The sequence below is a fragment of the Triticum aestivum genome, chromosome 7A, assembly GCF_018294505.1.
Source record: "Triticum aestivum cultivar Chinese Spring chromosome 7A, IWGSC CS RefSeq v2.1, whole genome shotgun sequence".
Lineage (NCBI taxonomy): Eukaryota > Viridiplantae > Streptophyta > Magnoliopsida > Poales > Poaceae > Triticum > Triticum aestivum.
This window is the reverse complement of record NC_057812.1, coordinates 705,265,883-705,326,830: the sequence shown is the minus strand read 5'-3', so window position 1 is coordinate 705,326,830 and position 60,948 is coordinate 705,265,883. Positions and strand designations below refer to the sequence as shown.

At 45.6% G+C, this 60,948-nt stretch overlaps 3 protein-coding genes across 3 annotated transcripts; 1 reads left to right on the top strand and 2 right to left on the bottom strand.

Moving 5' to 3' along the window:
- Positions 1-14,229: 14,229 nt before the first annotated feature.
- LOC123146834 (AAA-ATPase At3g28580-like) lies at positions 14,230-16,289 on the bottom strand. The gene has a single exon (XM_044566110.1). The coding sequence runs from the start codon at positions 16,024-16,026 to the stop codon at positions 14,467-14,469; it is 1,560 nt and encodes a 519-aa protein (XP_044422045.1). The 5' UTR covers positions 16,027-16,289; the 3' UTR covers positions 14,230-14,466.
- Positions 16,290-24,289: 8,000 nt separating this feature from the next.
- Positions 24,290-27,380, top strand: LOC123149510 (ribonuclease 3-like protein 2). Its single transcript, XM_044569176.1, has 4 exons — positions 24,290-24,949; positions 25,678-25,845; positions 26,143-26,516; positions 27,215-27,380. The coding sequence occupies exons 1-4, from the start codon at positions 24,542-24,544 to the stop codon at positions 27,378-27,380; spliced, it is 1,116 nt and encodes a 371-aa protein (XP_044425111.1). The 5' UTR covers positions 24,290-24,541.
- A 22,224-nt stretch (positions 27,381-49,604) lies between these two features.
- LOC123149511 (ethylene-responsive transcription factor ERF010-like) lies at positions 49,605-50,189 on the bottom strand. Its single transcript, XM_044569177.1, has one exon. It carries the CDS (start codon positions 50,187-50,189, stop codon positions 49,605-49,607), a length of 585 nt encoding a protein of 194 aa, XP_044425112.1.
- Between the last annotated feature and the right edge of the window lie 10,759 nt (positions 50,190-60,948).

Genomic DNA, 60,948 nt, shown 5'->3' with positions numbered 1-60,948 from the left:
CTTGGAAGAAGACTTTGAGTATTTCTTCTTCTTGTCGTCAGAGTCATATTCCTTGCTCTTCTTCTTCTTTCTGTTCTCATTGTCCCACTGCGGTCACTCAGAGATGAAGTGGCCAGTTTTCTTGCACTTGTGGCATGTTTTCTTTTTGTAGTCATGAGAAGAAGCTTCATCATTCCTTGAGCTTGATCATGAAGACTTTCTGAAGCCTTTCTTCTTAGTGAATTTTTGGAACTTCTTCACAAGCATAGCAAGTTCCTTTCCAATGTCTTCAGGATCATCAGAACTGCTATCAGATTCTTCTTCAGATGAGGAGACAACTTTTGCCTTCAAGGCACGAGTTCGCCCATAGTTTGGATCGTAGATATCTCTTTTCTTAGAAAGCTGAAACTCATGTGTGTTGAGCCTCTCAAGTATGTCAGACGGATCGAGTGTCTTGAAATCAGGTCGTTCTTGAATCATCAGGGCTAGGGTGTCAAACGAACTGTCAAGCGATCTCAGTAGTGTCTTGACGACTTCATGCTTGGTGATCTCAGTAGCGCCGAGGGCTTGAAGCTCATTTGTGATTTCAGTGAGTCGATCAAACGTGAGCTGGACATTCTCATTGTCATTTCGCTTGAAGCGGTTGAAGAGGTTGCGAAGGACACTGATTCTCTGATCTGTCTGGGTTGAGACGCCTTCGTTGACCTTGGAGAGCCAGTCCTAGACCAGCTTAGATGTTTCCAAAGCACTCACACGGCCATACTGTCCTTTGGTCAGATGACCACAAATGATATTCTTGGCAGTAGAGTCCAGTTGAACGAACTTCTTGACATCAGCAGCAGTGACACCTTCTCCAGCCTTGGGAACGCCGTTCTTAACGACATACCATAGGTCGACGTCAATGGCTTCAAGATGCATGCGCATCTTATTCTTCTAGTAGGGATATTCAGTTCCATCGAAGACGGGGCATGCAGCGGAGACTTTAATTATCCCTGCAGTCGACATAGCTAAAACTCCAGGTGGTTAAACCGAATCACACAGAATAAGGGAGCACCTTGCTCTGATACCAATTGAAAGTGCGTTATATCGACTAGAGGGGGGGTGAATAGGCGATTTTTATGAAAGTCTTCAAAACGTGGAAGTTTCGAAGACAAACGATAGAAATAAACCTATTACCATGCAGCGGAAGGTAGACTACACTAGGCAAACCATAGTCAAGTATTCAATGGAGTGAGAGCACAATGACTAATAGTAGCAATGTAGTAAGGATCAGATAGGAAGATATTATGAAGCCAAACAGAATACTCAGTCACTCAGTGAAGACAAAAGATAGTGCAAACATACAATGACTTCACAAGGAGTAACAGTAAGTAAAGGGAAGGGAAGGATGAAACCAGTGACTCGTTGAAGACAATGATTTGTTGGACCAGTTCCAGTTGCTGTGACAACTGTACGTCTGGTTAGGGCGGCTAGGTATTTAAACCTGAGGACACCCAGTCCCGGACACCCAGTCCTGAACACGCAGCTCAGGACATCCAGTCCTCACCGTATTCCCCTTGAGCTAAGGTCACACAGACCTCGCCCAATCACTCTGGTAAGTCTTCAATGTAGACTCCCAAACCTTCACAGACTTCGTTCACCGGTGATCCACAATGTCTCTTGGATGCTCAGAACGTGACGCCTAACCGGCTGGAGGATTCACAGTCCTCAAGTGTAATAAGTCTTCAGATCACACAGACAAGAAGACTTAAGTGATGCCTAATTCTCTTTGGCTCTGGGTGGTTAGGGCTTTATCCTCGCAAGGAATTCTCTCTCAAAGGCTTCGAGGTGGGTTGCTCTCAAACGACAAAAGCCGTACTCTGAATCTGAGCAGCCAACCATTTATGGTTGTAGGGGGTGGGCTATTTATAGCCACTAGGCAACCCGACCTGATTTGTCTGAAATGACCCTGGGTCACTAAGGAACTGAGACGTGTTCCAACGTCAGATTTCAAACTCACACGGCAAGTTTACTTGGGCTACAAGCAAAGCTGACTTGTCCGACTCTGCACAAGATTCGCTCTCATAGTCTTCACTCGAAGACATAGGTTTTGGTTAGGCATCACTTCAGTCATTCTGACTGGTTCTCTTGGACCCACTTAACAGTACGGTGGTTCCTATGACTCAACGAAGAAGAAAAAGAACTACGAAAGATCTAAGTCTTGGAGCTCCATAGGCTTCATGCGATGTCTTCTCTTGTCATAGTCTTCAATGTGAATATCCTCATATACCACCTTTTGACATCAATGTCTTCATACATTTTTAGGGGTCATCTCTGGTAGGAAAACCGAATCAATGAGGGACTTCTACCTGTGTTATCCTGCAATTCTCACAAACACATTAGTCCCTCAACTAGGTTTGTCATCAATACTCCAAAACCAACTAGGGGTGGCACTAGATGCACTTACATGCCTGAAATCCAGAGAAGCCGGAACGACCATCCAACAGTTCGGGCGGGCGTGGGAACGTGGGACAACTCCGGGTATGTTGCATGCTTGCCACGTGTCCCTCAGATGTGAACCACCAGGGGAACCTGCATATTTATGTTGTGCCGCATACTTCCTTATAAATACATGTCCCCTGCGGTCAAGAAAACCTTCTTCCACCTCTCCACCTCGTCAAAACCCTAGCGCCACCGCTAGCTCTCGACGATGCCGGCGACGAAGTGCTTCGCTGCCGCGACTTCACCGACGCCGTCCTCACGCTGGCCGCGGTCATCGTCCTCTCCGCCGCCGCCGTAGGTGTCCTCCGTCGCCAAGTTAGGGCATGGTGGATTGAACTGCTCGGTCTCCTACTCTTCCCATCTAGCAGTTCATCGTGTGGTAAATAAAACTCTCTTTTTACCATCTTTTTTATCCTAAAGGATTCATCATGTTTACCGGAAGTGGTTTCTGCCTACTCAATGTTAGATCTATCATGTCTGCATCTCATATAATGCCTAGTATATTCACTTAAGCTTCATAACGAGTTAGATTCCTCACTTGTACCTATTCCTGGATTCGTACAAATCCGGAACCAACTTCAAACACATAAGTGAATGTCTTCAAACTGATTTATCTTCAAAATCTTCTGAGAATGCATATGACCTCTCCCCTTCCCTCGCATCTCTAATGTTGTCACAGGTACATGTCCGTGGGAGAATCCCTTGGTTCTCATAGTCTGCATTTGTTTGCAGAATTCTTACAGCATCACATTAACTCTCCAGAAGCCAGTTCCTGTTTGACCAGCAAGCGGAAGCCTTTGAAGCCTTTGAACGTGTTGAAGCCATTTAGTTTGAAGTTCATGGCTACAGAGAAATCAGCAAGGAAGGGTGGCAGATAGCATCGAGGGGGAACATCAAGAGATCTTCCTGATGACCTCTTAGAGCTGTACAAGACAGATCCAGAAGAGGATTACAATCAGCGCAAGACACGATCCAATGGATTCGAAGATATTGGGCTGAACAATGGTTTAAATACAAGTTTGTGACCCAGGAGTATGCTGAGAAGAATGCCATCAAGAGTCCTTGGGGTGACATTCTCTTCCGAAGCCTTCCACCCAAGACCAGAGCTGAAGCTATTGCTCAGGGTTTCTATCCCTGTATGGTCCGTGGACCACAGCCTGAAAATGCCGACCCATCATCACTGCTCTGGTGTCATGACGATAATCTCTTCAAGCTCAACTTCCAGCATGCAAAGGCATCGGCCAAGGAAAACAAGAAGTCATTGGGACTAGACTTCAACCCTGGTCCTTCTGCTCCCCGGGCTGACGGCACACGCGATCCTGAACCCAATATCATCGGACCTTTCTACAACCTTGATGGCCTTATCACTCACATTTTTGTTCAAGGTGCCAAAGTGGATCATTCTGATGATGATGCCGACACTGATGAAGCCCCAGCTCCTACTCCAAAGCCGCAGAAGCAAAAGAAGGCTAAAGCTTCAAAGCCAGCTCCTCCTCCAAAAGCTTCACGTGCGAAGCCACTGGCTACTGGACCTCCTGAAGACAGTGTGCAGTCTGAAGATCTATCATGTGTCTCCAAGAATACGGAGATGAAAAAGAATACTGATCAGGCATTGACCCCTGCTGCCATTCTGCGAGACGAACACATTGATCTGTCCAGTGATGAAGATCTTGCAGATGACGCTCTTGAGCAACTGATTAAGAGCAAGGAAGAAGCAGAAATTTTCAATGATTTGCCTCTCTTTGACGTGGCAATCATTCACAACTTCATTGATGAGTGGTTTGAAACCCCCAATCTCAGCTTTGCAGATCTGCAACTTCCAATTGGCCTCAGCGTCTCTTTCAATGGCGCCATTGCTTCTGAGCTAGCTCTAGCTCAGTGCATCGTTGAACTGAAGCACAAGATCGACTATGAGAAAGCTCAGTTCAAGAAGCACATGGCAAAGCTCAGCGTGCAAGATGTCAAAAACTTCAAGGTTATGCTGCACGAGCTCAAGGAAGCTTTTCTCAAGAAACGAGAAGAAGCTAAAGGTTCTCGTGAGCGCATGAAGAGTCTGGCTGACAAGTGCATGCAAGCCTACAATGAAGCTGAGAAGCGCAAGGCTCTTGGGCGTCCTGGCATCGACCCCAGAATGGCTGCAAAGAAGAAGAGGCCATCGACTGACAAATCTGCACCTTCAAGGCGGGAAGAACCTCGCATTGTCTTCCCAAGCAGCATGTCCGGCTCGAAGACAAAGGTCAAGTCAACCGTTTCAGAACTGAAGAATACAAGGGCTGCCGAGGCTGAAGCCAGAAAGAGGAAAAATCCTAAAGCTTCTGATGTCTCTCCCTCCAAGAAGAAGCGCAAAACCAAGAAAGATCGGGCTGCTCCCACAGAGCCCCTTGTTGTCGAGCCCATCTCGGTTGCTTGTCCTGACTCTTCGCATCAAGAACGATGGATGGTAGTTCATGAGCCTGCTTCCATAGAGGCTCCTAAAGCTAAAGACATTCCAGCAGTTGACCCCATCACTGCTGAAGACATTGGTCACCATGACAATGTTGAAGATGATGTAGTTCTTCCTCAGATCGAGCACAACTTGGTATCATCGCCTGTTCTCATGAACAGCGAACTCATCAGCATTGGTCGTCCTCTCACGCCAATTGCTCAGGATGCATCATGGGCTGATCACCCACGACAACAAGACACCCCGAGTACTCCCCAACAACAAGTCACCCCACCAGTGTAAGAAGAAGATGATGACTTTGAGGCCCAGCCAACTCCATCTCCACAGGCGTCGCCAGCATTACGCAGGCTTCACAATGGACCAAGGCCCCAAGTCCCTCTTTCGAGCGTTCCGGAAGGAGAAGTGTACCACCAATCTGTTGCACGTCAGGTGTTCCCAGAAGCCACTCCTACTGTGAATGTCTCCGAGTCTGAAGCTAAAGTTGCTGAAGACAATCCGGCTGCATCAGCCAAAGAAAAACAAGCAGAAGAACGTGTCCCTACTCCCCCCATCACTGAAGAAGTTGTTCCTGAAGTGAACGTGTCGGTGCCCGACCCTCCAGCTCCTCAAGTGGAGGTTGAGAATCCTGAGGCTGCCACCACTAACACCACTGAAGCCAATGACGTGGTCATGGCTGAAGACAATGTGGAGCCTGCACCAAACACTGTGCCAGAAGCCAATGAAGCCAATGATGCACCTGCAACAGATGTGCAGCCTGACGCCTCTGTTGATATCACTGCTCCTGTTCCGCCACCAAGGCCACATACTATCAAGCAAGCATACAACTATGGTCAGCTTATCACTGTCAAATGGCCTCTTCTTGTTCCTCCACCTGCTGCTGGTCCCCAATTTGACTATCACATCGAGCGCAGGCCTCAGGTTCAGAAGGCAATGCCAAGGCTGCCTAGGTTTCCAGGCACTGCATCTGCACCCGGATCATTCAATATCAATGGCTTCAAAGCACACAACACCTTCTTGATAGCGCCAAGAACCCCTACTCTAAGGAAAGAATATCTTCTGATCGGTTCTGGAGCTATCAGCAGCGCAGTTATTACTCATGCATCTTATACAATCAAGGTCGCATTTTTCCACATATGCGTCTTGACACTGAAGCCATAACTGGTCTGCCCTATTTGGAAGAAGTGCTGGATTGCTTCAGAGAGTCTGGCTTGTTGCAGTTCGTCACTGACAAGGAGCACTGGAACGAAGAATTGTTGCTCCAATTCTCTGTCACTCTTCATATTCGTGGCTACAACAGGGATCCGAAGACTTGGGTCCTTGAGTGGATGACAGGCAATGTTCATCATGAAGCCAAAGCCTTTGATGTCATTGAGCTAACTGGCCTGCCCACTCCAGGTGATCTTTATGAACCTGGTTGTCAGCTTCACGGTGCTGCTATGGAAAGCATTTTTCACAAGCCTGAACCCAACATGAGTCAGATGCTTAGCATGATGAAGCCTTTGCCTCCCGATGCTGAATATCCTAAGGAGTTCTTTGTTGAAGACCCTGAGTATCTGCCACGTACTATCTATCACATTATAAGGCGAACTCTCTGGCCAATCAAAGGACATTCTCCACATGCAAAGCTTGAAGGTGCAATGAAGACTTTGCTCTTCCATATTCTTCACGGCAAAAGCTTCAATGCACAAGACTTCTTCATCTGCCAACTTGCTGCATCAGGATCTGATCTCTTTGGCTTGAAGTTTTACGCTCCATGGATTATGCGTCTGATCAAACTACACTCAGCTGTCACCTATCAGCCCTCTGCTCGCAATCATCTGATTTTTCTACCTGACGTCAATATGTCAGTTGAAGCCATCTATCCAGAGCCTGCCAAGGAGCCCCTTAGTCTTCAAAATGCTAATAATCAAAGCTTCTCACAACACATTGAAGGAGTCCCAGCAGTCACTCATGTTTATCCTCTGGCTGGTACTACCCGTGCACCTCATTGTGCCCTCACTGAAGCCACTGAAAACACCATTGCACAATGGCCTAAGAAGCGATCTAGTGTTCTCAATGACCGAGAGCTTCTGGTTGCCCTTCAACAGAAACAGGATAAGCATCATGACTGGCTGAAGCGCCAAATGAAAAGCCTCTTGGTGGACGTAAACAGGATTCGCAACCTTGCCACCAAGAATGCCTTTGTCGCCCATGAAACTTGTCGGCGTACATGGAAAGGGCTGATGCTTATGTGTTCTGAAGATGATCTTCAAGATGATGGCTTCTCTGAACGCTTCAAGTTTGACTCAACTCCTCCAAGAAGGACTGTGCTGCGGCGTACTCCGTCTCTTGAAGACTCTGAGTTCTCCTCCTCTGCTGCAATAGTGAATGCACGTGTCATCGATGATGAAGACGATGCTACTTCACCACCTTCAGCGCGAATCAACACTGCACCAAGTTCGTCTGCACCGCCAACCAACACCGACGACCCTGCTGCTTCACCAACTCCTCATGGGAACGAGTAGGTGCTCTGTGTCTTCAAACCTTTTTGGTCCTTACTGACAAAAGGGGGAGAAGCATATGAGTTTGATAGTCTTCAAGCGGGTCCATATGGGCGGTGGTTTTATATTTTGCCTAGTGTTTACAACTCTCGCTTTTTGATACATTTGGTTCTTTGAGTTGTAACACTTAAACTCGATGGTAGTCTTCTACTTATTTGCTATTCTGTGATGCGATGATAAATTCCGCATGTGCGATGATAACTTCCGCACTTAGGTCATTCTGCAGACGTCCATTTTTCATTATGCATGTCATTATCTTCACATACTTTTCATGCATGATGAATTGTCGTCATAAGTTGAAGAGGATCTCCACAAGTACAACCTGCCATGTGCATTTGCATTCCAAAAGCAAATTACTTATATGCACATCTTCAGGGGGAGCCTTTGCCACTTATGGAGACAATACCTAAATCCTTTACATTTCACATACTTTTATCCCCGTTGAAAACTTCAACCAGTTCGTCATCAATCACCAAAAAGGGGAAGATTGTAAGTGCATCTAGTGCCACCCCTAGTTGGTTTTGGAGTATTGACGACAAACCTGGTTGAGGGACTAATGTGTTTGGGAGAATTACAGGATAACACAGGTAGTAGTCCCTCATTGATTCGGTTTATCTACCGGAGATGACCCCTAAAAATGTATGAAGACATTGAAGACAATGGTGGTATGTGAAGATATTCACATTGAAGACTATGACAAGAGAAGAAATTGCATGAAGACTATGGGGCGCGAAGACTTAGTTGTTTAGTTGTCTCCTTTTCTTTTTTGTTGAGTCATAGGAACCACCGTACTGTTAAGTGGGGTCCAAGTGAACAAAGTCAGAGTGACTGAAGTGATGCTCAACCAAAATCCTATGTCTTCGAACGAAGACAATGAGAGTAAATCTTATCCAGAGCTGGATGAGTCAGCTTTGCTTGTAGCCCAAGTAAAGTTGCCGCGTGTATTTGAAATCTGACCGTTGGAACACGTGTCAGTTCCTTAGTGACACAGGGTCATTTCGGACAAATCAGGTCGGGTTGCCTAGTGGCTATAAATAGCCCACCCCCTACAACCATAAATGGTTGGCTGCTCAGAGTTAGTGTACGGCTTTTGTCGTTTGAGAGCAACCCACCTCGAAGCCTTTGAGAGAGAATTCCTTGCGAGGATAAAGCCCTAACCACCCAGAGCCAAAGAGTGTTAGGCATCACTGAAGTCTTCCTGTCTGTGTGATCTGAAGACTTATTACACTTGAGGACTGTGAATCCTCCAGCCGGTTAGGCGTCGTGTTCTGAGCATCCAAAAGTCATTGTGGATCACCGGTGAACGAAGTCTGTGAAGGTTTGGGAGTCTACCTTGAAGACTTACCAGAGTGATTGGGCGAGGACTGGGTGTCCTTAGCTCAAGGGGAATAAGGTGAAGACGCGGTCTTCTGAGTTGAATCTCAGCCTCCCTAACCAGACGTACAGTTGTCGCAGCAATTGGAACTGGTCCAACAAATCATTGTCTTCAACGAGTCACTGGTTTCGTCCTTCAAATTCCTTTACTTACTGTTGGCCCTGGTGAAGTCATTGTATGATTGCATTATCTTTTATCTTCACTGAGTAACTGATTGTTCTGATTGGCTTCACACTATCTTCCTACCTGATCTATACTGCCTAGCTGCTATTAGTCATTGTGCTTTCACTTCATTGAATACTTGACTATGGCTTGCTTAGTGTAGTCTACCTTCCGCTGCATGGTAATAGGTTTATTTCTATCATTTCTCTTCGAAACTTCCATGTTTTGAAGACTTTCATAAAAATCGCCTATTCACCCCCCCTCTAGTCGATCACTAGCACTTTCAGCCACATCCCTCGAGGAAGATCGCGCTGCGTCAGAGTCCATGCGCCTCGCCTCGTGAGGGCCAGGTGGACCGCGCCCAGCCGGGCTGGCCGACCCACCAGGAGACCGCACGCCCTCCCAGGCCAGGACGGCGCGGTAGTGCGCCTGGCGGGCCCACTAGAGGAGAGCGGGACAGGGCGCCCGCCTGGCCGCCTATCTGCTGGCACGGATCCCGGCGAGGATTCGCCTGACGCTGCTACGGGCGCGGATCCCGCTACCGATTCACCTGGCGCGGCTGCAGCCACGGATCCCGAGGCCGCCGGATCTTCTGTGGCTGTATCAGAATCCTCAGGGTGCTGCATAAAATCATAAGAATTTTCACCAAAGTCTTCAATGTTTGGCTGCCCTGTTTCATGCACACTTTCAGCTGGGTCATTAGCATTGGACAAGGACATATTATCAGCAGTAAAATCAGCTCCCCCTTGAGCGAAAAAAGGAGGCGGCAAGAGATGAGAGGGCAGGAGAAGCAATTCTTTGCGAAGTTGAGCACCGGCATTTGAGTGGAGACTTGCGAAGGGAAAAACTTGCTCATCAAAAATGACATCACGGGACACATACACACGAGCAGAAGAGATGTCAAGGCATTTGTAACCTTTATGAAGGGTACTGTACCCTAGGAAGGCGCATTGCTTGGACCTAAATTCAAGCTTGTGCTTGTTAAAAGGGCGCGAGTTTGGCCAGACGGCACACCCAAAAATGCGGAGAAAGGAGTAGTTGGGCTTGGGGCCAAAGATTCGTTCTAGAGGTGTTTGGTTCTTGATAAATCTGCTGGGGATACGGTTAATAAGATAGACCGCAGTGAGAAATGCTTCGTCCCAAAATTTAAGTAGCATAAATGCATGAGCAAGTAAAGAGAGACAAACTTCTACGATGTGCCTATGTTTTCTTTTTGCGGAGCCGTTCTGCTGATGAGCATGCGGATAAGAAACGTGGTGTGTGATGCCAATGCGTTCAAAAAATGAGCTCAACCATTGGTACTCCCCACCCCAATCGGTTTGCATGGCAATGATTTTACGATCAAAGAGACGTTCAACATGAGCTTGGAAAAGGCGAAATTTTTTGAAGACATCAGATTTATTTTTGAGCAAATATATCCAGCTAAACTTGCTAAAATCATCAATAAAACTGACATAGTATTTCTACCTTCCTACAGAGACGGGTCCAGGACCCCAAACATCTGGAAAAAAATCAGCTCTAAAGGAGCTGTGGATCCACTAGTTGAACGAGAGTAAGGTAACTGATGGCTCTTGGCCATCTGACATGCATCACACACCAGAAAGTGGTCTTGTTTATTCGAGACAGGAAGATTGAAATCACGTAGAATCTTTTGAACTACCGGAAGGGCAGGGTGCCCTAGGCGCTTGTGCCACCGAGAGGTGGAAGGCTTGATGGCAGCAAGAACTTGGCGTGGAGGTGCACTTTGCCGTCCGGTCACGGGGAACAAGCCCCATCTACTCTTGTTTTGCAGAATTGTTCTCCGGGTAGCCTGATCCTTAACAAGAAAGAATTCAGGATGAAGCTCAATGAATACATCATTATCTCATATAAGATTATAGGCAAAAAGAAGGCTTTGGTCGGCACTAGGAGCATGAAGGATGTTGTTGAGATGTAAGGAACCAGAGGGAGTAGATAATACTGAATGACGAATATGCGCTATGTCCATACCTTGCCCACTTGCCGTGTGAATTTGGTCGGTGCCGGTGTAGCGATCACGGACGGCTAGCTCATACAACTCGCCGGTGACGTGATCTGTGGCGCCGGTGTCGAGATACCAATTGGTATCCACGCCGTAGGAGTGGGCAGAGTTGGCGGAGCGTGGGTTGCCACCACTACCGCCGCCGCCACCGCGCCCTCCACCGCCGCGTCCGCCACCACCACTGCTTGCAGGGTTACGTACATTGTTGTTGAAGCCTTTATCGAACCTCTTCTTGTAGCGCCACGCACAGTGGCCTTCCTCCTTGCAGATTTGACAGCGTTCGCGGTCACCGCGGTCACCGTTCTGCTGGCGCGGTGCACCACCGCCACCACCATTGCCTGAGTTGTCGGAGTAGTTGCCCCCGCCGTAGCCACCGCGTCCACCACCCTGACCACGGCGACCGCTGTCGTAGCCGCCACGACCACCCTTCGCAGCGAGGTTGGCGGAGTGATGAGCGGAGAAGGCGGCGTGCTGGGCGGTGATCCGGGCCTCCGCAGAGAGCAGCAGCGAGAAGAGTTCGCTGAGACCGATTGGCCGATCGGTGGCAGCGCGCGTGGAGATGGAGGTGACGAACCCGTTGTAGTCGGGCTCGTGCATGAGGCCCTCGAGGATGTGCGAGACGATATCATCCTCCTCGAGGGGCTTTCCTGCAGCAGCAAGTTCATCTGCTAACCCCTTCATCTTCGTGAAGCAAGCAGAGGCAGAGAGATCTCCCTTGCGGGCGTTGCCGATCGCCGAGCGAAGCTGAATTTGACGTGCTCAGGACTGCGCGGAGAAGCTCTCGACCAGGGCTTGCCAAACGCCCGCGACCGTGGTGTGATTGGACACATGCATCAGAACTTCACGGGATAGAGATGCGAGCAAAAAAGTTAGGACCTGTTGATCTTGAGTAACCCAGATTGCATGCTCTGGATTGGGCAGCTCGGTGGTCTCCTTCTTCCCATTGGTCTCCTTCTCGGTGACGATGACAGCAGCGGGTTCCTTGATCGAGCCGTCAAGGTAGCCCATCATCGCCACAGCCCTGACGTGCGGAAGAACTTGGACCTTCCACACCAGGAAGTTGTCACGGGTGAGTTTCTCCGTGATGGTGTGGCCGAGGGAGGCGAGCGAGGGCATGGCCATGGCGTGGGAGGAGGAAGAAGATGACATGATCTAGATGTGTGGAAGAACTAGGCTCTGTATACCATGTGAAACAAGAGGCTGGAAGCGCTTGCCGGGGCAGGGACGCATTGCGTGTTTATATAGACCAAACATGCGGCTAAGATTACAAGGAGGTTAGGGATAGGTTAGGTGTGGATTGATCTCCAAGCTAAGCTAACTACCAAGATCTAGTCACAACAACCTAACCTATCCTAACTACAACACGCACGCCACATATCTAGCCGGCACAGTTTATAACATACAGTGGCAAGGCATACAATGATGTTTAACAGTTGAAGCTTTAGCTAAGCACGTGTTGTCGTTGTCGTTGGGGCCATAGGAGGAGAGGAGAAGCTGTACTTGCGATGTAATTTTTATTATGTTTGAAATGCTTTGTACTTCCGATGAATCTTTATAATAGATCTGATATTTTCGTAAAAAAAAATCTCACACCAATACATCAACAATTTTATATCTGGTGACTCTAATTGGTGGGCGAATTATATATCAGGCTTGCCGATAGGGCTGAACTTATCAGTTAATCATATTTCACAACCTCAGATAATCCGTAAGAACTACAGGATAATCCACGTCCGATGGATATTATCGACCATATCCGTTGGATATCCAGTTGACCAAAATCCGTATCTGTATCCATATCCGATGGATTCGTGCAAGTGCAGACCATATCCTTAGAAACGGATGTGAATACTGATCCGGAACAGGAATTATCTGTACCATTTACATCCCTAAGGGTAACCCGCATATTTGTGCGGCTAGAATTTTTACCGTTATAAAAATATGTTTTACATATTATTTTTTTCAAAGTTGATGTGTTCAGATACCATTATATTCACATAGGTTACAGAAAAGTTTATAGCAAAAAAAAGCCTATTTAGCGACCTAGAATGATTTTTTAGTGTTCCTCGACCTCAGCCAGTTATTCTCCTCCAGACTAAGTATTATCTGATTAATTTTTTATAGCCCTAGTTCTATACCATCAAAAATAAAATAATTAAATATAGCTAACATACCTGGTGTCAAAATTATTGTACTCCCTCTGACTCCAAAAGAAGAAGGACCATAAAGTTTGTCTATAATCAAGCGGTGTAAAGTGGACCACCTTTGTAGGAAAAACTATCATAACTATAATACTAAATAATATATTTACCCTAAAATAGTAGTATTAAAAAATATATTATTATGTATTTACTGATACTAATTTGGCATTCAATTTCTGTTTATTTTTTTCTAGAAATTCGGTCAAAATTTGCGCGGTTTGACTTGTTTGTCTTTATTCCTTCTTATTTGGTCATTAGCGTATATCTAAAACTAAAGAGTTTAGAAATTGTCCAGTGATGATTAAGCATTAGTATTGATGGCTTACATCTAACCCTATTTTAGTTTCCTCAATCCATCTCATCATTGATCATTAATATAATGTTGTTATGCTTAAATTTGTTGCAAAATCATGCCTCTTCTGCACACTCATCTTACAAGTTATTAATATCTCTTACCCATCTATATATCCATAAAAACATGCTCATCATAACGTCAGAGGTGTTCGGGCTGAACCATTTTGGCACCACCTTCAACACGGTGACCACAAGGTGAGGTAAGCAATGCTTCGCATTCTCTTTTCTGATCATTGCCATGTGTCTGTGTCTTCGGGTCTGCTGTAGCATTTGAATACTTCATCAGAACAAGCAAGTTTTATAGACAAGTTTTATAGCAAGTTTTATAGTCTGTGTCTTCGGGTCTGCTGTCTTTTGTTTTGTAAACGACGCTCTGTTCTTGTTCTGTTCTTACAACAATATCATGTTACATTTGGTCAGGGCTGAAAGAATGCAGAATTGGGTTGCTTAATTAGTTAATTAATGAATGTACGGGCCAATTCAGATTTGGGTTGCTTAATTAGTTAATTAATGAATGAACGGGCCAATTCAGATTTGGATTGCTTAATTAACTCTAGGAGCAGGACAAATTCTGATTGCTAATTGCATATTGTCACTGTCATGCGTAGTGGCGGCATTGGATTGGTGAAATGGTAATGAAGCCTGCATGGTACCATGTTTATTTTTTAATTCCCTGAAAAAAACTTGTTAGCCTTTTGCTGTAGGTAAGGCGTGTGATCCTTGTTGCAGTAGCTTTTTGTATTGTTGCATACTTTATATGCAGCAGCATTACAAGTGTGAGAAGAAAGAAATATTGTTTCACTTGAAAGGTGCATTATTTTTCTCTCACCAAACACTGCATTTTTGTTTTGTAAGGGAGCACTAGTGAACAAGCTCATTCTTTTTCCTTGGCTTCCTGGCGTGATGTCACTTCACTTGTCACCTTGCTTAATATCCCCATTGGCTGTCTCGGGTGCTTTGTCCTTCTCTTTGTCTTCCTCCTTGCCTTTCTTCACCTCTGTCTCCTCTATCTCCTTGGCTTTCTTCGCTTGAGCCTCCTCTGCCTCCTTCACCTTGACCGCCGCCGCTTCCTCCTTGGCCTGCTTGAGCGCCTCGATTAGGCCTATCAAGCACACATCCGGGTCCCTCTTTTTCTTCTTCGACATGGGCATCAGGTTCTCTGCAACGTCAGCGGGCGACATGTCGGTCTCCTCGAGCAGGCGTTGAACTTCTCCAAACAGCTCATGCTCAATGACATCTAGGTAGTTCTTGGCGAGCACCTTGAAGCCCTCAAAGCGGCAGTAGGACATCTCGATGTGCTTGTCCATCCTACCCCGCCGGATCAGTGCCGGGTCCAGCTTCTCCTTGTGGTTGGTGGTGAAGATGATGATCCGCTCACCTCCGCAAGCAGACCACAGCCCGTCGATGAAGTTAAGCAGGCCCGAGAGCGTCACCTTGGTGGCATCGTCCTTCTCTGGCTCTATCGGTAGCTTCGGCTTGTCATCGTTGTCGGAGTCCTTGTCGCTTGAGGCCTTCTTGTCCTTGCGGCGTTTTCCTGTGAAGTCGACGGAGCAGTCGATGTCCTCTATGACGATGATGGACTTGCCCGTTGTCTCGATGAAGAGCTTCCGTAACTCGGTGTTGTTCTTGACCGCCATGAGCTCAAGGTCGTAGACGTCGTAGTCGAGGAAGTTCGCCATGGCTGCGATCATGGTGGACTTGCCGGTGCCGGGCGGTCCGTAAAGGAGGTACCCACGCTTCCATGCCTTGCCGACCTTGGCATAGTATTCCTTGCTCTCCTGGAACGCCATGAGGTCATCGATGACGGCTTCCTTCTCATCGGGGTGCATGGCGAGCGTGTCAAAGGTGGCGGGGTGCTCGAAGGGGACGTGGCTCCAGACGCTTTTGCCCCGGTAGGGGTTCCAGCTGCCGCTAGCATTGTTGGTGAAGAGGCGGCGTTGGCGGTTCTTGACAGTGACAGCGCGGCCCTCGCCGAGGATGAAAGGAAGGTAGGAGTCAACGACAAGGTCGCGATGCTGCCGATGGAAGACGACCCGGTAGAAGCGCTTCTCGTCCCCGCCGGGGTATAAGCTGATGACGTTGGCCTTGGACTGCCTCTTGGAGGCGTACCACCAGATGGTGATCCCAGAGAAGTCGGCAGTGACCTCTTCATGGTCGTCCACGGAGACCAGGAGGTTCTTGCTGTCCTTGCCGAGCTCGGCCTTGAGCTTGCGCGCGCGGCGGGCGCACGCATCGCTGAGGTAGGCCTCGACGGCGAGGAAGAAGTCGCTGCGCTGGAAACGCTCGGCGCCATACTCGGAGATGGTGATTTGGAGGTAGGGGTTGAAGCAGGCTGCGAGCTTGGTGGCCCAGGTGGTGAGGTAGAGGCGGAAGGTGGGGGGCACGTAGTTCTGCACCACGGACCAGAGGAAGATGACGGTCGCCACCGCCGATCCGAGCCCCGCCCACCTCTCCACTAATGCCGCTGCCATGGCCGGACCTAGAGCTCCTCTTGATATTGTGTCGATGGAAAGCCGTAGTGACCTAGACTAGACTGGACTGGACTGGGCATGTGTGTGCGTGTTGCGTATATAATGCCAATGGCTCGTGTGGTGATTTTGCTGAGTTTGAAGCTTAGCTAAGCATGTGTTGTCGTGGTCGTTCGGGCCGGAGCAGGTGAGCATTGATCGAACAGTCCATGGAAACGAGATTACTTAATGGATCCAATGGCAAATGCAGACTTGGCTAGCTCAGTTTTGTAGAGCCAACCAGATGCGTCAGGATTGCGATTGTTAATTGCATCATGAAACATTTTTAGATGATTGATTGCATCTTGTTACAACAGGCTAATATAAAAACTAATCAGAGATGCATGAGGTCGGCGAGATGAAGCCTGGGTGACAATTTGCATCTGGTTGACAATATGTTAGAACATTATACTCCAATAACAGCGAGACACTGCGCGCGCACATACACACACACACACTTATTTGGGCCAACTCATGGGCCACACCATTGAAATTTTGTTTACATGAAATAACATCACACGCAGTAAACCAAGCCTTAGGGCAACTCTGATGTGGATCACCTATTGGACACCACCATTGTCTAAAAAAACCTATTGGACATCATCAAGACCTCTTTTCCCCTACGCTAGGGTTAGCTTTTCCTCTCAGCGACGTTGATGCCATCGTTGAGATTTTGCCTCCCCTGCCTCTCCCATAAGGACCGACTCAGATTGATCATGAGGTGATCCTATAGATCATTGTCTGGTCTTGGCGGACCTGCGGTAGATTCAGAGGACCTAGGGTTCGACGCCTGACAATTTCTTCTCATTGGGCTAGATTTCCGCCATTGACAACGAAGCTCCTGACTCGGGTACTAACATGAGCGATGTGGAGGCTTTGATGAAGTAACTTGGGCTTAGAGAGGACGACCTCCATGATGTTTTTGTGGAACAGTATGAAGCACTGACGGCTAGTTTGGCATGATGGATAGCCATTGCCCGAGTCCATATGGACAAGCCCAACAACCAATACTGTCTTTAGAAGAACATGAGAGTAGCGTGGAATTTTGCCAAGGAGGTGACCTTTTGCCCCCTGAACGACAACCTTTACACCTTGGAGTCCTATTGCCTTGATGATTCGAAACGGGTTATGGAAGAAGGGCCTTGGAATTTTCGTGGTGTTGGCGCCATACGAAGGGTTTACATAACCCTTGCTGATCAAGCTCGATTCTCTAAAGATATGGACCTAAATCCACGACCTACCAGATGAGTATGTGTTGTTACTGAAATCACTAACAAGGAAGGGGCGAATTTATCTATGCTGAGCTGGAGTCACAAGATTTCGAGGGATTTTTTCTAGAGCTGAAGTTAAGATCAATGTTAATAAACATACGAAGAAAGTTGTTTCACTTATCCCAGATAATAAGCGCTAGATCTTTCGCCTAAAATATGAATGGCTCCCAAACTGGTGCTCGGTGTGTGGAAACCTTGGTCACATGTACAAAGAGTATGGCAATGAGATTCACCCCTTCCCCCGCGGCCCCTTGTCTTTAAGGATATGTGAGCAACCTGGTTAAGTGGAGTTAGACATGGCCCTGGATGTGGTAGGGGTCGTGGTCAAATTAGATGGTTGTTTTAGTTCGGGTGAAGTACATTGTAGATCCCTGAACTGTTTTATGGGTGTCATGTAAGTCCTCAAATATGAAAATCGTCATCTAAATTCTCAAAGTGTAGTAAGTGTGTCATTCAAGTCTAAAAACTGTCCGACCCTGCCTAACCGGCCAACTGACGTCGTTGACCCGTGACACGTCAGACAAAGGGCCCTCAAGTTAACGGCCGGTGATAGAAATACGCAAATAAACTAAAATCATTATTTCAAAAAATGTTCGCGAATATGGGGAAAATGTTCGCAAGTAATGAAAAAAGTTCACGATTTTAGAAAAATGTTCACGAATGATGAATTTGAATAAAAGTTCGCGATGTTAAAAAAATGATTGTGAACGATAAATTTTAAAAGAAAATAAGATATCTTCACGAACGATAATTTTGGGAATATGTTCGCGAACAACAGAAAATGTTCACGAATATGGAATAAATGTTCGCAACTTTAAAAGAGTATTCACGAAAGATATATTTTAAAATATGTTCACGGACCATGAATATTGTTAGCGAATGTTGAAAAAATGTTCATGAGTAAAAAAATGTTCACGAGTGATGAATTTGAAAAAATGTTTGCGTCCGATGAATATGGAAAAAAATACTCACGACTTAAGAAAAATATCTGCGAACGATAAATTTTTTAAAAAAAGAAAATAAGTTCACAAACCACCAATACTGTTTGTGAACGATAAATTTGAAAATATGTTCGTGAACTCCAAAAATTGTTCATGAATATGGAAAAAATCACGAACAATGTATTTGAACTTGTTTTTTTTGCACAAATTTCATAAATGATCATTTTTCAAACATTAGAGATTTTTAGAAAGTTGTGAATTTTAAAATATTCACGATTTAAAAAAACATTTGTGGTGAAGAAAATATTTATGAACTCTGAAATATGTTTATAAATGTACAAAAAAAATCGTTAATATAAATGTTCATGGTTTCAAAAATGTTCAGAACTTCAAAATTATGTTCACGAACAACAAATATTTGTGGTTCATGAACAAATTTTCAAATTTATCATTCGCGAACATTTCTTAAAGTTGTGAACATGTTTTCAATATTCGGGAACATTTTTTGAAACCATGAATTTGAATCTATTTGGAGTGAAGTGCATTTATCATTCCCTAGAATTTATTTGATTTTTTTTTGCATATTTTCACCACCGGCCGTTACCTTGCAGGGGCCAATGTCCGACGTGTCATGGGTCAACTGCGTCAGCTGTCCGGTCATGTGTGGTCGGACAAATTTTGATTCTGAATAACACACTTACTGCACTTCGAGAACCTGGATGCCAATTTTCATAGTTTGAGGATCTACATAATGCCCCTAAAATAGTTTAAGGACCTACAATGCACTTCACTCTTTTAGTTCCGATGGCATATATATGAAATTTCAATTCTATATCTACGTTGTTGTTTTATTTAAAAAGGATGGTCAATTTTCTTTGCGTGCGTGAGATGGGCCTTTTTTTTTGCCCTATTTAAATTGCCATTAAACCTATTAAACTACGCGTGAAGGGCGGCCAACCAGCTATGCCACATGACACAAGCTGGTTGGCCGCGGCGAGAAATTTTTTGGAATTTTTTTAGATGAAGGTGTATATTGTATTTTAAATGTATTTTTTTCTTTTTAGATGAAAGTGAGGGTCGCTGGTATTTTTTAAATAAAGGGTTATGCAAAGTGGCATTCACTGGGAGGCTGCGGTGGTAATTTTTTCCCTTTTTCCCTTTTACTTTTTTAGATGAAAATGAGGATTTTTTTTCTAAGATGTTCTTTTAGATGGAGACGAGGACTCTATGTATTTTTTTAAAATGGAAACGTGCGCACAACTTCCTCTTAAGCGGTGTCACATGGTGGCGCCCCAACCACTAGTTTGATGAAAAAAGGAGAGACTAGAGTGCAATACCAAATCTCCAGGGACGCGTCACTAGCCACTGCCGGGGCTGTAGTGTTTCCAATAGTAACGTGTTCGCTGTCTTTCATCTTATAGCGAATGAGTTAAAAAAAGTCTGATGTGGCTGCGATCGTACGACAAGATTCGTGCACACCAATCTGACGGGAGAGAGTGCGTTCGCGGGGACTGGCCTCCTGGCGAACGGTGGCGAGTTACATTTCTGTTTTGTTTCTGCTGGTGGAGACACTCCTCCAAGTGCTATCGCGTCCGTGTTCTTCTCAGATTCCTTTCCATTTCTTAGGGCCAGTTTGTTTCTAGCTTATAGCTTATTGTCAAAATAAGCCAAAAGTGCAAAAGAAATCATTTTGTAGAAAATCAGCTCAACTTATCCTTCACAATGCAAAAAAGCTAGAGGAGGGGTGCTTCTCGCTATTGTTTGAGCATACTAGTAATCATGCACGTGCGAATGCATGTATCTAAATAAAATTGATCACACTGATATAAATCTTAAACAATAATTTTAAGAACATCACTAAATAAATGTATCTTTTATTCAAAATTGATGCTTCACCCTAGAAACGCAAAGCAGATAACATTCCAATCATCATCTACTTGTGAGCCACATATCGACCAATGTTGTGTGGCCTCCTCGTTGAAGAAATCATCGACCACATGATCTTCACTCTCCTTCAGCCAGAGTCGTTGGGCCAAACTAAATATTCACTGGACCCTCCGACCTTCTGGTTCCAACTCATGAGTCAACTATGAAATGAATGACCCAACTCTCTGTTCATGGAAACTTTTCTTGTGGCTGCATAGAGGCTCTAGAAAGAGAGGAACAATAACCACTTCAGATTCGTGGCACCACATATTACCATCTGGACGAACAAATTCAAGGACCACTTCTCTCTACTTGTATTAATATTTCCAGATTTTAGAAAATAAGGAATTCTGCTACTATAGAGATCTTAGTTGGAGATAACACCATTCAAATATATTCACACAGATTTTTTGTCACGGGAATATATTCACACTGTTCACAGCAAACATCAGTAACGAACTCTTTATATTAACATTTCAAATGACTTACACAACTTCCACTATACATAGGTAAATGAAATGGGTGTATGCCTACATGATTGGCTTACAATTCATGACTCGATTCCATTGTTTGATGCTCCATCTAGCTCTAACTCTGATGTGAGTGGACACTATTTTACAGGAATGCTCACTGGATTTGAAAAGGACAATGTTTATAATAGAGGATGAAATAGTTACATGTCAGTCTCAATACAGTACTACGAAGAAAGGCAAGGATACCATCAGTAGCGTAGTACACCTGAGAGCTATCACCCGCCTTGCGACCAATAGATATAAAATATCAAAAAAATGCTAAAAAATAACATTATGCCATCTTTTTTGAAAAAGATAAATTCCATGTTGTATGTACCAATAGCTCACTATTGAGTAGGCGTACATCTTAGAGACCATATTCTTTTTTATCCTATCACAACCCCATGACCTCTCACCCACACCATATTCTGCATGTTGTGGTAGCAAAACCAGTAATATTCTGCCGAGATATAAAACCATACATGAAAGAGATTTATTTTCACATACATGAATTCTTGCCCAAATACAAAAAAAAACAAGAATTGTGTATCCAACGCAAGTTTACCTAGAGCATATACAGAATGCCATGTTACTCTTAATAACATTTTAAATGCTTGATGATACATGGTAGTAAAAACAAGTTTACAACAGAACAGAGGTTACCACAATGCCGTGTCAAGAGTTTTTTCCTCGGATGGCATCTATCAAGAGAAAAATACAGTATTTGAAAACACTTCATGGATAGAAGAGTAAGAAATATGGTTGCATGTAGGGCTGCTTACTTGCACCTAAGCTCTTGAAAACAAATAATGAACCCTTTGTTTCCATAGGTCAAAGACATATTCTAGCATATAAAAAACATGTCTAGAAACTTAACATTTTACCCTAGAGTGCTATAAATATTTTGTCGATTTTCATTTGGCATAAGCAAAAAGCTATGCAAAATTAATTTTGAAATTACTAATACAATACTCCCTCCGTCCGAAAAAGCTTGTCCTTCAAATGGATGTATCTAGCACCAAGTTAGTGCTAGATACATCCATTTGATAAACAAGCTTGGGACAAGTTTTTTCGGATGGAGGGAGTATTTTATATAGGTTGTGAACAAAGCATCATGATTGTACAGTCAAGTCGTACAAAGTATGGACCAAAATTATGCGGCATCAATGAATTCAAGATATAATTCCTCTCCTCTACCAGGCTGATAATTATTTATCTGCATAAGTATGATGCAGACCCATATAATGGATATGCAAATGTAAAAAGAAGTAGCTGCTAAGTCCACTATTTAGGGATAGAGCAACTGCCATCTCTAGAGTAAAATAAAACTGTAGGATCCTCATAAACGTCTCTCGGAACAGCAACCTTTTTCTTCACTTCCTCCTCTCTTACCAGTACATTCTAAATATACGCAAGGGTAGAAAGAGATATAATTCAGCCCTGTTTACGCTGCTTCTAAAGGCATCTCTTCTTGTGTCATGCATTTTTCTCTTCCCTATCTTCTCTTCTTAATTGGCTGGACCATTAGGAGAAGCGATAATAAATTTAATCGGAATGAAGAGAAGATCAAACAAATCAATTTGAAAGATTGGAAGGAGCAGAAGGAGGGATTTCACAATCTCACTAAATCACTGTCGAATTCATTAACAACATCTTGTGCTTCCGGGCAGCTATCATCCCATCCTTCATGCGAGAAAGAAGGCCATTAACCTACAGATAAGAAAAAGTATTGGTGGTGAAAGGAGAAGATTATATTTGTCCTTACAGCAAGATCAGGAAGCACACCTGAGATGTATTTGTTTCAGCAGTTCATGAACTGAATATAGCCTCGATCGGATTTCCTGATGGTCATAAAGACAATGATCCTGGGAATAAATGATGCAAAATCCAGAAGAGAAAACTTCTACAGAAATAAACATAGTACCTGCAAGACATCTTAAAGCAAACATGCCATGAAGTTGTAAGATGGGTAAGTAATATCTAAATGAAGATGAAAATTTGCTAAGTTGAATAACATATAGAGATATTGTACGATAGACTTTGCTGATCCTGAAATCACTATCACCAACCATAGTGACCCTGGAATGGGGTTCAGAGCTGTCCAGCCTAACAGTACTGCTAATTCTGCTAATTGATTTGAAGAGGACTCATTTCTCGATTCCGTGTCTCCGTGTCCTCCTAATGTGGAGAGGACACACAGAGAGTTCCTATCAATTGATTTCTCCTTTCTTTATCGAAAAAATCAATTTATTTCTCCTGTCATGTCCACCATGTAACTCGGTGCTAATAAACAGTGAGTGTACCCTATAAATCATGGTACGTACAAAACCATAACTTTCACTCAAAAAACAGTAGCATATACCCCCAGAATGACCAGCCAATTAGTCCGTGCACAACACACAATTGCCATCTTCTGTTTTCCATATTTCTTTGCACAAATAAATCTAGTGGCAGCATCAGCAATCCAACTGAAGCTCCCATGGAAGGTAAGCGGGCAATCCCATCACAAAATCTTCTAGTTTCCAGTTTGCAACATACACAGAATGACAGGATACATCAGCAGTCTACTAAAAACACAGGCATTAGAAAAGCAGGCAGTCAATTACATGTGCTGCGACAGTACGGGACCGTGTGGGGAAGAACTTCAGAGCTCACACTTGAGAACCTTCACCTACAGAAACTAAATACTTGATTCCATCGTGTTAGTGGCAGCAAGCAGCATGACAAAGTGACGTACATGAGGAAGAGGTTACCATAGTCCAAGTCAGGGATGCAGCCGTCGACCACATAGAGGAGGTTGATGATGAGGGCGAGGAGGAGCTTGCTGAAGCGAGACACTGGAATCTCGGTGATGCGGCCACGAGGCGGGCGAGGTCAGCTAGTCGTCCGGAGAGAGAGAGAGGATTGGAAGGCACGCCGCCGCCAACAAGGAGGGCTCGCGTTCGCCGCCGATCTCGCGCCTCTGCCGGCCGGCGAGTCCTGCCCGTTCGCCGCGCCTCGCTCCCCCTCCTCCTGCCGCCAAGGAGGAAGGCCGCGTCCGCCACCGATCTCGCACCTCCGTCGGCTGGTGAGTCGCGCCTCTCGCCCATCTCCTCCGAATCGATCGGCGGGGTTCCTCTCGCAGTCCGCTTCGAGGTTCCTCGCTTCTGGTGGCGAAGTAATCTAGGGGGCGTTGAGCGGAGACGCTGGTGATTGATTGCACTGATTGCGCTGCTTGTTTATCCGCTAGTTTTGGCGCTGCCGTGCGCCGGAGGGAGCAAAGGAGTGACGGAGCAGCGGTTTGCGAGGAGAACCAGGGCCAGGCCAGTGAGGGTTGTGCGCGGGACGTGCAAGTGAGGGTTGTGCGGTTGGCGATCGACGGATTGTGTCAAGCGAGGGGTGGATATTTTCTTGAGGGGCGGGGCCGCGGGGGCAGCGCGAGAGCGGCGCCAGCGCTAATTAAGAGTGGGTAAAACATGGTTGGTGCTAAACATCCAAGGCATGTGAAACGTAGGATTCAATCCTCTGGATGGATGGATGAGATTGTCTGGTTCTCCGCCTTTCGTGCTTTTATAGAGGTAGTAGATTACAAAGAATTTCAGGCGAACAGCCCAATCCCCTTTCCTCACCCCTCGCTAGGTTTCCTCCACGCCGCCGCCGGTCCCTTGTGCGCAGCTCCCTCCGCCGGTCCCTCCTCCGCCGCTGCTCCTCCCGTCGGCGTCACCCGCCCCTGCCCCGCTCTCCAGCAGCAGCACTCTACTCCGGCGGACGCCGCCAAACTCTCTTCTCCAAAATTTCATCTCCCCCCTCCCGATCTAGCCAGACGGTCACGCGCACCGGCACGCCAGGGATGATGGAGCCCGCCTCCCGCAAGCGCCGCGCCTCCTCGCCTCCGCCGTCGGGCCCCGTCACGCTGCCGCCGCCCGGCTTCGTGGCGGACAGGGAGGAGGCGGCGGCCCGCGTGGAGCGGCTTCTCCAGTACCAGTTCAACAACCGCTCCCTGCTCGAGGAGGCGCTCACCCACCAGTCCTTTGCCGGTGGCGCCGCGGCCTCCTACCAGAGGCTCGAGTTCGTCGGGGACGCGGCGCTCGGCCTTGCCTTCTCCAACTTCCTCTACCTCACCAACCCCACCGTCGGCCCCGGGGCGCTCTCCACGCTCCGGGCCGCCAACATCTCCACCGAGAAGCTGGCCCGCGCCGCCGTGCGCCACGACCTCTACCGGCTGCTCCGACGCAACTGCCCTCGCCTCGATCTCTTGGTATGTGCCGCGTAAGTGTCCTCGGATCCTCCTCCCCTGAGTTAGAAGCCATAGATTCGGAGGAGGCGCTACGAGTTCCACGACCGCTCCCTGCTCGAGGAGGCGCTCACCCACCAGTCCTTCGCCGCGGCCTCGTACCAGAGGCTCGAGTTCGTCGGGGACGCGGCGCTCGGCCTCGCCTTCTCCACCTTCCTCTACCTCACCAACCCCACCGTCGGCCCCGGCGCGCTCTCCACGCTCCGGGCCGCCAACATCTCCACCGAGAAGCTGGCCCGCGTCACCGTGCGCCACGACCTCTACCCGCTGCTCCGACGCAACTGCCCTCGCCTCGATCTCTTGGTATGTGCCGCGTAAGCGTCCTGAGTTAGAAGCCATAGATCTGCGGGCTCTGTTTTTATATATAGATGTTGTATTAAATCATCCACTTTTTACTGTCCGCTCGAGCGGTTCGATGGGCTTAATTTGAGTGTAAAACATAGAGCTAAACATCTACCTATAGCAGCTCACGCCACATCTTAGCTTTGATTTAGTGATGCAAGAATAAGTTTAGTACTGTATTTATCAATGCTGAAACTGGAATTGGTAAGTACTCCCGCCGCTCCATTCGGGTTCATAAGGCATAATGCATTTCAATTGTTAAGTGATTGATGTTATCTCTTGGAGATGTGGATATTAGATGAACTGTTTTTGGCTACCATTGTGATGTTACTGGGTACACCTTTCTGCAGGTAGGACAGTTTATCCAGTCAGTGAAACAAGAGTTAGAGGGTGACCTTGGCACTACGCCCTATGGTGGCACTGTATTTAAGGCTCCCAAGGTGCTTGCTGATATAGTTGAGGCCATTGCCGCTGCTGTCTATGTGGATTGCAACTTCAATCTTGAGAAGCTCTGGAAGGTGTGTAATCCATCTTTCATGTTATTTCCCATTCATTAATATGTTGATCTGAGGTTTCCAGAATATAGCTTAACTACTAATTCTAGTCATAATACGCTGATAAAAATCTATGTAATTTTCCATGAAGAATCGAATGATTTCATTTTGGTATGACCAATCCAAGATAGCTTTACCAATAATATTTGTGAAAGTTAAAAAAATGGACCTCTGCTCTCTAAAACGACATATTTGTTTACGGAGAGAGTAGTTCACTAGAATAATGGGTGGTGAATAATGATATCACTGTTAATTATGTAGGTAACAAGGTTCCTCTTTGAGCCCATTGTCACGGCAGAAACTATAGACGAGCAACCCGTGTCTACGTTGCATGAACTGTGCCAGAAACATGGGAAAGATATAAAATTCAAGACTTGGCAGAAGGGTGGAACTGCGGTTGTAAATGTATTTGTTGGTGGGGCACTTGTTGGGATGGGCTCCTCAGAGCAGATGGTAATCGCTAAGCTCAATGCCACAAGGGATGCATTAAGCAAGCTTCTTGGTGGAGGCAATCAGCAAGTGTTGACAACCAGAGTTGGCCATGGATCGGGGGTTGAGGTTGGAGAGCTTAGGGAATGCAAGCAGAAGCTTATTGAGCAGTGCAGCAGGAAGCATTGGCCAAAACCCATCTTTAAGTAAGATTCTTGACTACTCTGTTAGTTTTTAGTTTTATATATCCTGTTCACTAGTTGAACTTTTCCTGCAATGCTCCTCAGATGAGGCATCTCTTTCCCACACCTACACTACAATTGTTTGTTGATCATATATTTGTTCTGGGCATCTTTAGAACCGTTTCACTGCTGCACATTTTATTTCGTTTCTTTATTGTAATTTCACCTTTGTTCCCATTTATCTTAGGGTAGTAACTTTTGGTCATTTCTGCTAAACAACCTTACTAGGTAAATAGAACTTTGACCTCAGTAGGTGTGGAACAGACTTGTCAGACCATCACTCAGATGCAGTATGGAAACCACTAGTTTGGTTTGATTGCCAAACACTATAGCATGACCCCCCCCCCCCCCCCCCCCCCCCCCCCCCACACACACACACATAGTTCTTAATTCAAAATTTATTTAGTTATATCTTCTCTGTTACCAAAAAAGGAATTTCTGAATAACAAATTTAAAGAAGTATAAAAGTGGAAAACAAAAGTAACTATTTCAGATTAAACTTGTTTTGTTTCTCGTAAGTCCCGATTTGCTGGGAATTCAAGCTTCAGATTGCAAAGAGTAATGCCATACTCCATAAACTAAAAATACTATCTGCTAATGCCGTTGAGGAAGCTTTCATGTTGATTTAATGCTCAAAGTTACTTTATTGTTTTTTTTTTCAGGTTAGAGAAGACAGATGGGCCGGCACATGATAGGACATTTGTTTACTCGGTTCAGGTAGAAACCCAAGGTGGTATTTGGTTAACTTTAGGTGAACCGATGTCAAGAGTAAAGGATGCGGAGAATTCTGGCGCGCAGAAGATGTTGGAACATCTATTGAAATTGTGAGATCCCTATATTGTCCTTTGCAAAGAACATATTTCTATTTCTATCCCTTTGTGAACCTTAGGCTGAGGTTGTGTCTAGCAAAAATAAAAAGAATACAAAATATATTACATCCCTTGACAAAAATGATGATTCAAATTTTTATATGAATGTTCCTTTGCCGGAGTTAGGGATCCATGCACTTGAATACTGATGCTACATCCTGGTGGCGACTACTAGGAAGGAGATCCTAGAAGCCCGCATTGTGGTGGTGACTATTAGCTTGTAGGTGGGAGATGAGCTCAAGAGAATATAAGGAAACAGTGATGAAGGGAGAGCCAAAGAGGTGAATGAGGATGAAGAAGATGCACCGGGATTTTTTGATGCGGGTTCATCCTGCCCATGCCGATGAAATCATATAGTTTGAAAAAGCGCTACCATGAGATTTTTGTCGCAAAAAAAGCAGTGGGACAGAAGTTAGCTTTCCTATTTATCTATTCACTCCGATGGTCGAGATGCAGATGTATACTCATGGTTAATTCACCATACTTTTTAAAGCCATGCACATCGGCGTAGAATTCAGTGTGAACTGAAAATTTGTTTATAAACTTGAAATAGCATGTCCATCTCGATAGTAACGACACGGGCTTCTTTTACATAAATATCACGTAGAAAATTGTAAGGATGAGACATAAATTTCCACGTACATAAAATAAAAACAGAAAGTAACTATGAATAAATAAGTTGAACTAACAAACTATACATATACTATGATTAGGAGATGGTATAATATTTGCCACAACCATGGGACTGATAGCTATAAAAATTAAATATATTTTTTGGAGAGCTTAGATCGAAAGAACCTCATCCGAACAAATGTTTTTTTACATTGGTATAGATTTGCTTATCTCGTCTGTTTAAGAAATTCTCTGGTTTGTGGTTGTTGAACGGTGGTTTTTCAACAGTTGCTTTATAAACACTCCAGGAAAATGTTAGATGACGGGATTTTCTTCTGTTAACAAACAGCGAAATTGGCAACCCGAGTTATCACAACCCACTCAGGTCATTTTCGATTCAGTGATTCACACAATAACAAGCAAAATCTAGGCCTTGGTTCGTGGTCAATGAACTATGTCGTGACGAGCTATGTTTTTGATATATGGAAACATAGCCACACTTTAGGACAGTAAAACTGAGCAGCTTTCCAACCATGTAATGCCTTGCGCGTTTCTGGCCATCCATTTTTTGTGACTTGGGCAACCTTGAGTCCTTGACCGTTAGTCTGTTGTCTACTCCGGCTTTCGCAATTTGAAGCCCTATGGTAAAGTAGGATAGGGATTGGGAGAGGGAGAGGGAGAGGGAGAGGGAGATGTAGGCCGACACCATGGCTGTTCGGCTGAGCACAACTGCTCTGCTGGGATTTGAAGAAGCAATCATTCTTCAATTTCTCTACGGGCATTCATGGCAGATGATGTGGCCATCCTTCCACTGCCTCGGTACATGTACGTGTATTTATGCCCCTACCACTTTTCACTAAATCTTTCCACTCCGGCAACACAACATCCATCAGCATGGTGCTTGGCTAGGTTCCCCTATATATTTTTCCCCGTTCATGTACAATTCCTTCTTACACCAAACAATTACATTATCCTGATATCCTCTCAATCCCAAATTTTGTGCAGGTGATGTTCATACTGGTTGTGGTCAATTTATTTGGGAGATCTTGGAGGCTGGTACTCCCATTTTCTTACTTCGGAAATTCTTCAACTGATAATTTCGGATGGTCTCTGGACAGGTAATTACTTCAAGTGTACTGCCAGATCTTATCCTTCCTTGTTTTACCATCGATGTTTTTACAGCGCATGATTGCTTAGATTATATATTTTGTTGACCCCTGGATGGGAGACGAATCTGTGTGCTTGTCATTATTTAGTATAATTTCAGATTATAATGAATTTGTCTGTGCTTGGTATTGTCGAAGCAGATTTCTTGGACTTCTCATTAGAAGTACATAATTAGAATTTAAAGTCTTGGATTCAGTCATAGTCAAGTGTGTCTGGTCAACTTGAATGATTCTTGGCATAAGCTATGCTTAGCTAAAGGGGGTGTTTACTGTTTACTTTATGTATTTATTTAGTTCTATTTTACGGAATGGCCACATGAGATATTCCTGGAAATTTATATTGGTGTGAGTTGGTTATGTGGTATCTGTATACACAAGTTGTGCATACATGGTGTTGTTTTTGTACTACAAAGGAGAAAGTTGATCACCTATTTTTTTTATGGCGGCAACCTAATATGGCGGTCAATTTTGGAAATAAGAAATACTGCTTCTCTTGAAAAGGCATCTTTTATCTTCCTAATCAGTTTTGTGTTCCCTACTTTGCTATAGATTTGTTTTTGGTCCCTATTGCAGAATAGTGGAGGGGGAGCAGGCTCTGGAAGCTCATGTATTTGGTTCGGGTTAAAGTTTTGAGCATCCGAGAGGTTGAGAAGCTGCTACGTACGTGCTAATTAGCTCATGCTGTGTGCTGATTAACCTGATGCGTTTTAGATGTTAAGCTTTTGCTGTGGCCCAAGCTTATCTTTGAGCTTTCTGCTTTTGCATGACTTTAAAATCTTGGTGGAGGCTACTCCTATTGATAAATTAGTGGGAATTTAGGTTTATCTGGCGTTCCAAAAGTATGTCCTCAATGCATAAATTTAATTTTTGAGTGAATGATTGCTATATCGACACACATGCATAATTTTTACTTATGATGACTTCCCTTCTGTCCATGCTTACCCTGTATACAACCTTCTGTCCATGCTTACGCTGTATACAAATACAATTATGTTAACGGCTTAGGTATCCCCATAAATATTGTTTTCTTCTGTCCATAATATTTATTTTCTCATGATTTTATTTCATTGTTGGTATGATCCCTAGCATTTTATATGGCGAGCATCAATGAATTTTCTTGAGGATATTTTATAACCGAGCTCATTTAACTTTTTTTCTTTTCTGATTTGATGTCTTGTCCTTCTATTCTTCTTCCTTCATGATCAGGTCTATTTGGAAAGCCTGATTACTGATGTATTACTTGAAGGCAAAGAAGTCTTTAAGAATGTAATTCATGTATATATTTGCACTAATAACCTCTCAAACTGTGGAATATAATAATAAATGTCTGAAATTTTGCAGAAATAGTGATTTTTCACTGAGATGGTTAAAACACCATGCACAAATGATAGAGCATAAATGAGCCTCAGGTAAACCTGTCCGGTCTGGCACGTCAAGGACACTTGTATACCAGCTTCCCACCATCGTAGTTATCGCCAACAATATGAAGTGGTAAACTTTCTATCTCATTTATCTGCTTTCCTTAATAGTTTTCGCACAAAATTTTGAATTGTGATAACTCATTATCACAATTCGTCATTCTTGTTTACGCGATTGGGTAGTGGCTATTTTCTTCCTTGTGACAGCTAATCAAGCTCAGGGATATAATTGCGATTCATTATCTTTTTTGTTCCAACCACTTTTACGAAATCTGACATGACAAAATAACCGTGACATTATGCATCACTTGTAATTTTAGGCCCAATAGATGCACAAAAATGGTAGATCGCAGCAATTATTTTCGAGGACTGGTTTTTATGGTCTCTAGGCGATTGAAAAGGAATATAAGTCTACATCCATTTTACTTTTGGAAGAGGCAATTGAAAAGGCATAGTTGTGCCGTTGTACATCCCAGCCTTTCCTTCCGAAGGCCCGGTCCAATACACGGATATTTCATTGCTAACAAAAGAAACATTGCTTCACAAATTAGGATTACCCGGGAGCTTGCTGCTCGTCTTTAATTCCATGAAGTCCGAAATTACTTCCATGCTCGCCACCACGCTCGCCCCCGGTGTTTGCTCCTGATCATCCTCTACCGCTGCTTCCCATGCTAACTCTGGGCCACCAAAGCTTCTTGCTACCTGAAACTATTTCATGCTCGCCACCAAACTCGCACTGGCGTTTGCTCCTGACCATCCTCTGTTGCTTGCTATATGGGCCGCCAAAGCTTCTCGCTGCCTGTGCTCGCTGACTGATTAGATTCTTGCTGCCCATGCTCTCCCTGTTGGAGCCGATACTACTTCATCTGGCTGCATTGGGAACCGGACACTATATGAAGCAAATTCTCCAAGCTTGGGGAGCAAATTTTGGCCAGCAATGTCGAATCGAATGCTGATGGCAGAAACAAGGAGTTGGGAAAAATATATGTTTTTGTTTGCAGGTTTGCTATTTTAAGTCGAGCGGCAAATTATTTCAGTTCAGTTGATTCACACTATCAAGTTCATCCATTGATGTACTTACATCTCCACAGATCTGCAACAACAATAATTGAAGTATAATAAAACTGTCTTGATGACTCATTTATAAAGATATCATTATTCATCACATCTTTCCACACAAACGTCAGAGCCTGAAAAGTAATTACCAATCTTCATATTGAAGTAGTCTTTGCTTATTAAGCACCAAACTATTTTTGACACATTTACCACAGTTTAAGTTGCTGCACATGGCCCTGATAGCAGACCCAGTTTTTAATGTGGGTATCACCAATATATACCATTCACACCCCGTTATGAAATGCAGCGTCCAGGTAATTAGTGTTGTAAGGCTACCTTTAGGAGAGATATTTTTGGTTGTACTGCTAAAACTAAGCGGCGTGCCATCCAGGTAGAAAAAATATACCTGATGCACACTTGTGGGAATTAATTCATAAAACCTTCAATCAAGATGAGTATCTATTGAATCCCACAGCGAAGCAAAGCGTGGGCATGTGACTAGTTTGTTCCATTTTGCTTGTGAAGTAGTATTGAATCCAACCTGAGCTGAAAGTTCTTCTGTATCATCTGATTATTACCTGTCTTGCTTGCGGAGAGTCGATCGATGGATTAAGAAGCCTCATCCTTGGAACTCCAAGATGAAGAAGGTGGCACTGAAATGTAACAGTTGTGATGAGCATTTGCAAGATTAGGGTGGCGCATGCCTGAGATTAAGAAGCTATTTTGCTGAGACAGTGAGATGGCCCCTAATTATTTTCTTCTTCTTCTTGAGATGATGGCTCCTAATTAGCAGCTAGCTACAGATATGCGCAAAGGAGACAGGGAAAGAAAGGTACATGTTGATGAAGATGCTGCTGAAATTTGACAGTTGTGATGAGCATTTGCTACATATTAAGAATCTTTGTCGCTGTGACGGCATGTTTGTTGATGGACGGATGGATACCATTTCTATATATCGTGTGTGACATTCCCATGTCATTATGAATCCATTATGGTACTTTTATTGTACTGAAATTATAGTCTCTTGAGGTGTGGTTGATCCAAATACATGAGTGAAAAATCTTAGTACATAATTATATATCCGTGTCTACAAGTTTTCTTATATCGGATATAGTTGGCGTGCAAGACAAGTGCACAATAATTGTAGCAGTATGTTCTACATCAAATCAAATACTCCCTTTGCAAACATTTGTAAGATGTTTTAGATCACTAAAGTACTACTGTCTTATAAAGTTTACAGAGGTAGTATGTTACAAGCGTATACTTTTCTGAACTAATACGTATCGATCTTCATAGAATTCCAGGTTAAATTGGAAAACCATTTCCTCGCAAAAATAATAATTTGAAAACCATTGTTTGGGAACTTGAGATAGCGTGCCCATTCTGAGTATAAGTGTATAACACTGAACTTCATTGCATAAATATGACATAAAAAAGAAACTTGGTTAGCAAGGAAAATACAGTTTTCACCTATGACCCTATGAAATTAATTTCGTAAATATATCACGTAAAAAGTATTTTTGTACGCACGGAAAATACAGTTTTCAAACTGGCGCTGTAGTAGTTTTTTCTTTAGAAAAAATAGCACAACGGACAGCCCGTATGGGCCGAAAGATGGCCCGTTACATATTCTTACCTTTCAAGGCCCGTTGTGGCAGCACAAAAGATCTCTCACCTCCACATAACAACATTCCCATCCATCCATCACATCAGATTGAGGGTTTCCGCCGCCGGCCTCCTCTTTTCTTTTTCCAATGGAGAGCAGCAAGAAAATCGAATCGAGTTTGCTGGAGTTCCCCGCCCACCTCTTGGAGCGGATTGTTGGAATTATGTGTCCTGCAACTATATTCAATTAACTTGGAATTGTTAAATATTCGGAATACCTTATTATGGAATTATACATGTATTTGTACATGGAATTGTTTTACATGTTTAATATGGAATTGTTACTTGCTGGAACATACTTAAGTTTTTATATATACTTAAGGAAGCTGGTCGATTATCGGTGGAATATAATATACTATTTATATTGGAAAGACTATCCGGGTACACTGATGATTGGAAGGAGCTAGATCGTATAATTAGATTACAGCCCTAATGTTGATCTACATAATTAGAGGAATTTACACTCTATTATGACGCGTTGCTCACAAGCGCGTGCTCCGGGAACAAAACGGGTAGAATCCGTTAAACAGACAAATATGATCGTGGTTGGTAATTTGATCTAGACTCTATCCCGAAAACTAGTGGAAAAGACTAGGAATCTTATATCTGTATAAGAGGTGGACTCTTTGGAACGACGGTATAAGAAGGTTCCTACCCCTTAGCCTCAGATATGCGAATTGTGAGCGGCACCACGGATAAGCGCAGAGAAATTAGGGGGTAGATCACAAACCCTAAATTTTTAGAGACATTTTACGGTACATCAAATCAACCTGGGCCCTTCATTTCTTTGTCTTCTAGGGCCCAGATTAGCCTATACTACACCAGTTTTTCGGTAGTATATTTACTCGTTGGGGGCATTTTTGGAACTATATCAATCACGCAGGCAGGTTTCTTCCCCGCCATGACCAACCTTTCCTCCCATCATCTCTTGGCCCGTCCACGCCGCCATGTATTTTTCTGCGATATGCTTCGGGCGACGACGGAGCGAAGCTGATGGCCTAGCTTCGTGCCCCAAGCTGCCAAGCTGGCATGTAACCCACGTACACAGGACACAGCGACGTAGAAAAGCTAACATCACCGGTAGACTCGCCGCCGGCCAGATTACACAATCACGTCACGCACGTACCCAACAATCAGATCACTGTTTGCTCTCGTAATGCACGTACGCACGCGAGGATGCTCAGGGAGTCGCCCACCGCCGCAAGCGGCCGTCGCACGCCCGCGCCGCCTCGCTCGCCATCGCACTGTCTGCCACTTTGCCGTTGCTGCTCATCAAATGAAAATCATAGTGGCTAGCGTGCCGCACCCCACACCAAATAGTTATTCTATGTTTATGTAGTGGCTGCAGAGGCGTAGGTATAGCTAGCGGAGGTCCTCACGCCGGCGCATGCATGCATTGAGATTTTACGGCGGCGTGGTGTCGCGAGTAGCAGAGGAACGGTGCTGCGTCGGATGAGATGAGATTAACTTAATTAGTTAGATTAATAATTCGGACTAAATTAGGAAAGAACAGATCTACGTCTGGTTGGGAATTACCAATATATCCTTGAACGAAAATTTGATCAATCCATATTGGCCGTTGGATCAACTAAATACTACCCAATATGTTGAGTAGTACGATGCACCGTAAAAAGTCTCAATTTTTAACATTGGCATCCGAGCCGAATAAGGGTCAATGACGTACTCATCGACGACTCGATTCGATCCGTAGTCAACTCCGCTGCGTATTCTACGGATTTGCAAACCATGATCAGCTTGGGGATCGATTTGTTCTCCTCTTCGTAAAGATAACCTTGCTAATCCGCCATCAGCCACCGCCCCAAGTCGCCGACTCCGGCCGAGGCCCGATCTGCGGCACCTCTGCGAGTAGCTGGAAGTCCGCGCTGGTGCCGGTCGTCGTCGTCGTCGTCCGCTCGCAGTCCGCGCTGGCGCCGGTCGTCGTCGTCGTCCGCTACATCACCGGACCCGCGTTGCCAAGTCGTCGCTCGGTTCCACATCCCGTCGCTGCGCCGGAACTCTCTCACGCGGATCTGTGCTACGTAGTCTCGTGTTGGGCACATGGGCTAATTCATGTACGCTGGACGTGATTAAAGCGCAGTCCAAGCCGCAGGCACGGGAATCAAGGAATCTAGCTAGGAAAGTGGTAGTCCAAACTCCAAACCACCCAAGCAATCCATCGGATCAGTGAAATCCAGAGTTGCACCAAGGCCTCAATGCTTGCACGGGAGACAAGATATACTAGTTGTTCCTGTTCTGTTCATGTACGTGGATAGAGGAAGGCGAATGTTTTGTGCATGTTCAAGTCCTTGTGCAAATAACGGCCAGCCTGCCGAAAGGACTACACACACCAGACTTTGTGGATTAAGGAAGGCAAATAACACGAACGAGGAACGAACTTGTGCGAACAACGGCTAGCCCGCCGGAAGGATTACATGCACCAGACGCACACATGCTTTCAAAATTGCATATACTAACTACTTTTATTCATTTTATTTGATCATTGATTAAATTTTTTTTCTCTGGTCCATTGCATGTAACTCGTAACGAGGAGATGGAATTTACTCGTTGGAAGAATGCTAGTCCCTACAAATAATAATAATCCGAAGGACCCTGGATCATGCATGACTGGATGGAATAGCAATTACTCCGGTGAAAAGATAGCATGGAAATTTTGCATATCTAGGAAAGATATTTATATTGATTATATCACTTGTTGCGGAGGAAGAAAGATATCACTCCAAAGAAAAGGAAATTTGCTCTCGCTTGACGGTATGTCCATTGGCAATGTTTACACTTTATATGTTTATATCTATCACTACTTTTTCCAATAGGTGGAACACAGTAGCAACTTTATTTATATCTAAACAATTCCCAAGGAAGGTAGATGATGTCTATTTCAGCAGTAATGCTATTTTTGAAATACTGGGAATTGGAAATTATGCCATCAAACTCCATTGTGGAGGAAAATTATTATTGATAGATACGCTATTGTACTAACCTTGCGTGAGAAGGAATTCAAAGAAGTGTCTATTATGAGCTTAATTTCTTTGTGGAGGAAGATGGGAACCACTCCATGGAAAAGGATTATTTTCTCTCCCATTTAAGTAACATTTTTATTGACATGGTAACAATACCAAAGGAAATCATATATATTGTGTATTTTAACATTGCTGTTAAATCTTATACACTTTGGAATTGGAAATTTTGCCATGAAACTCCCTGGTGGAGGAAAAGTATTATTGTTATAGGACAATCTGTGAAACTTTAATGTGAAGGGATTTAATTTATTGTTCTATCTTGAAACCCAATGATTATGAAATACTATTTGGAAAAGGAAGAGTGGAAATACTGCTCAGTGATAAAATTAGTGCATTACAACATTTCACACAATGGTTTATTCTTTCTTGATGGTCCATTGGAAGTTAGCAACCCAAATTGTTATTTGGGGAAGATAACTCGCGGAGAGGAATGCTGATAACGGGAACACATGCTTGGAATTTATTATCTACATCATCAACGACTTGGTCACATATCTTGGAACTAGATCATGCGGCTTATTGATTCTGGAATTTTAAACTTTAGTGGGAGGACTATGGTACATGTGAAGCATTGATGATTTTTTTATACACCCTCTTTTTATTAAGGTGGAAGGAGATAAAAGGCTTCACATTGTTTCTATTTGATATACTTATGGCATTTCTTTGGATATCCCCACTAGAGGTCAGGTTATTTATTTTATCTCATTCATTGATGATTGCACTTGATATGTTTATGTTTATACTATTTCAAAATACAAGTCGGAATGATTTATTGTGCTTGTCACATGTTATACTGAAGTGGAAAAACAGTTGATTAAATAATTTCATAGTTTTAATAACCGATTGGTGGGGGAAGTACACACTTCAGGAATATATCATTTGTATGTAAAGAGCATGGAACTATTCACCATTGTAATATACCGTACACTCCACAATTGAATGGAGGAATTGACTATCTTGTATACTCCCTTATTTCTTTGGAAAGAAGCATTACATACTGTCATTTGTTGATATCATTGCCCATCTAGTACAGTCACTTGACTGGAAGGAAATCTTCTATTTTGGCATGAAATTCTCAGTTATTACAAAGCACACACCAGGAATTTTTCATGGTTCTTCTAGTGGATCAAAGGGTGTTTCCTTAGTTATCTGGAAAAGGAATACTGGTGGAAAGTAGGAACACAATCATTTTTATGATCAAGGGTGGAATTATTGACAATCATACTGAAATATTCTTAACCCCAAGGAAACTACAAGTGACACTCCCAACATGACATGCTTAGGATAAGTGGGGGGAATTAACTTGGAATGTAATCTCTGGATAATTGTTATGTGTTTTTTGGTGGAAGTCAGTCTAAATAGTAGAGGAAGACTCCTAAGAAGGCTAAAATATTTTCATCATTGTCAACTATGGGTGGAAGAAATGCGGGAAGGAATAAACTCAATGAGGAATTATATAGTTTGGGAACTTAATATCATACCAAATAACTGCAAGCCTATTGTCTGGAAGTGATTTTTTAAGGATATTTAGGCACACTGGAATACTATGATGTCACTCTTGTTATTCAATTATTCACACAGAGGGAAATATACTTTGTGGAAACTCTCTCTCCTGAAATTTTGGGAAAGAGGAACTAAAGACATGGTTTGTTAATTGAATAAATTAATGTATGGTCTTATAACAAGCTTCACATTGATGGAATAGCAGGTCATATGGTTTTCTAAATGAAGCAAGGCAGTCATCTACAAATGTAAGTGTAAAGTATTTTGCATTATTATTGTATGCATTAACATTGTTTTGTTGTTTGCAATGATAAAGTCACATTGATGGAAGTGAAAGCTTGGTCATCTTTTAACTTTCATATGAAAGGAACATTTGAAACATCCTATGTTTTACGAGTGGAAATACATAGAAAATATTTTGAAGTGTTTCTCTATAGAAAATTGTAAATCTATTAAAATACCTTTGATAAAGGGAATCATACTCAGTGAGGAATTATATTTGAACTCCTGAGGAAAATAGAATAATAAATGGTACTGGAATTCATATGTATTATCATACCTTACCTACCAGAATTTATGCTGCATTCAAGCAGTGGAATGAAAGACGAGCAACTAAGGGAATCTCACACATCATATAAGATTGTAAAAAGTGCATCACAACCTGTCACTTGTTCTGAAATTTCTATTAAACACATTGAGGAAGCTATTACTCTATCTGCAAGATGAGAAATAAGTCCAGGTACGCATATTCATTTTTTTGTAGTACTAATATGGTGCAGGTTCACTGACCGGAGTCAGGAATTTCTTTCAAAACATGGTTACTGATGGAACTTCATTTACTGATTGGATTTGATATTTATGTGGTTTTGAAAATTTATTCAACATGGTTATCTTATACTTGACTCGATGTGGAATTAATCATATTATTATATATGTGATGGAAAATAATTGATGTGGAATTTCACTTGAGGAAACAAAATACTCAAGGTGCCTACAAAGGTGGAATTACACTCGACAAAATAATACTCGAGGCACCGAGGACAGCTATGCTGGAATAATTAGGCGGAAACTAAAGGTCTCTAGTGATCTTAAGTGTCACAACAAGGAAACATATTGAAGGGAAGTATCACCATATATATATTTGTGGGTTTTCAACGTAGAGTTAATATGATTGTTGATCCCTTGACTAAGCCTCTTAGTCAGGAGGTATTTGGCAAGCATGTTAAGGCTATGGGTTTAACGAATATTTGAATGATCGTTTTGGACAAGTGGGAGATGTTGGAATTATGTGTCCTGCAACTATATTCAATTAACTTGGAATTGTTAAATATTCGGAATACCTCATTATGGAATTATACATGTATTTGTACATGTAATTGTTTTACATGTTTAGCATGGAATTGTTACTTGCTAGAACATACTTAAGTTTTTATATATACTTAAGGAAGCTGGTCGATTATTGGTGGAATACAATATACTATTTATATTGAAAAGACTATCCAGGTACACTGATGATTGGAAGGAGCTAGATCGTATAATTAGATTACAGCCCTAATGTTGATCTACATAATTAGAGGAATTTACACTCTATTATGACGCGTTGCTCACAAGCGTGTGCTCCGGGGACAAAACGGGTAGAATCCGTTAAACAGACAAATATGACCGTGGTTGGTAATTTGATCTAGACTCTATCCCGGAAACTAGTGGAAAAGACTAGGAATCTTATATCTGTATAAGAGGTGGACTCTTTGGAACGACAGTATAAGAAGGTCCCTACCCCCTAGCCTCAGATATGCGAATTGTGAGTGGCACCACGGATAAACGCAGAGGAATTAGGGGGTAGACCACAAACCCTAAATTTCTAACACGGATATTCCTCAAGCTGCCCGCCGCACAAGACCTCGCCCCGCACCTCTGCCGCCTGCGTTACCTTTCGCCGCCTCGTCACCGACGGCTTGTTCCTCCGCCTTTTTCGCCGCCTCCACCCACCACCAGTCCTCGGCTATCTCAACCTCGGCGGCTTCCACCCCGCTCAGCCACCTCACCCGTCTGTGCCCGCCGCCCGCTCGCTCGCCCTAGCCGTCCGTGCGCTCGCGCTAGCCGCTGACTTCTCCTTTTCGTTCCTGCCTTCGCGCTGCCCATGGGCCGTCCAGGACATCTGCGATGGCCGGGTCCTCCTCTTCGGCAAGCAAAACATGATGGCCGAGGGGCCCCCGATGTCGATATTCCCGGAGCTTGTGGTGTGCGATCCCTTGCACCGGCGGTACATCCTGCTTCCCCCAGTGCCTAAAGATCTGGTGGCGTCGATGGAGAGCCAAGACGACGAATTTTTAGGGTGGTCTTGCAAGCCTAGCCTCATTCCACTCAGCGATGAGGAGGCTGCCCTGGTGAAAGAGACAACGTTCAGAGTGATCTGGTCGGCATGTTGCAAAACCAATATAGTCGTGTTTGTCTTCTCTTCGAGCACTGGGCAATGGCAAGCCGCTGCATCCCAGGCCTGCATGGACGGGGCGCCTTTGTATTTTATCAGGCGCCATTTGGTGGGCGGCTGCGTCTACTGGGTCTTGCCGATGAATAAGGCTCCATTGCTGACCTCCCACCTGGAGAATGGAGCCAACAAGATATAGCTATTGTGGATGCAGGGGAAGGCAGGCTTGGGATGTTCCGTACAGGTTATGAAAATGCAAGTGGTGAATCTTATCTCTGTTATTCCATTTGGCAAAACAAAGGCGAGAGTTCCGGCGACTGGCAGATGGAGAAAATGTCACTAGGTTCTGGGTATCGGTATAATATCGAAGGTGGAACAGAAAACTACTTGATCCTACTAAGGATAGAAGCTCAGAGCATCTCCAGCCGTTGGCCCCCCAGGGCGCGCCTAAAAATCGCCGCCTGGGGGTGAGCCGACGCAAAAATTAAGCGTGGGAGCGAGTTGGTCCCTAGCCGCCGGCCCCAGGGCTGCCCCCAGGCAACTACTTGACATGATTATTGTATGTATGCATTGAGCCACCTTGCAGTGATCTACTATCTTAACCAATCAGAAAATTAGAAAATTTGATGGGCATATATCTTTCCTTTATCCCATTCTCTCCCATGCCCGCCGATGTTCCTTCGGCCATCGACCCACAACCTCCAGCGTTTTCGTGTTCCTTCCTAGAAGCCCATGCCTGCATTTCCCCTTCCTCACTTCCTGTAGCGTTCATCTCCTATCTCGCTTGCGCGCCTAGCCTGCTTCATGCTGCCTCCCCGCCCACACATAGAAACCACCCACTCACACATCTTCCTTTCCATGCACCCATCACCATCCTTCCTCACCTTCAGTCTTGACCTTCCCGTATTCGTGTAGAGATCAATATATGTAACAAATCAAGGAAATCCTAACTTCCATATTTGCTGGCAGCCTGATCCTTCATGGTTCTTGCTCAATAGTAGTATTATTACCCCCCCCCCCCTTTTTTTTAAGAAAATGGGCAGTAAACGATGACGCGACCCCCCCCCCCCTTGTGAGGACCTCGCATCGCCCTCCTCGGTGGGTTGCGGGTTAGGTTTTCCCATCTCCACCACCACTCTCTTCGTGTCCTCCTGCACCGCCATCACCGGCCATCGGCCGGCCCATGACGGCGGCGGGGCGCTCCTCCCTCCCTCTACCCTTGCTCCTCTTCGTACCTCCGCGCATGGCGTTGTCAACAACGTGGTTCCGAGAGCCATTGGGTTCCACTCGGGCATGGTGGCGTGCAACTCCCCTGGTGTTGCGCGCACGGGCTACACGTTCTTGGCCGCCGCCTCGGCCCGTCATTGCCTTGGGATGGGAGATGCCCACCGAGGCATGAAGGTGATGTGCATCGCTAGATCTGTCCAAGAAGGCCAGTCCATGGCGTCGTTTGTTGGCCTCTGCAGTGGAGCTGTTCTCCCCCATCGTCGGCGCGTGGGGGCGATGCAGTCATGACCTCTGACCTTGGTCCGTCGGTGCTTTGGCTGGAAGGTGCTTGCCCACGCATAGAGTTGCCGCCCTTCGCTAAATTTGACCGAGAGAGTCGGTCTGCGGCCTCGTCTTGTGGCCCATATGGTGCATCTGGCGTGGCGGTTTCTTGCATGTTCACGAAGATCTGGGCTCAGTTGCAGCTGCTGTCACACCAGTGGTTCTGTACGGTGGAGTTTGGATGCCCGAGCGGTGGCCTTGGATGGTGGGCTATGCGGTGGCCTTGGATGGTGGGCTATGCGGTCGACTCTTCAACGGTGGTGTTGGGTGCTATCTTTGTCGGCGTGGCTGTGAGGGGAGTAGAAGCGGGTGGTCCTATGTAGCTGTTGCCGTGGGTGGCAAGCCCTGATCTTTAGCTGGAGCAAGTCCTTGGTTTGTTGTGGTGGGTCCTTTGTCATGATGGGTCTAGTGGCTCGAATACCCTTGACAAGGTGTGTGGGAGGGGCCGAGTGAAAGCTTAGCGCCTTTGAATGCTTACCACTTGTTGCATTATCTAACTTGACATTTTGCCTAGATCAACCCTACACATTTGCTTCGTTTTTTTTTCAGGTCAGAGAAGGAAGATGGCCCGGCACATGATAGGACATTTGTTTACTCTGTTCAGGTAGAAAGCCATGGTGGTATTTGGGTAACTTTAAGTGATAAGATGTCAGGGGTAAAGGATGCGGAGAATTCTTGCGCGCAGAAGATGTTGGAACATATATTGAAATTGTGAGATCCATATATTGTCCTTTGGAGAGAACATATTTCTATTTCTATCCCTTTGTGAACCTTAGGCTGAGGTTGTGTCTAGCAAAAATAATAGCAATACAAAACTATATTACATCCCTTGACAAAAATGGTGATTCAAACTTTTATACAAATGTTCCTTTGCCGGAGTTAGGGATCCATGCACTTGAATCCTGACGCTACATCCTGGTGGCGACTACTAGGAAGGAGATCCTAGAAGCCCACATCGTGGTGGTGACTCTTAGCATGTAGGTGGGAGATGAGCTCAAGGGAATTGAAGGAAACCGTGGTGAAGCGAGAGCCAAAGAGGTGAACGAGGATGAAGGAGATGCACCAGGATTTTCTGATGCGGGTTCATCCTGTCCATGTCGATGAAACCATATAGTTTGAAAAAGCGCTACTATGAGATCTTCGTCGCAAAAAAAAGCAGTGGGACAGAAGTTAGCCTTCCTATTTATCTATGCACTCCGATGGTCGAGATGCAGTTCTATACTCGCCAGTTTGTTTTTTAGCCAAACAGATACTTCTCTAAAGCCATGCATATCGGTGTAGAATCCAGTGTTAAGACTGAAAATTTGTTTATAAGCTTGAAATAGCATGTCCATGTTGATAGTAATGACACTGGCTTCTTTTACATAAATATCACATAGAAAATTGAAGGATGAGAAATAAATTTCCACGTACATACATAAAATAAATTCAGAAAGTAACTATGAATAAATAAGTTGAAATAACAAACTATACATATACTATGATTAGGAGATGGTATAATACTTGCCCACAACCATGGGATTGATGGTTACAAAATTTAAATATATAGTTTTTGGAGAGCTTAGATCAAAAGAACCTCATCCTAACTCATGTTTTCTTATATTGGTATAGATTTGCTTATCTCGTCTGTTCAAGCAATCCTTGGGTTTGTGGTTGTTGAACTGTCCTTTTTCAACAGTTGCTTTATAAACACTCTAGGAAAATGTTAGAAGATGGGATTTTCTTCTGTTAACAAACAGCGAAATTGGCAACCCGAGTTATCACAGCCCACTCATGTCATTTTTGATTCAGTGATTCACACAATGACAAACAAAATCTAGGCCTTGGTTCGCGGTCAATGAACACAAGCTATGTTTCTGATATACGGAAATTTAGCCACATTGTAGGACAGTAAAACTGAGCAGCTTTCCAACCATCTAATGCCCTGCGCGTTTCTGGCCATCCATTTTCTTGACTTGGGCAACCTTGAATGTTAGTGTGTTGTCTACTCCGGCTTTCACCATAGATTCTGATTCCTGGGCCAAAAAGTCCTAGAGGGCTGCTTTTCTAGAGGAAAATTTGGGGTGTGTTTGGTTTGTGCCTCAACTTGCCCAACCAAAAATTTGGCATGACCAAAGTGAGGGCATAACCAAAAAATTGGCAAGTTGCTATTGTTTGGATTTTAGCCATTGTTGATTTCCAATTTTTTGGCAAGTTATTCATTTGGTTTCCAGATTGAATTGATTTGTGCTCTTATTTGATTCTAATTTATTATAATGTTGAGCCAATAAAAAATACATACAAAACTTCTTTTGTAAAGTATGAACACTTAATTAACTATAACATGCAAAATTATTACACGTACAACTTTTTGTAGAAAGAACAGCTTTTGAACTCGACCAAAGTCATCAAATGCACGGCTGCCCTTTTACGGAAACTGGGACAATTAGTTGCGTGATCCAGGGGATTAACCGATCCAAACAACCAACTTTGTAATTTACCCGTTGGCAACGCTTGTTTCCTCGGACGATTAATCCGCTGTACGAGATCCACATAACACGCAAGAGAATACGTGTGTGGACTATTGATCTGTCGTTCCCATTAACACGCACGAGATCCACATATCAGCGGGCGAGAGACGTGCTTGCCAAAAATTTGGCGACCAATTTCAGCGCCCTCGATGCGCCGATGCGTTGGCAAAAATTACACGGAGCTGGCCGGGGCGGGCTGGGCGAGCCAATATTTTGGCCGCGATCCAAACAGCGACCAAATCGCACGGGTCCCACAGGTTAGGGCAAGGAGAGCCTGCGCGGGAGATGTAGGCCGACACCATGGCCGTTCGGCTGAGCACAACTTGTCCGCCGGGATTTGTAGAAGCAATCATTCTTCAGTTTCTTTGCAGGCATTCATGGCAGGTGATGTGCCCATCCTTCTGCTGCCTCGGTACATGTACGTGTATTTATGCCCCTACCACTCTTCACTAATTCTTTCCACTCCGGAAACACAACATCTATCAGCATGGTGCTCGGCTAGGTTCGCCTGTATTTCTTTCCCGTTCATGTACAATTCCTTCTTACACCAAACAATTACATTATCCCGATATCCTCTCAATCCCAAATTTTGTGCAGGTGATGTTCATACTGGTTGTGGTCAATTTATTTGGGCAGATCTTGGAGGCTGGTACTATTTTCTTACTTCGGAAATTCTTCAACTGATAATTTCGGATGGCCTCTGGACAGGTAATTACTTCAAGTGTACTGCCAGACCTTATCCTTCCTTGTTTTACCATCCATGTTTTTACGGCATACGATTGCTTAGATTATATATTCTGTTGACCCCTGGATGCGAGATGAGTCTTTGTACTTGTCATTATTTAGTATAATTTCCTATTATAATATTATTTTCTGTGCCTGGTATTGTCGAAGCAGATTTCCTGGACTTCTCATTAGAAGTACATAATTAGAATTTAAAGTCTTGGATTCAGTCATAGTCAAGTGTGTTTGGTCAACTTGAATGATTCTTGGCATAAGCTATGCTTAGTACAAGCTAGAGGGGGTGTTTACTGTTTATTGTATGTATTTAGTTTTATTTTATGGAATGACCACATGAGATTGTCCCAGAAATTTATATTGGTGTGAATTGGTTATGTGGTACTATATACACAAGTTGTGCATACAAGGTGTTGTTTTTGTACTACAAAGGAGAAAGTTGATCACCTATTTTTTATGGCGGCAACCTAATATGGTGGTCAATTTTGGAAATAAGAAACACTGGTTGTTTTGAAAAGGAATCTTTTAACTTCCTAATCAGTTTTTCTGTTCTCTACTTTGCTACAGATTTGTTTTTGGTCCCTATTGCAGAATAGTGGAGGGGGAGCAGGCTTTGGAAGCTCGTGTATTTGGTTGGGGTTAAAGTTTTGAGCATCCGAGAGGTTGAGAAGCTGCTAAGTACGTGCTAATTAGCTCGTGCTGTGTGCTGATTAACCTGATGCCTTTTAGATGTTAAGCTTTTGCTGTGACCCAAGCTTATCTTTGAGCCTTCTCCTTTTGCATGACTTCAAAATCTTGCTGGAGGCCACTCCTATTAATAAATTATATTAGTGGGAATACAGGTTTATCTGGCATTCCAAAAATATGTCCTCAATATGTAAATTTAATTTTTGAGTGAATGATTGCTATATTGACACACATACGTAATTTTTACTTATGATGACTTCCCTTCTGTCCATGCTTACCCTGTATACAACCTTCTGTCCATGCTTACCCTGTATACAAATACAATTATGTTAATGGCTTAGGTATCCCCATAAATATTGTTGTCTTCTGTCCATAATATTATTTTCTCACGATTTTATTTCATTGTTGGTATGATAGAGCATAAGTGAGCTTGGGGTAAACCTGTCTGGTTTCGCACGTCAAGGACATGCTTGTATACCAGCTTCCCACCATCGTTGTTATCGCCAACAATATGAAGTGGTAAACTTTCTATCTCATTTATCTGCTTTCCCTCATAGTTTTCGCACAATTTTTTTAATTGTGATAACTCATTATCACAATTCGTCATTCTTGTTTACGTGATTGGGTAGTGGCTATTTTCTTCCTTGTGAAAGAGCTAATCAAGCTCAGGGATATAATTGCGATTCATTGTCTTTTTTGTTCCAACGACCGTTACGATAATCTGACATGACAAAATAACTGTGACATTATGCATCACTTGTAATTTTAGGCCTCATAGATTCACAGAAATCGTAAATTGCAGCAATTATTTTCGAGGACTAGTTTTTATGGTCTCTAGGCAATTGAAAAGGAATATAAGTCTACATCCATTTTACTTTTGGAAGAGGCAATTGAAAAGGCATAGTTATGCTGTCGTACATCCCAGCCTTTCCTTCCATTTGGATGGTTTTGATCTCAAACAGCTACCGTGTACTTCCAGGCTTAGCAGGCCCGGTCCAATACACGGATATTTCGTTGCTAACAAAAGAAACATTGGTTCACAAATTAGGATTACCCAGGAGCTTGCTGCTTGTCTTTAATTCCATGAAGTCCAAAATTATTTCCATGCTCGCCACCACGCTCGCCCCTGGTGTTTGCTCCTGATCATCCTCTACCGCTGCTTCCCATGCTAACTCTGGGTCGCCAAAGCTTCTTGCTGCCCGTGCTCACCGAAACTATTTCATGCTCGCCACCAAACTCGCACTGGCGTTTGCTCCTGACCATCTTCTGTTGCTTGCTTCCTGGGCTTGCTACATGGGCCGCCAAAGCTTCTCGCTGCCTGTGCTCGCTGACTGATGCTGAAGATTCTCGCTGCCCATGCTCTCCCTGTTGGAGCCGATACTACTTCATCTGGCTGCACTGGGAACCGGACACTATATGAAGCAAATTCTCCAAGCTTTGGGGAGCAAATTTTGGCTAGCAATGTCGAATTGAATGCTGATGGCAGAAACAAGGAGTTGGGAAAATTATATGTTTTTGTTTGCAGGTTTGCTATTTTAAGTCGAGTGGCAAATTATTTCAGTTCATTTGATTCACACTATCAAGTTCATCAATTGATGTACTTACATCTCCACAGATCTGCAACAACAATAATTGAAGTATGATAAAACTGTCTTGATGACTCATTTATAAAGATATCATTATTCCTCACATCTTTCCACACAAACGCCAGAGCTTGGAAAGTAATTACCAATCTTCGTATTGGAAGTAGTCTTTGCTTATTAAGCCCTAACTATTTTTGACACATTTACCACAGTTTAAGTTGCTGCACATGGCGCTTATTGCAGACCCAGTTTTTAATGTGGGTATCACCAATATACACCATTCACACCCTGTTATGAAATGCAACGTCCAGGTAATTAGTGTTGTAAGGCTACCTTTAGGAGAGATATTTTTGGTTGTACTGCTAAAACTAAGGGGCATGCCATCCAGGTAGAAAAAATATACCTGCTGCACACTTGTGGGAACTAATTCATAAAACCTTCAATCAAGATGAGTATCTAGTGAATCCCACAGCGAAGCAAAGCGTGGGCATGTGACTAGTTTGTTCCATTTTGCTCGTGAAGTAGTATTGAATTGTACAACAACCTGAGCTGAAAGTTCTTCTGTATCATCTGATTATTACCTGTCTTGCTTGCGCAGAGTCGGTTGATGGATTAAGAAGCCTCTCATCCTTGGAACTCCAAACTGAAGAAGGTGGCGCTGGAATGTAACAGTTGTGATGAGCATTTGCAAGATTAGGGTGGCCCATGCCTGAGATTAAGAAGGCATTTCGCTGAGACAGTGTGATGACCCCTAATTATTTTCTTCTTCTTCTTGGGATGATGGCTCCTAATTAGCAGCTAGCTACAGATTATGCGCAAAGGAGATAGGGAGAGAAAGGTACATGTTGATGAAGATGCCGCTGAAATTTGACAGTTGTGATGAGCATTTGCTACATATTAAGAATCTTTGTCGCCCTGGGGGCAGCCCTGGGGCCGGCGGCTAGGGACCAACTCGCTCCCAGGCTCAATTTTTGCGCCAGCTCACCCCCAGGCGGCGATTTTTAGGCGCGCCCTGGGGGGCCAACGGCTGGAGATGCTCTGAGCTTCTATCCTTAGTAGGATCAAGTAGTTTTCTGTTCCACCTTCGATATTATACCGATACCCAGAACCTAGTGACATTTTCTCCATCTGCCAGTCGCCGGAACTCTCGCCTTTGTTTTGCCAAATGGAATAACAGAGATAAGATATTCATCACACTGTCTCAGCGATGAGGAGGCTGCCCTGGTGAAAGAGACAACGTTCAGAGTGATCTGGTCGGCATGTTGCAAAACCAATATAGTCGTGTTTGTCTTCTCTTCGAGCACTGGGCAATGGCAAGCCGCTGCATCCCAGGCCTGCATGGACGGGGCGCCTTTGTATTTTATCAGGCGCCATTTGGTGGGCGGCTGCGTCTACTGGGTCTTGCCGATGAATAAGGCTCCATTGCTGACCTCCCACCTGGAGAATGGAGCCAACAAGATATAGCTATTGTGGATGCAGGGGAAGGCAGGCTTGGGATGTTCCGTACAGGTTATGAAAATGCAAGTGGTGAATCTTATCTCTGTTATTCCATTTGGCAAAACAAAGGCGAGAGTTCCGGCGACTGGCAGATGGAGAAAATGTCACTAGGTTCTGGGTATCGGTATAATATCGAAGGTGGAACAGAAAACTACTTGATCATACTAAGGATAGAAGCTCAGAAGTACTTTTCGTTAATAACCCCACCAATCACTGAATTTTGAAAACTGGATGTCAGGACAATGCAGGTTGAGAGGATTTGTGCTGAATCTTGCGGGTTCTCTGGTTCTAAAGCGTTCATATATACCAACTTCCCACCATCGTTGTTGTCTTTACCGACAGTATGAAGCGGTAAACTTTCTATTGCATCCTTGCTATGTTCATCCCTTCATGGTTATCTCCCAGCTTGTCTAGTGCCTAATAGTTCAATACTGCAGTTGGTTGTTCTTGTTTGCATCATTTAGAGCATCTCTAATAGATAGTCCAAAATTTGGCGGTCCAAAAGCGGAGATGTAAAATTTGGACCGTCAAAAAGTGCGTTTTGGAGCTCCAAAAAAAGCTCAACTTCAACAGATGGTCCAAATTGATGGTCCAAAAGAGCAACTCCAATAGATGGTCCAAAATGAAGATGTTAAACGACATACTACTAGTCTATTCAACATAGTTCAAACATCAAATTCAACATAGTTTCATACATCAACTTCAACTACTACTTATTCAAACTACTAGGTAAACTACTCCTCATCGGAGCTACGGAACTGCTCCCAGAACTCCTCCTTCGTCGGGTCGTCGCACCCCTCCTCCTCCTCCTCCTCCGAGAAGTTTGCCCAGTCCTCCTCGGAAGAGGACTCGATGGGGATCACCGTCGAGGGACCGGCCTCATCCTCCTTCTTCGGCCCCTTCTTCTTCTGCTCCGCCTCACGCTTCCAGTAGTACTCCATCTCGGCCTGGACGTACTCCGGATGCTCCCGAGCAAACCTCACAATCGCCTCCTCATCGGTCTCGCCAGCACTGACGACAACCGACGGCTTCTTCGTCTTCTTCTTCTTCGTCGTGATCTCCTTCATGTTGATTCCCTGCAGCATAGGCATCTCCGCTTTCGCCCGACTCTCGATCTCTGAAAAGTTGAGGTGTGACCGAGGCCTCTCGGCACGCCACACCGCCACGTCGTAGGCACGCACGGCCTCGTGGGCGGAGGGGTACGTGCCGATCCACCAACGCCTTCCGGCGTCGGAGAACTCCACACCCCAGTTGCCGGAGGGCTTCTGCCTCACGCCGAAGAAGCCCGACTTGCCCTTCGGCGTCTTCTTTGGCGCCATCGGGAGCGGCGTGCGGCCGGGGCGGTGCTGCGGGGCGGCGGTGGCGGGCGGGGCGATGACGAATGGAGCCGGGCGGGGCGGATCTGCGGGGCGGCGGGCTGCGGGGCGGAGCTGCGGGGTGGGCGGGCGGCGACGTGGCATGGAAACATCGGCGGGCGGCGGGGCGGCGGGGCGGTGCTGCCGGGCGGGGCGATGACGGATGGAGCCGGGCGGGGCGGATCTGCGGGGCGGCGGTGGCGGGCGGGGCGGTGGCGGAGCTGCGGGGCGGGCAGGCGGCGCCGTGGCATGGAAACAGCGGCGGGCGGCGGGGCGGTGTGGAAACAGCGGTGGGCGGCGGGGCGGTGCCGGATCTGATGCGGGCGGCGTGCGGCGGGGCGGCGGCGGGGTGTGGAGGCGGCGGGGCGGCGGCAGACGGGCGGGAGGTCGCGGGCGGGCGGGCGGGAACGGAACTGAAGTGGTGGTTGGGCGTTCGCGGGCGGCGGCTGGTTTTTGACCAGATACATATCGTGATGTATATTTGCATCGTGAGGTGTTGCATTTTACATCACGAGGAGGCCGCGCTCCAATTTTTTTTGCATATGGACCGTCTGTTGAAGCAGTTTTTTTGCCTCAGACGGTCCAAAAGTTAGTTATTTTTACATTTGGACCATCTATTCGAGATGCTCTTAGTAGGGGTTATTTATCTTGTGCTAGGTACATAATTGCAATTCGCTGTCTTGTTTTTTGTGTTTGTTTAAATTGTCATTTTTAGGGAATCAGACAGGAGAAAAGATCTTCCACATAGCTTATGCGTCCATTATTATGTTAGGCCTCATGAAATCAACAGAAAAGATCTTCCACATAGCTTATGCGTCCATTATTATGTTAGGCCTCATGAAATCAACAATTATTTTCAAGTAATATTTCATGGTCAAGGTATAGAAGGATTGATAGATCCAGTTTTTCCTTTTGAGTATTTCACTCACCTAACGATAATTCATTCCATTCAAGCACGGCTACACTTGTGTCTATTTCTTAATAAATAATAAGCAACGAGGCAGGAAAAGTCTTCTTTTAGCCATGTTCGCATATATGATTTTATCTTCAATGTTGTTTCAAAATAAATATGATTAACTTATACAGTCACAAATAAGAGCCCAACTCACTGCTCATGTATCTTGTTCTCAAAAGCTGTTTGATTTGAATCAGCCTCATAAGATCCATTATAGGCGGGGTGCTGTTTTTCCTTTCCTTTTAAAGATAGTTGGAACATTTCACCCGCCTCTTCATGAGTCTCTCATGCCAATGCATGCCAAATATAAGTATTAATCTTTGTGTTGTGCGGTCGGTTCACATGCCAAAAAATGCCTGCAGCCGACCGTTGGGGCCGCCCCATGAACTTACCAGTAAAACCATGACGTCTCATTATCTTCTCCCATCTCCACAACAATTGCCGCCTTCGTTTCATCTCTCCCATATCCACCCCAACAATCAAAGCCGACGCTAAATCGGGCAACGAGGCCTGCGACTCAGGGGCGGGCAAAAAAGCAAGGAGAAGCAGGCACATTAAGCTGAAACCGGCGACGCCATGTCCTGCCATGGCCGAGATTCAGACAAGTCGGAGATGACTCTGGTGGCGGTGAGGCACGGGCAAGGAAGAGAAATAGGGCCGAGATTCAGATGTACCAGCAAGCAATGGAAGAAACAACATGGTGAAGATCTGAGTATCAAAGAAAAAGAAAAACAGCAGCCCTGTTGGCTGCACAACCACACTACACTCACGAGGCAGAACGCCGTCCGCCCCGACAAGGCAACGCAGTTGTGAATTTGACGGAGAACTACGAAGAACTAGGCAAGGTTGGTGTCGCGGAGGATCGCCGAACGGACCACCTGTTATGCGTCATCGTACACCACCAGGGCCTTGCCACCGCAGCTTTGACTTCACAACAACAAACAACCAAGGCAATCCCACGGACACGCCGGAGAAGAGCCGACTACCTCGACCAATGCCACCCCTCCGACCTCACTCACCCTCTTTTCATCGTTACCACAAAAGCCATCGTGAACGTCCAGCCGCAGGAAGCACCAATGGGATCAAAATCTTCAAGACGGCGCCCTAAAGAGGGGAAACGACGTTGAAGACGACGATACCGCCCGACCCTACAACAGGGTCTTGGTTTTCACCTCAAGATCTTGATCCGGGAGTAGAGGTTGTTTAGATCCCCCACGACGCCTCCAAGGAGGATGACAATGCCCAGGGGCACCGCGTCGCCGGCTGGCGATCACCGGCCTGGCTTCCAGCCGGAGCAACCACTCCCACGTAGCTGGCCGAGGCCAACAGGTACCTCCACTGGACCGTGCACCCCAGATCCACCACTGTCCGTTGAAACCTTTGGGTCACCAGCGAGCAGGATCTGCGAGCGACCGCCACACCAGCCAGAGTTGAAGGCCGCCATCCAGAGGAGCCGCCGGACCAGCTCATCTCTGGCCCCTCACGACACAGCTGTAGCAAACCATCGGGCGCGATCACTGCGAGCCCCCAATGTGCCAGATCTGCGTGGGCTGGAGTCCTCTTGGCCAACGCGCTTCTTGCGCGCCAGAATCACGCATTGTGGAGCCCCTGCGCTGCTGTGCCTCTGTGCACTGCCTGGCCGACTAGCTGAGCCGCCTCGAGGAAAGTCCCCCCCCCCCCCCCCCCCGCGCTGCCAAGCCGCGCAGACTTTGCCCGACAACTGCCGCCAACAGAGGATGAACAAACGGTGGGTGGGGTGCTGGCGACGGATAGGGTTTGCTCCCGAGCAGCCCGCAGGAGCGGCACGCACGGGAGCGCTCGAGTATAGACAATGTAAAACAAAACAAAAAAGGGAGGACTTAAAGGGATGGCCGGGGCAACAACAGTTGGGGTAGGGTGAGGCGGGGCGCCAGCGACACTGGCCGCAGGGTGAGATATGGCAAAATGAACCCTCTTTTCAAAGTTTAGCCAAAAATGTCCCACCTCCCAAACTTATACCTAATCTAACCCTTTTAGTTAATGCCAATCTCTCATGCATTGAACTTGTCTGTGTGCCTATGTCAGTGCTCGGCGTTGGAGAAAGTTAGTGTTCCGTGATCGAAATGGGTGTCACACATGTGTACACTAGTAGAAAAAGGGTCTAATGTGAAACTCATTAGTCACGGTTTGTAATTAAACCGACACTAATGTGACCATTAGTATCGGTTCCAATGGCTAGACGGGCGGCGCTCATTAGTACCGGTTCGTGGCGAACCTTTAGTACCGGTTCATGCCACGAACCGGTACTAAAGAGGTGGTGGTCTTTAGTACGGGTTGGTGGCTTCAAGTGGTACTAAGGGGGGGGGGGGTCTTTAGTACCGGTTGGAGTATGCCTTTAGTACGGGTTGGTTACTCCAACCGGTACTAAAGACCCCCCCCCTTTAGTACCGGTTGGAGCCACCAACCGGTACTAAAGGTGGTGCGCTGCCACCCGCAGTGCACAATGTTTAGTCCCACCTTGCTAGTTGAGAGGAGCTCGCACCGGTTTATAAGCCCCGCCGCGGCTACCGCGTCGAGCTCCTCTCTAAGCAGACCTTTGTGGGCCTATTGCAAGTCTTCTGAACTGTGGAGCCTACTGGGCCGTACGGGCCTGCATCCTGGCCCAACTAGAAATTGGGTTTCTAGTCGTATGCAGGCCATGCCGGCCTAGTAGGCGGGCTGTTTTTGCTTTATTTCAAAAATAAAAATAAAAAAAATCCTTACTAACCGGGACTAAAGGTCCCCAGACCACGACGCGCCTCGTGCCACGTGGTGGGCCTTTGGTCCCGGTTCGTGTTGAACCGGGACTAAAGGGGGAGACCTTTAGTCCCCACTCTTTAGTGCCGGTTTTAGAATCGGTACTAAAGGTCCTTACAAACTGGTACTAAAATACATTTTTCTACTAGTGGAACAATGCCATGGTCTGTGGCATGGAGCTTTTAGAGCTCAACGGCATAGTCCATGGAGTTGACCCTCTCTCAAAATTGTACCATCATTTTTGCCACTCTCATGGGGTCAACGCCATGGACTGTGCCATTGACGTCTAATAGCTCAACGCCATGGTTTGTGGCGTTGACATTGGAATCTTAAAGCTAAGTATTTTCCAACACTGAGGTATGTGGTGCTCACATAGCCAAGGTCAACACGAGGAAAAGGGTTAGGTTTGGTTGAAGTTTTGGAGGTGGTTTGTGTTTTGCTGGACTTCAAGAAAAGGGACAATTTTGTTAATTCTCATGGCCGTGGGCAGCTGAAGACTGTGGTTGTTCCAAGGCTGGCCGGCTTGTCATCGACGGTGGGCACGGCGGCAGTCTTGGTGAGTGGAGTCGAGTGGTCGCGGTGGCCCCCTTTGCTTGCTCGTTCATGTGCAGGCCGCAAGACGACTGATGAACATGACTGGTGCAAATCAACCATTGGGGAGCTCTGCTGCAGCCGACCGTGAACTAGCTGTTCTCTAATCTCTCTAGGACAGTAGAAGGCACACAGTTTGTTGATTGTGGCTGCCAAGACCCCCTTAATTATTTTTCCTTGTGTGGCGTAAGTTTGAAGTTTTCTCTTTGGAGACTGAAAACTACGATTGAAGTTCGTTCAGCTCATTTATTTATGTTTAGTTGCATCTGCCTGACTGTTATTACAGCTTGTGTTTCAAGTTATGGCGCTAAATAGATAAAAGTGAGTTTGCAGTTCGTTACATGTGTCAGATTCAGCTAGGAACAATATTGCCAGTGGGACACAAATGCTATTCTGCTTCTGCCTGTAATACTATATGCTGTAGCTCCCTGTAAAAGTAATGTTTGCAGTTAGTTACACATATCAAATTCAGTTCAGAGCAACATTGCCAGTGGGACAAATGAGCATTTTCAGATAGTAGTTGCATACTTCAAATTTGGTTGAGAAACAATATTACCGGTGGTACACCAATGTTGTTCTGCTTCTGCCTGTTTAATACTACTATAAACCCCTATAATCTGTTCCTAATTCAGTTGAGAAACAATATTGTGGGTGGTACACCAATGCTGTTCTACTTCTGCATGTGTTGTTCTTCCTGTGTGTATACTATGCCGCCAGTAATCTGTTCCATTTTGCTGATACGTAAAGTATTGAATCTGCAAAATCTGAGCTGAAAGTCCTTCTGCATCAGCTGATTAATTCTTGTCTTGCTTGCACAGAGTCAATTGATGGAGCCATAGTCAGTCGGATGAACATCCTCGTCCTCACAACTCCGGGCGGTTGTGATTTCGGCAGCGTGGACTCCGTGCAGATGCGGTCGCCTTGCCTGCAAGAGGACATGATTTAATCTACAGTGGACTCACTGTTCAGTGCTTATGCATCATTGCTATATACACTATGTTGTTCTTCCTGTGTGTATGTGTCATCGATTGTGTGGCTGCTTCTGAAGTATTTTATTTCTTTCTCCTGAAACTAAGAACGTTTGCAAACGACAGGGAGAGAGGTTCTGAAGTATTTTATTTCTTTCTTTTGTTATCGTGGCTGCTTCTACGTACTTCTCTGCCGGCGTGACTCACAAAAACGATGGTGGTGTTGGCTAGTTGACTGTCTGTTGGTAATTTGGTTGCTGTGGTTCAGTTCTGGGGTTGCCAGCAGTTTGTGCTGCAGCCAAACCCAAACCCTGGCCTGGATGTTTGACCAGGATCGTACAATCGGCTATTTGTTTTATCAATTTCGGAAATGAAACTTTTGATCGAAATTTCAGAAATGAAATTGTGAGCGATGCTCCTTTTTTATCAAAAAAAAAAGAAGTGACGGTGATAGCCTTGTGACAGGTTAGCCAATGTGACCAGCTTAGCTAGTACTCCCTTCGTTTCATATTACTTGTCGCTGATTTAGTATGTGATAGGTTGATGAGTGGATGGATTGATATTTGATCATTATGCTGGCGTGGCGCCACCACCCGGCATAAGTTGAAACTAGTCACCACAAATCCTTTTTCTTTTTTGCGGGCGAGTCACCACGAGTACAAAGCCAAACCAAACCAACTGTGCTTGCACGGAGACGGAGGCAGGACAATTTTTCTGCTCCGTTTTTCGACCGAGCACTCACTTGCGCAGCAGAAACGTAGTCGCCGTCGCCGTCACCGGAACGAAATGCACGCAGGCGTGGATCGTGGCCTCGAATCTTCTCCGTCCATTCGTCAGTGCGGGCCGTACGAGACCGTTCACCTTGGCCGGGGGCCACCGTAGCATCCGATACGGCCCGTGTTCACATCCAGGAAAATATCTGGTACTCCCATCCCTAGAATGCTTCCGGTATTCCAAAACTCAGTAGCACATTTTTAAATGTTCAAAAAATTATGCTGTTATTACAGCTTGTGTTTCAAGTTACGGCGCTAAACAGATAAAAATGAGTGTTTGCAGTTCGTTACATGTGTCAGATTCAGCTAGGAACAATATTGCCAGTGGGACACAAATGTTGATTTGCTTTGATTTGCTTTGCTTTTTTTAACAACATACATTGATGGTGTGTCAATGTGCTGGATTTTTTTCCAGAATTTTTTAAACATTTTAAAATGTGCTACCGAATTTGGAGCACCGGGAGCACCCTAGGGATGTGAGTACCAGATATTTCCCCGTTCACATCCGTCAATTGGTTCTGCATTTCTGCCAATACAAAAAACACGGAGGCCCTTTTCCCCCTTCCTTTCGGTCCGTGTGCTTAATCTCCTGCTCTCTTCTGAGCTCTTGTGTCTGATAAGAACACGGTACCTAGTGGAGCCATAGCGTACGTCCGCGTGAGCATCAGATGTTAACCTCGAATGAGAGAAAAAATAGCATCAGATGGTTGACGACGGCCGATGACTTTTTGGTTAACAAAACGAAAAGCCTGGCAGCAAAACTAGTCCTACTAAAAGTGTACTAAACGAAGGAAGGTCTGAGCTACTCTTCGTAACCCGTTGTAGATACCCCATATGCTCGGGGTCCGGCTGTAGTATATAGTAGATATTTTTATAGGACAATAATCAAACCGATGACACCAAATGTCGACGGACACGTCCGGTTGGGTGCGGCCATCCAACTCAATGCACCAAATTTAAAAGCAGGGCACCGGTTTTCATTAATATTTGGTTTTTTTACATAGCAAAAGAATTCGACCTTAGTCGATGATCGAGCCAGACGGTCCGGCCTCGTCGTCATCTCGCTACGATGCGAACAATGTTGACCCGCCAATGCTGCCATTGGCCGCGTCCGCCACCGCCTATGCCTCCTTCATGATCTCATTGAAGTGGTGGTTGTGCCCCGCCTCATTGACGCGGAGCTGCCATAGCTTGCGGCAGAAGGTGTAGGTGTGCTGGATGGAATTGAGCACCGCCCGTTGCTCATCCGCTCAAGCCCAGAAATCGCCGCCACCACGGCCACAACGGACTGATCGAACGTCTGCTCGCCCTTGATCTGGTCCTCTGCCACACGGTGCTCCAAGAGGAGCTGCGGGTTGCACCGATGGTCCTTCCGCAACATCCGGAATGCGGGCACCTGCGGCACATGCTACTCCTGCTCCACCATGACGCGGTGGTGGTGCGTCTGCGCTCGACCATTGGCGCGGGTGCCTGCTCCTCTTCCATCGTCATGTCCTCCTCGAGGTTGTCACACCGAAATGTGAGCCGTGCGTTGGGCTTCCCAATTGTGCACCTCGGTCGTGATTTCGGCGCCGTGGCTATAGGCTCTTCCACCACCCACGACTCACCCATTGCATTGGTGGTCAACGAAGGAAGAAGGGAAGGGGTCGTGCACCAGTGGCAGTGGCTCGAACAGAGGGAGATGGGGCTCAAAGTGGTAGGGTTTTCTATTGTGACTGCCCATCTTTAAATAACTAGAGTCGGGGAAGGCGGAGCGAGCGATGACTTAAATGCAGGAGCTAGGAGTTGGCTTCTTGGTCACCACACGGATGTAAATGTGGGGCAAGCGGACATACGGTTAGTCCGCTTGAATGCAATAGAAAGTCATCATGTCCGGTCAAGTCCGCTCTGGACCGACATGAAGCATAGTGAAGGTTGTAGCAAAGCGCATGACGGGTGTTTCTGTGGGCTAAGGGTGTCAGACGCCTATGTGGTGGAGGTCCGGACTTCCGTAAACCTTCCCCAGTTTTGCTCTCGGTTTGTGAGATTTCGGACGTCCAAACCACTCCGTGGACGATTTGGTGCACAGCGGTGGAGTTGCCTTTACTACCCGAGTAGGGCGGTTTGGAGCTCGGCCTACATGTGGCCAAAAATTTGAAAATTCAAATTTCTCAGTTTCAAAAAAATCTAAAAGAAATTGTACAAGTATACAAAAGGATGTGATGTGTGCGCATGTAAAATTTCAGGCTGAAATATCTTGGGATGTGCAATAAAATAAAATCATGGATTTAGTGCATGTACCAGAAAAATGAATTTTGATCATTTGAAATTCTTTTCCATGGAGGCGGAGCTCCATTCAGCATCTTCGTTACAATACCCGGTCCAGCTGGTCAGCTGTCTCTGTGAACGTGACAGTACCCACCGTTGCCCATTGACCATTGTCCACTCCACCTCCCGTCCCAACGGTTTGCTCCTGAGTTCCCCGGCCAAGTCTATCTAACCGCACGGCTCGAGCAAGCACAAGGTACCAAGGCAGCCTTCATGGACGCGGAGGCCTTGTCGCCCTACTCGCCGCCTTGGCTGCGCCACAAGCTGCGGACCACCGTGTGCGGTTGCTTCCCCTCGCCGTCGTCGCCGGGCAGCGGCATGGAGAGGCCGCACACCGGCGGCGGTAGGACCAGGTGGAGGCGGCGCATGGCGGCCACGCGGCAGTTCACGTACCGCTTGTCGTGGTTCTAAGTCTGATAGTAGAATAGAGGATAGGTATGTAGAGGCAAGATCTTAGCTATGGAGGAGTTGTACACGCTAGTTTACGAGTTCATGCCCTTCTCGGAGGAAATAACAGCCCTACATCTCGGAGCCCGGAGGCGGTCGACAGGATTATATGCATGTGAGTTACAGGGGATGCGAACCCTTGTCACTGAGGAGGGGGTGGCTTATATAGAGTTCGCCAGACCCCTCCGGCCCTCAGTTACAAAGGGTTTAAAGTACATAAAGGTAGAGGCGTTACTGGTAACGCCTGTAATAAAAGTACATAAATGACCATTAAAGCTATGACTTAAATCCCGACCGTTGCAGAGTGAGTGGCTCTCAATCTTCTGGTAGTCGAGTGGTTGTTCGTATGGTCGAGTGCCTTTGAGACTGTCGAGTGGAACATAGCTCCATGGTCGAGTGGACGATGATTTTTCTTCGACTGCTTCTGGTTCTTTCAGAGGAGTCCTTGGGAAGGGTATCTTGATCAGATCCATGACCCTACCCTAGGTACATAGCTTCATCATTAGCCCCCGAATGGATCAGGATTTGAGTGAGGAAGGAGTTGAGAACACTTCCGACACATTCTTCATGCTATGAGTATATCTTGCTCTGGATCAATGAATTGAGGAGATAACATCTACTTCTTTTTCAGTCACCTTGGTCCATTCTTAGTTTTTGTCGAGTGAACTTTCACGGTAGTGTTCCGAATGATGATGTGGAGGATGTTTTCCGTCTGACAAGTTGCCCTGCTCTCCGCAGATTTCGCGGGATTCGAATTTTGGGAAGCGTGCGGACGGGTGAGGCCGTGGTAATCGGGACGGATTAGGCAAGTCGCCTCGATCCCCGCGCCACCTTTTTCGCCACGTATCGCGCACGCGACTTTTGCGGGATTTGTTTAGATCATTTGGGCCTACAAGTCAGTCACTCGGGAATGACATTATAAAAGGAACCGGACCGGGCCTTTGAACAGTGTGCTCTCATTCTCTTTCTTCTTCCTCAGACTTCTCCGCCGCGCCCGCTTCAGCTCTCGGCGCCGCAACCTCGCTCGGACTCGATCCGCCGCCATGGGAAAAGAGAAGACGGTGACGTTGGAGCGCGTGAAGAAGGCGACCGCGAAGGCGAAGGGCAAGAGGACCAGCCGGGGCGGATCCTCTTCAAGATCCGGCCTGCCGCCGGGCTGGATCCAGGGTGACTGGATCCGCTCGACGATCAGCCAGGACGACCTCGATGACCTGGTGGAGGAGGGACTGATCCCCCCACGAATCGGCGTGGCTCCTGGGGAACGAGACTGAGCCGCAGCCGCGGGAGGGTGAGTGTGTTCTCCTCGCCACTCACGTCGACCACGGGTTTTCCTTGCCTCCCCATCCTTTCTTCCGTGGCCTTTTGAACTTCTTCGGGGCTCAACTCCACCACTTCACTCCAAACACCATAGTTTACCTGGCTGCTTTTGTGTCGATGTGCAAAAATTTCTTGGGTTGTCGACCGCACTGGGGTCTCTTCAAACACATCTTCACCTGTCGCTCCCAGTCGGTCAAGAAGGCCAACCCGAGTGACGAGAGGACGCATGTGATCTAGATGTGCAGGGGCCTTGGGATCCAAATGAGGAACAAGAGTACCTTCCCAGCGATGATCCTTCCCGACTCGGTCCGGGGTTGGCAGTCGACTTGGTTTTACTGTAAGGACCAGCCGATCCCGGGTCAGTCGACTAGACTTCCCCCTTTTCCCTGACTCGAGTGGAGAAGCCCTCCTCATTGAGGGTGATTCCAGAAGAGAAGGCGCAGGTCAAGGCGTTGGTCGAGCGGGTCGTCCAACTCGTCTGTGATGGGGTGACTGGGATGGACCTGCTGGAGGTCTTTCTCAGTCGACGCATCCAACCGCTTCAGGCCAGTGACCATCCGATGTGGATGTACTCGGGACTTGAGGACTCC

Bases quoted from the DNA above. Each gene is read 5' to 3' on its own strand.
- LOC123149511 (XM_044569177.1), bottom strand. From the start codon at position 50,189: ATGGCGCCAAAGAAGACGCCGAAGGGCAAGTCGGGCTTCTTCGGCGTG.
- LOC123146834 (XM_044566110.1), bottom strand. From the start codon at position 16,026: ATGGCAGCGGCATTAGTGGAGAGGTGGGCGGGGCTCGGATCGGCGGTG.
- LOC123149510 (XM_044569176.1), top strand. From the start codon at position 24,542: ATGATGGAGCCCGCCTCCCGCAAGCGCCGCGCCTCCTCGCCTCCGCCG. The intron at 25,846-26,142 runs GTGTGTAATCCA...TTAATTATGTAG, and splicing joins ATCTTGAGAAGCTCTGGAAG to GTAACAAGGTTCCTCTTTGA. The intron at 26,517-27,214 runs GTAAGATTCTTG...TTTTTTTTTCAG, and splicing joins TGGCCAAAACCCATCTTTAA to GTTAGAGAAGACAGATGGGC.